Source organism: Homalodisca vitripennis, chromosome X, assembly GCF_021130785.1.
Source record: "Homalodisca vitripennis isolate AUS2020 chromosome X, UT_GWSS_2.1, whole genome shotgun sequence".
Lineage (NCBI taxonomy): Eukaryota > Metazoa > Arthropoda > Insecta > Hemiptera > Cicadellidae > Homalodisca > Homalodisca vitripennis.
This window is the reverse complement of record NC_060215.1, coordinates 145,601,545-145,653,258: the sequence shown is the minus strand read 5'-3', so window position 1 is coordinate 145,653,258 and position 51,714 is coordinate 145,601,545. Positions and strand designations below refer to the sequence as shown.

At 33.9% G+C, this 51,714-nt stretch overlaps 1 protein-coding gene across 1 annotated transcript; it reads right to left on the bottom strand.

Annotated features, from left to right (window-relative positions):
- Positions 1-22,348: 22,348 nt before the first annotated feature.
- On the bottom strand, positions 22,349-51,353 carry LOC124369975 (nuclear envelope integral membrane protein 1b-like). The gene is made up of 8 exons (XM_046828211.1): positions 51,077-51,353; positions 44,054-44,187; positions 40,308-40,515; positions 36,949-37,118; positions 31,106-31,322; positions 29,257-29,393; positions 27,687-27,863; positions 22,349-22,484 (listed from the first exon to the last, which is right to left on the bottom strand). The coding sequence occupies exons 1-7, from the start codon at positions 51,156-51,158 to the stop codon at positions 27,783-27,785; spliced, it is 1,029 nt and encodes a 342-aa protein (XP_046684167.1). The 5' UTR covers positions 51,159-51,353; the 3' UTR covers positions 22,349-22,484; positions 27,687-27,782.
- Positions 51,354-51,714: the final 361 nt, after the last annotated feature.

The window sequence follows — 51,714 nt, the reverse complement described above, 5'->3', positions numbered from 1 at the left end:
TTGCCTAAAAGTGTTTTATTCAGTTAAACCTATAACGCCTTTAAATTTCTCTTCTGGGGAAACTGACATATGTGCCACCCTGTAGTTTAATCCTAAAAAAATTTAATATTTTAGATTGAGGCTAATATTGATTACTCAAATTTTTGAAACATATTGGATAAATGGTACATTTGTGTATGATGTAAAATCTATTCAGCATTACTATACTATAGTACATTAATGAAGTTCCTTGCTCTACTGTACTACTTTCTTGAAACTAATTATAAAATATGTTCATCGCAATCTGGGTTCTGTCAAAAGCTCTCAACAATTTCCACAGATTCTTTATTTGTTTAAAAAGCAGTGACTTCTTATTTAATCTATGAAAGTTCCATACAAGTTGTGGGAGTGCCACAACAGACAAACACCTTTGACTGTGGCATTTATCTAACGCTGTTTACTGACATCGTGCTACAACTAATAGTCCTTGGCTTCCTTAATACCTTGGGTGAGCCCGGAAGTAGGCTACCGTGCATGATTAAACAGCGGACATCTTGACTAAGCGAGCCCAGCTAGCATATATGTGGCACAACCATCAACATCTAATGTTAACATCACAGATGATTTGTAATATGATGTTTAAACCCTCTGTACCCACATCCATCCAACCTCAGCCTATAGATGTTGAAACCAGTAATAAGTCTTCATCTTATCAAGACATTAATAAAAACACACCTAGAGAAGAATGGCAGGAGGTAAACAATTCTAAATATTCTAATCTAATAAAATATTAAAGAGAAAACAAATCTTGCATATCTGTGTCTAACAGACTTAATGTCCTTCATCAAAACAAAAATGGAAACAAGTACAAGGATAATTTAGAAAAACCTAAAACAAATCAATAAAAATATAGGAATACAAGAGGGACAAACAGGGGCTTCTCTCAAACCTCATTTGTGTGAACAAGTTAAGATTGAACTTATTGCTGATAGCCAAGGGAAGGGGGCTCCCAGAACTTGTGGGCTCATGTAGTAACAGAAGTGTGTCTGTTGATGGATTAGTCAGACCCGGCGCTGATACTAAATATGTTTACATTCAAGCCACAAAATCGCATAACAGGCCTCTCATTCTACTTGCTGGTACTAATGACTTCCTCAAAAAATCTCCTCAACTTATTTACCAAAAAATGGAAGGTGAGTTGAAAGTTCTAAGTTGTTCAAGGCCAGTCCGTGTCACAACGATTCCGCCCCGCTATGACATCAGTCCTCATGATGCAGTACATTATGACATTGCTCTAGTTAACAATTACATTAGAGAAATTGGCTCTAGAATAAATAACGATGACATCATTGACCTATAATTATTTGAAAAAAACCATTTTACAAACCATGGGATGAACTTAAACCACAGAGGAAAAAAGAGACTGGCACATATGATTGTAGACTTTGTGAAGAAGACATTTGGGCCATTACAACAAGGGAGCAGTGATACGGCCTCAAAAACAGCAATATTGTCATATGTAGCTGACAGCCCTATCAATATAATTGAGGCACACATGGCAGATGTAATCAAACTACGCAAACATGACAAAAAAGTAGGTTTTGTTCACAGCATCTCAGGTGACTTCAATAGTCCTCATCAAATGACTGCTGGTGTAGCAATCATGTTTAGAAATCATTTTGGGAGGCCCAACATGTCAGTGCCTCACCAACCACTTAGCCTTACAAGAGAATATAAACGGTGCATCTGTGTTTAGTTTAATTGCCAAAGACAGATATTTTGGTAAACCAACCAAAAGTAATTATGATACTGTTTTCAAGTACTAACACCACTGAATTTCAGCACAGTACTAATGCTAGAATAACTATTGTAACATGCCCAAAGACCAAATCAAAAGCTTAAAAATGGAATTACTCATGACGATCTCGTTCCACAGTTGAAGCACCTAATCTGCACAAGATCTGGTGCAAGTTCTTCACCCTATTGTGATGTTAGTGTCCTTTTGGTCAACAGCAACCTGATGGCAGCGCAGGCGGACATGGAGGAAGCAGAGGCCAATCCATCTACAACTGAGATGTTACCAGTCGCTGACCAACTACCGACAGGCTCTAAGTCATCAAGTTTGTGTGATGGGACTAAAGTTGTGCCGGGCGTCCTCACATTCAGTGAGGCGCTAAAGCAGAGTAACTGTGCCAGTGATCTAAGTGCTCTTTCATATGCCAATATAGTTAATAGTGCCAAATTAGACTCCTCCTCAATAGAAAACGGATCCATGAACAGTTGTTATTTGATCAAGGAGTTAAATTTAAATCATTATACTGTCACAAGTGTCAATAACATAGGTAACATGGAAATTGACAGCCAAGAGTTTCTTTATCACATCATTGGGGAATCAAGATTTTTAGAACTAATGGAAAACAAAACAAAAATTACATAGAATCTTAAATGATCAGTCCAAATTATCCATATCAGCATGAGAATAATTTAAAAGTATTCTTTCTTAATATTCAAAGCCTTATTAATTTATAAAATAACAACTTTGGAAAGTTTTTTATACAATTTAAATAACCCTAAATTGGTTTGCATCATGGAGCACTGTTTGCCTTTCCATCTGGATATCATTGTGCTAGTGCATACAGTATAAATAATCATATTAGAGGGGCCCACTCATGTTTGTTCACAACTCATTAGAGTCAAGAGCCTGTGATATAATTTGTTTCTGCTCTGAATTCCATATTTAAGTGTCCGCTTACTTCATAGATGAATTAAGCATCATAGTGGTGTCTATATATCACTCAACATCGGGCGATCCCAAAGATCTTTAGAAGATTTATTGAACTACTTTACAAATTGGAGCAAGTACACTATAGTGATGGGAGGCAATCTAAATACAAATCTGATGTAAAACTGCTCTTGTTCTCCAAAATTTGTTAAGACAATACAATTATTATTACCTGGATTGCAGCTCTACAAGAGATTTTAATTGCCTGAACAATGTCTTTACAAATAACAGAATTTGTTTAGGTTATCCTAGCTGCCAAGTTATAGATTTTCCCTTCTCAGATCACGATGTTATTCTTGTGAATGTGGGGAGTATCACCAATTTCAAAAACCAATAAAGTCAGTTAGATATGACTATTAGCCTGAAAACTGTTCTTCCTAAACGCTCACTGAATGACTTTAGCACAAAATTGGCCTCTTATGACTGTGATAATTCAATTTACCAAAACAACCGTAGTTCACACCTACTTTTCAACAAAATTTGGACTGAGCTTAATAACACTATATTATATTTTAAAATACTGACAAAATCTGATTTAAACAAATAAAAAAAATATTAAAAATGAATGGTATAACCACGATTTGGCTAAAATGAAGGCAAATGTTTTGTATTACCACAGTATATCAAAAAATGATGTTAAGACAGCACTTTTTAGCACTGAAAAACAAGTACAGAGAAGCTATTGCTTCAGCTAAGCGCTAACATAATGAAAATTATATAAATAAAAGCAATAATAAGTGTAAAGCTGGGTGGAAAATTATTCCCTGATATTTTTAATCATTTTTTCATTAACTCTGTCTCAGAAATGAAAGACGCTTTGGGAAATTCCTCTTGTGTTGCAAAAGAATGCTTACAAAAATCTAACATTAAACTACCACCAGAAACCTTTGAATGGACACATATCAGACACGAGGATATAATCAAATATGTTAAAAACCTAAGCAACTCTGACAGTAGTGACATATACAACATGTCCAATAATGTCTTAAAGAAAATTATTCCAGGTATTTCTGTTCCTCTTATTATATGCTTTAATCTCTGTTTAAATGAGAGCTATTTTCCTGAAGAACTTAAAATTTCAAGTTTCACCAGTGTTTAAGATGGGTTCAAAAAATAAACCTGAAAGTTATCGCCACATCTGTATAGTTCCGGTTGTTGGTAAACTACTTGATATTCTGGTTTATAAGCAAATATCTAATTATTTTGAAACAAATAACCTTCTAAATTCTATGCAATTCGGTTTTAGAAAAAATAATTTACCTTTCCAGCAAAAGGTTTATAACGATTGTAACTAGTCTCAGGAAGTAAATGTCACGTATGACGTCCCCCAGGGATCCATATTAGGTCCTTCGTTATTCTTAAAGAACTGAACATTCTAACACAAAATACTTTACCGGAAGCTTCAAGCTGGTTTAAAAACAATGGTTTTCATTTAAATGTATCCAAAACTCAAAATATCCTGTTCAGTTTAAGAAAATCTGTAAACTCTTAATCGATCTATCTTTAAAGCAGTCTAATGAGTCGATGCTGATTGTGACAAGAGGATCACCCATAAACGCAAAACCGAAAGGCAGGGATGAAACTTATGAAGCCTTTTTCATGAAAAATATAGAGTTTTATAAGGACCTTATGAAACAATGCTACAACTACACAGGAAAAGGAAATAGTTGTGTACACCGCTAATGATATATTTTCTCTACCAAGATGGAATTCCAAATCCAAGAAGAATTCCAATCCAAGATTGCGGACATTCATCATATACTGTGATAGTGCTCCCTCTTTTTAGTGAAGTTTAGGTGGTAAAAACCAACAAATACCTACCTGGCTACTCTACAAAACATACTTCTCCACTGTAAGTACACTTTAGAAAGAGAAACCAAGACTTTAACACCTTAAACACAAGAAAGCTTCCAAGAAACAAGACACACTGCTACACAAGCCTTACTCAGTGGCTTAAACTCATTAACCAAGACAATCAAACACAACTAAGAGCCTAAAAAAAATTATCATAATAATATTTAAGGCAAATTCAAAGAATATTTGAATAATTATTACAGAAATATTTAACTCAATATACAATGCTAATAAGGGGAGAACTAACTGTCAGTGACGTCACAGGAACTGCCAATGCGCAGGTTGCTTGTATAAGTCACTGTTTACAACAACTGTTGATTGAAACTCATCACTGCTAAGACAATCTCACTGGTGCCACACCATACGTGACAAGCCGCTGACCTACATACTATGTCAGCAGCGCCGAACTACACCAACTTTTCCAGCTGACTGCAGTAGATTAATACTGTACTGTCACCTTTGGTTGACAAGGAGTTGACTACCAAGAAATCAAATTAACTTCAAATGAACATCTCTTTTCTTTAAATATTTATCTCAAGACTGTATCACACCAAAATGAATACCTACCATATAGGTGACATAGTTTTTGGAAAGATTAAAGGGTTTCGTCACTGGCCTGCTAAAATACTAGAAATAATTACACATGAGAATAAGGAAACTAGATACAAAATTCTTTTTCTTGGAGATGGCAAAACAGCAGTAGTAAAATTTACAAATTTAGCACCCTATCAAGAAAACATTCACTCCTATGGCATCCCATTAGTAGAACATTTTAAAAATCAAAATTTTAATTTAGCACTAAAAGAAGCCGAGCTAGCTTTTAAGTGCAAAGGCAGCTATTTAAATGATGATTTAGTGGAAGCAGAATCATCTACAACCTCCCATCAAAGCTCTGACACACTTGCTGACATCCAAGAGAAAATAAAAAGCCTAAGCAATGAGGAACCCGATTTGGAAACTTCCCTTACTTTAGCTGCAGAGTTGGGAAATGTCTTACTTATTGAAAATAATAAACTAAGGCTCGATCTCCAAAATCAAATACTTGAAAATTCAAAGCTGGCTCAAAAAATCCTTGAGATAAAAAACTCCAATGAAATAATTTATCAAGATCAAGCTGATAAGCTTCATAAAGAAAATCAAACACTTATTAGTAAAATAAGTGTCCTTGTCAAAGAGCTAAAAGAAGCTGAACACCAACTTGAAATGGAGAGGAAATTAAGGAACCAGCTTAGTGTAACTTTTGAAGACCATGATAAAAAAAAGAGGAAACAATAAAAAAATGTGAAAAAACAATAAAGGAGCAACAAAAACTAATAGAAACCTTTAAACTACAAAAATTGGAACCATTAAGTAATGTCAAGGAACCAAACAAAATTACAGAGGACGCTGGAACACAAACAAGCAACACTATTCCATCTACTGAGAGCAACACTCATCTGTTAGTTGAAATTGAACAAATAAAAATTAGGCTAAGAATACTCGAAAACTTACCCAGCTCCACAAACCACAAGACCACTGCAACCCCTGGAGGCATTTCAGACCTGAACCATTATCTATTGACAACTTCTGAGACAACCGATAACAACCTAACTCCTGGAGCCAGACAAACCAGTAGACCAAAACTGAACCAATACCCTTTGACAACTCCTGAGACAACCGAGAACAACATAACTCCTGGAACCAGACAAACCAGCAGACAAAAACTGAACCACCACCCTTTGACAACTACTGTGACAACCGACAACAACCTAACCCTTGGAGCCAGACAAACCAGAAGACAAAAACTGAACCACCACCCTTCGACAACTTTTGAGGCAACCAACAACAACCTAACCCCTGGAACCAGACAAACCAGAAGACAAAAACTGAACCACCACCCTTCGACAACTTTTGAGGCAACCAACAACAACCTAACCCCTGGAACCAGACAAAAACTGAACCACCAAATTTTGACAAATAACCAGACTGCAACACGAATCCAAGGAAGAGATGGCTCTGAAAAACACAAACAAAGCTTGAAAACAAATGTTTTTAGTGTCTCACTTCAAGCATTAAAGTATCGAGCTGCTTGTACCATTGAACCTCCTTTTAACCCAATAAGACATACACCAATAAACCTACCCCACCAAGAAACAGAAGAAATCAAGACACTCAAAACAATAAAAGTTGGAAATGTCTTACAACAGTCTGAACCCTGTAAGGAAAAACTCAAAGCGACAATGTCACCTCCCATCACAGCCACTAAACTTGCCCCTGGTGAAACTATAGCAGACTTTTATAACAAACACATTGAGAAGCTAACTGAGAAAACTACAAGACAAGATGTTCTACATTGTCCACCTAATTCAAATAGCACTTGCCCTGAAACAATCACAACGATTTCATATTATGACAACTCTGAAGAAACACAGAACAATAACTCTTTTTTAGAAGTTCTCTTGAAGGGAAAAGAGCAACCATAACAACAGCCACATCAAAAAATCTAAATATTAAGCTCAACAAACTCACATTCCTTCATCAAAACATTAACTGGCTATCAAACAAAATTGACAGGTTAAATCATTTCCTGAGCGACAGTAAACCAGATTTCTTAATATTAACAGAACATGGACTTTCACAAGAAAACTTAGAGAAGACAAGCATAGAAGGCTATTCTCTTGTTGGAGGCTTTTCAAGAAAAAAACACATCAAAGGAGGTGTAGTAGGTTATGCTAAACAAGGCCTTGAAAACTGTATAAAGATGATTGAAACTAGTAAAGAAGATACAGAACTTATCTGTGAGACAGCCCTTTTTGAAATCAAACTCAAAAAGAAGGAAACAATAAATGTGCTAGGAGTTTATAGACCACCGAGTGCAAAAGTAGAACAAGCTATTGACATCCTGACAGAAGAATTAGACAAAGCCCTTAACACACACAAGACAAATAGTAATCATGGGAGACATAAATGTTGACAATTTAAAAGCAAGCAATGACAAAACTCAACTAGAGGAACTTCTTACTTCATTTAACATTACAAGGATACAACTCCCACCCACAAGAATTACACATGAAACATCAAAATCAATAGACTGGATCTGCACAAACATAAGCCCAAATCTAATAAAAACTTCAGTTATCTCGAACGGCCTTTCCGATCACACAGGACAATCAGCTACTATTAAAAAACTAAAAAAATAGCTTTACCGAAACAAAAAAAAGAAGAGAATTTTCAACAGCAACTCAATGGAAAGTTTCAAATCAACCCTAGCTAGACAAAAATGGGACACTGTCTATCAAACAGAAAACACAGATACAGCCTTTAACATATTTAATAATATCATCCAAACAGCTCTTGACAGCTTCTGCCCTTTGAAGACATTTAAGAATAAAAGCTACAAGAAACAGATCTGGGACAACGAGTGTACAAGACTTAAAGATAGGTACATTCAAGCCTTAGAAAAAGAACAATGCACCGGACTCACTGTGGACAAAACAGAGACAGCAAACAGGAAAAAGGATTATGACGTGAAGCTTAAAACCCTCAGAAAAGAATCTATGGCAGCACATATAAGCAATGCCGAAAACAAACCTAAGGCCCTCTGGCAGATAATAAATAATGAAAAGACAGCCAGACATAATTCAAACAATCAAATTTATCTCCACAAAGAGGGTAAAATAATACATGACCCCATAGAAATAGCAAATTGCCTTAACAACTATTTCTCCTCCATAGCACATACAACCCTCCAAAACAATCACTTAAATATTACGAACCCCACACAACAGGATCCACCACCATTTATAAACAATTCTTTCCAATTTAAACAGACAACAATAAATGAAATAGAGAAGGCAATAGATTCTTTAAAACCAAAAACCTCTTCTGGCACAGACGAAATCTCATCAAAATTAGCTAAAACCTGTAAAAAAGAATTATCCGGTCCCCTTACTCACATTGTAAACAGATCACTACAACAGGGAATTTTTCCTATCAAACTAAAAATAGCCAAAGTATACCCAAAATATAAAAAAGGACCCACCACTGACATGAGCAGCTACAGACCCATTTCACTAATATCTACATTTTCAAAAATCATTGAAAAAGTTGTTTTGAAAAGACTAATGGAACACCTTGAACACAATAACCTCTTAACTAATAATCAACATGGATTTATAAAAGGTCGATCCACAGCCACGGCCCTGATACAACTTGTAGAACATTTCATAGACCAATTAGAAGAAGGCTGCATTGCTACCAATCTATTCATTGACTTTACAAAAGCATTTGACTGTCTAAACCACAAAGTACTCATTAAAAAACTAAAGAACTTGGGTATAAAAGGAAAGGCAGTAGACTGGTTCTGGAGTTACCTAAATGACAGGAAACAGTTAGTAGAAATTCACTACACCAAGAACAACTTATTACAAAAAGCCCAATCACAAGTTACTAATGTACAGCTGGGAGTGCCACAAGGATCGGTACTGGGTCCAGTCTTATTCCTGCTTCTCACTAACGATCTACCCAATTGCTTGGGGCGCCTCTGTCACACAGTTATGTATGCAGATGACACTGTCATTACAATAGCCAACAAAAGTAGTCAAGAACTTTCTGAAAACCTAATCACCACTTTAAACACAACTAAAGAGTACTGCTATTCAAACAATTTGGTATTAAACAATAGTAAAACCGTCCAAATAAATTTTTCTACAAAACACAAAAACACAAATTTTCCAACCCCCAACCTAGAATCAAAAAATCAAACAAAATACCTTGGTATACTAATTGATGAACACTTAACCTGGAAACCACACATCGAACAGCTTTGCAAAAAACTAAGCACCAGCATCTATGTAATACGCAGAATAAAACAAATCAGCAGCAAAGATTCAGCTAAAATTGCTTACTTTTCATTGTTTGAGTCACATCTCAGATACGGCATAGCTGTGTGGGGAGGTGCTACCAAATGCAACTTGGAGAGAGTCCTCAAACAGCAAAAGCGAGCAATAAGATACCTAGCAGGACTCCAGTTTCAAGAAAGCTGCCGTGAAGCATTCAAACAACTGAAAATCCTCACCATAGTAAACCTCTACATTCAAGAAGTGATCCTGCATGCTGTCAACTCAGGACAAACCAGAAACAGAGACTTCTACCACCATCACACTCGTAATGCCTTAAACTTTACTCTTCCAGTCCACCACCCGAGTCTCACTGAAAAGAAGCCGTCATACAAAGGAGCTCTTTACTTCAATAAACTTCCAGAACCTCTAAGAAAAGAACCACCAAAACGTCTTAAAAATGCACTGACCAACTGGCTACAAGAAAGACCATTTTATTCAGAAAATGAATTCTTAAATAATTTAATTTAAATAGAAATATGATCTGTACTATATGACGCAATGTACTATTCTCAACTGAATATGTCAATAAAGAAATTGTCTATTGTCTATTGTCTACCACCACCTACACAAACAAAAAATTATCAGATTGTAGTTCATTCAAATGGACATCACCATAACTCTTTTTAAGACAAGGCCAAGTTAGCAAACCACAATAAATAACTCAACCTGAAGCAGGATCTGGACAGTTAAGTATCTCTCAACAAAATAGGGTAATATACAGCAGTAACGGAAAACACAACTCAGTGATATTCCGCTCAAATATTCAAGGAATTAGCAGTATTTCAAAGAAATATTATAGCATTTGGCTTTACAGAACACTGGTGTGCTCATGACGAGATTACATTTAATACACCTCAAGGCTTTAAACTAATATTCTCATTTAGTATAACAGACAAATCGCGAGGAGGCTCAGCTATTTTTGTGCATAGTTTAATTCATGCAGTTCCCTTACTTTTGACAACAACTGGAACAGTTGTTGCCTCAAAAGACAACAGTGGTCATTATGGGGGACTTTAATGTCCACCTTGAAATAGACTCCAGCCTTAACAATAAACAACATAACCAAAAATGATTCTTTTGCAATGTGCTAGAGTCATATGGTTTCGTACACCATTAAAGATTATACTCAAATACCATTGTATGGTAAACCATTTTATATTGTACAATATTATAACTAACTTCCACAGGGATTGGTTCAGTAGTTACATTGGTGACATACAACTATCAGACCACACCACCCAGGAATTTGCTTTCTCAGTAGATTTAAATCCAAGAATGTCAACAGTAATGTTCCGTGTTTTAAGAAATAAAAATGTCACCCAGCTTAAAGATTATATTAGGTCAATTATTAGGAAAATTACATAGACTTCAGTGTATGAAATCAAGGAGGCAGACCTAGCAACCACTCAGTTTGTAAATGTAGTGAGCACGGACTTAGATACACACTGCCTTTGGAAAATAAGCAAACAAAGAGATACAAAGAAAAAAAAAGTTTTCTGAAGGTCTTTATCAGCTTCGACCATTGCTATTTTTTGAGAGACTGGGCCAGAGACACAGGAATTCTTGGAGTCAAAACACGCAGTATTGAAGTAAGAGCAACCTACAGAAGAGCAGTGGATGAAGCAAAAAAGGCATTCAACAACAACAGAATATCTGCCTCTAACAACATAGCCAAAACTTCATGGGACATGGTAAAAGAGGAGCTTGGTTTGCGTTTGGTCTCCAAGTCCACCCCAAATGGTGACTTTAGGCCCAGACCATATGGCTTCAATATTGCATTTGCCTCCATTTTTACATCACAAAATATTAGGGTGACAATCCCCGGATGTAATATCTGAACTACTTACAGCATTCAACCACACCATCAACAAGTTTTAATCTTAAAGAATCAGCAGTAGAAGAGATATTTGCAACTCTGACTGGTTCGAATAACTCAAAGGCCAATGATCATTTTGAATTGACACCAGGAGTAGTAAAAGACAACAAATGTGATTGACGAAACTTTAATGTATATAATAAACCTTTGCTTTAATGAAGGGGTGTTTCCCTCCATCTTAAACATGGGGAAAATCACACCCATTCCTAAAAAAGGTAAAATGGCCTTGTATGAAGACTATCACCCTGTCTGTAAATACCAATATTGGCCAAAGTCATAGAGTCAATCTTGCTACGCCAAATACTGTCATTTCTTGAATTGCATAATCTACTAAATGACCACCAGTATGGATTTAGAAAAGGCAAAAGCACATGCTCAGCCACAGTGGACTTAGTAAGAGATGTGCTCCAGGGACTGGAAAATCGGTATAAAGTATTATTGAGCCTCTTCGACCTGTCAAAAGCCTTTGATTTAGTCCCTCACAATATATTACTTGCAAAGTTGGAATACTATGGTTTCAGTCAAAAGGCTATCGCTTTCATTAAAGACTATCTCCAAGGGTGGCAACAGGTAGTGGAGTATGAAGGTAACCTATCAAATCCACAATATATTACACGAGACGTGAAACAAGGATCGATCTTGGGGCCGATCCTATTTTTATTGTTTATAAACAACCTATACCATACCACCTCAGCTTTTTATCAATATCTGCATACCTCTTTGCTGATGATATAACTGTCCGAACTGATGCAAGACAGGACGAAAATCTCAAAAATCACATTAAGCAAGTTGAAAAAATAATAACAAACTGGTACTCCGTAAATGGCCTCAAGCTAAATTCTGATAAAACCCAAAATCTTCATATTAATTTTTCTGAGGCATACAATAGCAATAGCAGAGTGAAATTCTTAGGAGTGACTCTAGATAATCATTTTTCCTGGTGCGGTCATATAGACGACATAGGCAAGAAGCTTTCAAAATACAATTTTATGTTTCGTAGCCTGGCCCGATCCACCTCCTATGATGTGTCACGAACAGTTTACTTTGACTGCTTCTTTAGCAGATTGTCATACTGTATACTGGCCTGAGGATCTTCACCTTATTAAGACACTATATTTACGATCCAAAAGACTCCAATACGCATTCTGTATGGTTTAAGTCATAGAGAGTCATGTCGTGGCTGTTTTAAGAGAGCGCTCTTAAAATACTTACTCTTCTCTCCCTGAAACACTTTGACCCTGATGACCCATATAAAAGAAAACACGTCACTTTTGACAAGCAGGAGTGAAATACATAGATACAACACAAGACAAAAAAATAATTTAGAAGACCCATTCCCGACTCACCAAGACACAGACAAATGACCCCTTCCAAATTGGAGTACGATTGCTCAACCTGCTACCAGACCAGGATAAAATGTCTACCACAAAAGAACCTAAAAAACAAGCTAAAAGATATTCTGTTGGAAGAGGAACTTTATTGTGTGTCAGACTTTAAAAACACAAACTTTGATGAACATTGACAACCCAAAACCAATTTTCATACTTTAATATCAAGTAATTATTTCAAAGTGTATTGACGATTGTACTGCCTATGGCTTATTCAATAAAAACTATTCTATTCTATTCATGCTAAATTTTTGGGATTCTTTATCGACAGAAATTTAAATTAGGATCATATTAATTACCTTTCAACTAAGTTTTCTAGAGTAATTTATCTTCTCAGATGGCTTACATTCTGTGTTAATACAAATTATGTGAGAACGGCTTATTTTGCCTTTTTTCAATCCATTATAAGATATGGACTAGTAGTGTGGGGCAATGCAAGTAAAATTAATAACATTCTTATCCTTCAAAAATAGTCTATAAGAATTATCACTAACTCAGAGCCACTTGAACATTGTAAACCTCTTTTTACTATTTGTAAAATTCAGACAATAATAAACCTGTATCTTTTTGATCTTATGAAATATATCTTTCAAAATCCTCAATTAGTAAAGCCTAGCAGTATAAAACACTCCCACAATACCAGGAATAAAAATACTGCATCTTAATAGATTGAGCAAAACTCTTGAAAGCCATTCTGTTATTGCACTGAGGGTGTACAACCATTTGTTACCCTTAGTTCTAAAGTACAATAAAAAAATATTTTTGAATAAATATTACTTATGGCTGTTAGATAACCCATTTTATGCACTGGACAAGTTCTTCCGATTAGAGAACTTTTTACTTTAAATTCCCAATGCCACTGGCTGTATTTGGGTATTGTAGTTTATGTTTGCGTAACATAACATATAGATAATTTAAGATTTATAACTGACTTGGCTAAATTTATAATGAAAACTGTAGTGAGACTTTGTCAATGATCTTTATTTTATGGTAATAAAAAATGTTGATTGATTGATTAATAAGACTTTTGACGTAGAAACTCAATAGCTTAACGTGAAATATTTCAGTCTCGAGGCTGAGATAAGGTATAAATTCTCTGGAGATTTTGTTTTATTCAGAATTATATTAGAATTTTTGTTCCATGTGGACTTGCTGGTCATTAGGAGACCACAAGAGTTTCCGAGAATAGTTTCTGTCAGATAGCATATTAACACTGTCATATTTAATTAATCATTCCATTAATTTTGTTTTAAATAACAATTTGTTTAAAATTCTAGGACATAGCTCCAGCAATAGAAACTAAAACTAGTTAAATCTGAGGAATTTAACATACACATTTATAAAAATTATATTTTTACTTTGGTCCAAAATTATTAAACTATCTCAAATTATGATTTTACTGGTGGAAAGGCATTTTAGTGTTTCCATAAAGTTCTCGAGTTTATTTTAATATGAGCTTGACATTTACTTTATAATATTTCGTTATTATCATTCATTAATATTATATTCATGGAATTGATATAGGTAAACAACATATTCTAGTGTGGAAAATAAAACATTAAAAACTAACCAATTTCAAATCACGTACTATTTAACACAATATTTCTTTAATTTGGTTGTGGACTTTGTGAACATTTGGCTAAAATGTGTTGTAATATAAATAGGTTATTACATAACTTCCAATATACCTGAAGTTCACTGACAAAGGATTGATGGTTCATCATTTTATTTTCATAGGCTGGTCAACTATAAAACATGTTTTAATAAGCATCTAATTTCGTATGTGCTTCAGACAATTTTAGTTTTTAAAATACTGGAGAAAGTTGACTGTATCAGCTAAGAAAATCTAATAATATTTTTTAAGAAATAAAATATTTTAAAATAAAAAAATCAGTAAACTTAAGGGTTTGCTTTTTGAATTCTTTTTACTACTATCACTAATCAGCATTCATTAATAACACAAGTCACTAGCGCCAACAACAAAAGCGATGAGAATTATGTTGACAATGACCCCTTCTTACAAATTAGCCGTTCAAACTGATGACTGGAGGCGTTCATGGTACTTGCTCTCTGTCATCTGCGCGGTGAGTGTGGAATCAACAATGGCTGTATTATATTTGTAAACCCCTATGGACTCGTCATTCAGAAAAAAAAATTACTAAGCACAAGTCTTTGACTTTAGCTATATGTCAGCTATTATGATTAAAATATTAACATAAATGAAAATACAACTAAACTATGATACATGGTTCGGCTACGGGTATACTTTTAGCTAAATGCAAGGTAAAATTCACCTTGAATATATATATATATATCAATGGGGCGTTTGCAGCCCCCAAACACGCTCCCCCTCCCTTTTACGGGTGTGTATGAACAATTCTGGGGGAAATGAGTGATGAAAAACTAGTTTTTAACCAGACATTATCAGATGCACATATAACAAAATTTAGATTTTAAACCTGATCTTAACCTCATAGGCAGACCTATTTTCTCCTACAAAGGTCTCGACAATCTTTTGAAATTCTCTTTATTCATGTATGTACAAGTTCATACAATCTAGTAGCGTCTCACATAGCAGTGTATTATTTACATATCACTGGTGAAATTACACATATTTTGTACACGCATCAAAAAAAGTTTGTTATCATTTATGCAGTTTCTGTAATTCAGGGTTTTATTTAAAAAAATATGGAGTGAAATTACAGATACCATACCACAATACACCCAAACAAAACAAAAAATGGCAGGTATAAAATTGTGTATAAAATACACGTTTTCTTTCCAGGTGTGAAATGAGAGCATCATTTTGGTCTAAATAACTAATAGTTAAACCGCATATAAGTTAAAAAATGATAATAGCTCTAAGAGTTCAAAGAATTTATACTGAACTATATTATGTTCTATAAATCCCAGATCACGATTTTTACAGGTAGGTACCAAATAAGAAATATACATTTCAACTGAATATAATCACAAAGAAAGTGTGTATATGATTGTTTTACATCTTAGAAATTAAATGTCAACTTTGCAGTGAATCGCGGTAACTTACATCAAGACCTCTAACTGAGCTACAAGAGACCTGTCTGAAACACAATGCATGTAAGGGCTTGTTGGCCATACCTCAACAGGAAAAGGGAGTACTAACTCTTCAGGAATTTAACTAAAACTTATATACAAAACCTGATCTACATTGGCATTCCAGTTTGCAACAATATTAATCACCACATAAAATATTTCAAGTTCACTGTTTGCCTTGAATTTCCTCTAGCATTAGCTGCTAACTTTGGAAACTTAAGAATGCTGGCCAACATGAACTAGGACAGAATGTTTCTGTCAAGTGCATTGTTGCATAATTCTATTCTGTTATACTAGTTTATTGGTTAATTTTATTGATTCTGAACGTGGTGAAATGCTTTGCAGAGAATAACATTGTAAAGGCATAGCCTACTCTAGACCAAGAATTTTTGCACTATATAAATGTGTAAAACGTCCCTGTCCACAGACAAGAGAGCAAGTTGTTATCAGTTGAGAACAGAAATTTGAAAAAAAAAAGTAAAAAGAAATGTCGGTCCAGAGGTTAATAAAGTTATACAAGAGATAAGTGAAGGAAACAGGATTTTTTCCGGACATTTGCGATCGTTCAAGTGATACACAAAAAAGTCAGTAACACTATGTTTCGATATCTGAAATACAATCTCTTTCTCAGGTGAATAACTAACCTAACATGTAACTAAAATGTAGGTTAAAACAAGCAAATCATACCTAAATGTTTACCAAGCATTAAGTCAGTAATCATAATTAATTATGATCTGCAATCTGATCTCTTCTTCAGGTGAAAAACTAACCTAACACATAATTACAAACTAGGTTAAAATAAAAAACCTGTGTTAACATTATGTGTTAGGTCAGTTATTTACCTGAAGAGATCAGATTGCAGATCTCGAAACATAGTGGTACTGATTTTTTTGTATCACTGAACAATGGCAAATGTCTGGAAAAATCCTGTTACCTTCACAATCATTCCATCGTCAAAAACAAACTTCAAACAAAGAAGATATAAGTGAGTTTCTGCAAAATACAGTGTACCTTGCTCTCTTAAAGAGAGCGAGTTTACTACAGAACTGAAAAAGTCTATCAAGGAAGAGAATAAGTAAGATAGCGAAGAGAATTTAATGCTTCCATTAAAAAAAGTGAGGTTATATCACTCAAAGTAATCACATGATCTGTTGTCTTGGATTACACAACCAAAATCGGCCAGATCATGAATTTTTATTTTACCACAGAAAAAGTACCCCATTCTAGCCAAAGAGAGTAAATAAGCAATTCCTGCAGGTCAAAGTACAATCCAGCAAGATGTAGGGTAAAGTCCACCATGATAAATAAATTTGCACTCACCCATCCTGGAACCCAACAAAAACCTTAGTACTAACTTACGTTATAAGTGCAATTTTTTTATCGAACGATTCTCTACACAATAATAACACTTAGAATGTAACTAAGAAAATTGTGATAACAAAAGGGAAATCAATAAAAATTTAATTTTGCAAACATTTTTATTAAGAAATTGAAAAACCATGACAAAATACATAACTTACTCAAAAGTGCTGAGTGTAATAACAAAAAACTAACAACTGTTATATAACATTTGTTTTATGAAAATAATATTTCTTTGGAACAATGAACAAATTTATAATACACTTAAGACACTTAAATTCAAAATACTGAAAGTTTTGTATGAACACAGGAAACATTCATGCAATAAATCAATCTTTGAGCATATAATGTCAAACAATAGGTGAGACATAATTTCCAAATAGGCACTTAAACGAACATAAAAATAGTGAAATACAACCTATGTCTAATTAAAATGAGATGAATCACACAATATAAAAGAGACGAGTTTCTGTTATAACTACAGGCATTTGAGCTAGCAGAGAAATCTTATAATTTGAAACTTACTCAATGTATGTTTAACTCAAATACAAAATCTACGTAAGAAGAACACATGAGGTCTTATTGTGTAATCACATGTATTTAAATCTAACAATTTAATACTAGATGTATGTTTAGTTCAAATAAAACAATATAATACAAGAATTCTTATATTAAAGTACATGGTGCCTAAGCTCACATAAATCAGGTTAAAAAGGTCTTGGACCTAAATAAAACTATTTTAAGTACTCTACATTTTTAAAACAGAGCTATATCTTAATGGTTGTGATATTAAAAAAGGAATTCTTAGGTGAAAAGGAGAGTATGTTTAGCTCAAATAAAACAAGTCATAAAACAATATAATACAAGAATTCTTATATTAAAGTACATGGAGCCTAACCTCACATAAATCAGGTTAAAAAGGTCTTGGACCTAAATAAAACTATTTTAAGTACTCTACATTTTTAAAACAGAGCTATATCTTAATGGTTGTGATATTAAAAATGAAATTCTTAGGTGAAAAGGAGAGTATGTTTAGCTCAAATAAAACAAGTCATAAAACAATATAATACAAGAATTCTTATATTAAAGTACAGGATGCCTAAGCTCACATAAATCAGATTAAAAAGGTCTTGGACCTAAATAAAACTATTTTAAGTACTCTACAATTTTAAAACGGAGCTATATCTTAATGGTTGTGATATTAAAAAAGGAATTCTTAGGTGAAAAGGAGAGTATGTTTAGCTCAAATAAAACAAGTCATAAAACAATATAATACAAGAATTCTTATATTAAAGTACAGGATGCCTAAGCTCACATAAATCAGGTTAAAAAGGTCTTGGACCTAAATAAAACTATTTTAAGTACTCTACATTTTTAAAACAGAGCTATATCTTAATGGTTGTGATATTAAAAAAGGAATTCTTAGGTGAAAAGGAGAGTATGTTTAGCTCAAATAAAACAAGTCATAAAACAATATAATACAAGAATTCTTATATTAAAGTACAGGATGCCTAAGCTCACATAAATCAGGTTAAAAAGGTCTTGGACCTAAATAAAACTATTTTAAGTACTCTACATTTTTAAAACAGAGCTATATCTTAATGGTTGTGATATTAAAAATGGAATTCTTAGGTGAAAAGGAGAGTATGTTTAGCTCAAATAAAACAATATAATACAAGAATTCTTATATTAAAGCACAGGATGCCTAAGCTCACATAAATCAGGTTAAAAAGGTCTTGGACCTAAATAAAACTATTTTAAGTACTCTACATTTTTAAAACAGAGCTATATCTTAATGGTTGTGATATTAAAAATGAAATTCTTAGGTGAAAAGGAGAGTATGTTTAGCTCAAATAAAACAAGTCATAAAACAATATAGTACAAGAATTCTTATATTAAAGTACAGGATGCCTAAGCTCACATAAATCAGATTAAAAAGGTCTTGGACCTAAATAAAACTATTTTAAGTACTCTACATTTTTAAAACAGAGCTATATCTTAATGGTTGTGATATTAAAAATGGAATTCTTAGGTGAAAAGGAGAGTATGTTTAGCTCAAATAAAACAAGTCATAAAACAATATAATACAAGAATTCTTATATTAAAGTACAGGATGCCTAAGCTCACATAAATCAGGTTAAAAAGGTCTTGGACCTAAATAAAACTATTTTAAGTACTCTACATTTTTAAAACAGAGCTATATCTTAATGGTTGTGATATTAAAAATGGAATTCTTAGGTGAAAAGGAGAGTATGTTTAGCTCAAATAAAACAAGTCATAAAACAATATAGTACAAGAATTCTTATATTAAAGTACAGGATGCCTAAGCTCACATAAATCAGATTAAAAAGGTCTTGGACCTAAATAAAACTATTTTAAGTACTCTACATTTTTAAAACAGAGCTATATCTTAATGGTTGTGATATTAAAATTGAGATTCTTAGGTGAAAAGGAGAATAGACATATTACAAAGTCTTCATAGGTATTTGAAAACATATGTGAAGTAATGAGTTCACACATGTGAAGTGGAGATAAAAGTTGAACCACTTGAGGTTGAAGAGGCAACTGTTAAAAGTAAACAACTCACACCAATATTCTTTCATTCAAGATTATTACTTTGAGAGGGAAAAGTTATTCACGGATTTCGTTTTGAACATCTCATTACGACCAGGTTACAAAAACATACTAAATTTTATTTTCTGTGTAAATAGTTATAATTTTCCATGTAAGTACTCTGTTTTTAAGTTAGTTCGTTTAAAGTTCTTAGAACCATATGAAAGCTTTAAATAACACAAAAATTACTACACTAAGCTATTAAAAACACACTATACTATCTAAATCTACAACTAATCAGGTGTAGGTATCAAACCTAACATAACAATAGTTCTTTAAACTTAATAAATCGTTAAATTGCTTAACAGTTCAAAAAGACTTTTTTTTTAAATATCACATTTTTTATGGCACTATATATATATATCACTGGAACTTAAATCAGCAGTGTATTAATAATTGCACTTTTCAGTTCTTTACAATTGTGACTAAGTACTCTTTTCATTAACTTAAGTAGTCTGTTTCATAAAATATATTCTGAACTTTCTTATATACAAACTATATACACATATATGAAGCTATTGGGTTTCAAAGCTATGTCAACTGATTAGATCCCAACATTTTACCCCTATCGCAATAGATCTATTCACGGTGGATAGAACAATTTGATTGTTTGATGTTTGCCACGTACTATCTAAGCAGAAGTCTATTGCGACGTGGATACAAAGTTTGGATCTAATCTACAACAGCCATCACAACAGCCTTCAATAGTCTGGAGTCAGAATGGAGTTTTAAGTAGAATACTGTTTACCAAATGATGACCCTGACTGTACCGACTTCTTCAGAGGACAAAATGTACATGCCATGCAAGCTTAGTAAAGCGTAATACTATGGAACACTAAGGCATTCCTTTACAAAGTAAAATCATTATACAGGTAGTCTAGCTAGAACAGGTCAAAGTAAAGTCAGCAACGGTTCCGGCGTAGGGCCCACCAAAACTAGCGCTGCTCAGTCTTACATGAATAGAACATACTTAGGGAAGACGAATCTGTAAAAATCAATTCGTATCTTTTCCAAAATACTTTAGCTATAACAGGTCAAGGTTTGGTCAGCAAGGGTTCGGCCTAGGGTCTACCAACACCTATGCTGCATCAGTCTTAGAGAATAGAAAATACTATCTTAGGGAGGACGAATCAGTGAAATGTCAAGTGATGTCTTTACCTTAACACTTAGTTTTACTATCACAAAAAAATTTTACAGGGCTTGTAACAGAGCAAAATACTTAAGTAAATTATTAAAACTATATTTAAAAGTTATTTGAAAATTGTTACCGGTTATTTTATGAAAGTATCAATGTATTATAGTTATTAATTTCTAGAAATAAATAATTTGTTTTTTTTTTCAAAGCCTGGACTAGTTGCAAGCCCTGTACTAATGACTAAAATAGAAACAGCAAATAAAAAAATGCTGGCAAAAGTGTGAGAATTCATTTTTTGTAACCATAGAGAATATATAGAAGTCGTATAGAAAAATATGCAACAGGGCAGAATGTTACTGGCTTCAGAGGAGTGGGTTACCGGCCAATAGTTATGCTACGAACAAACACTTAGCACGGTAACATTCATTCTTAATGTTTTTAGCGTTATTTCTTTTTAGTGGCTCCAGGTGTGGGTTCACTTTGTTGAACCAAGATCACGCTAGTAGTTTATGCTAGGAGCTAATATTGATTTTTATGATTATATTATTTATTTATTACTTGAAAATTTTGTCTCATAAATATTTTACTGTTTATTAAATGATATGACTGTTTAAGAAATAATTGCATTGAAATATTAAGTCTGACAAATCGCCTTGAAAGAGCCAATACAACTTAACCCATTGCAGATCTATTTTTTTGTCCGGGTGCGAAATAAGTTGTGCGTTGGCAGTGGGACAGTAATACCATGCAGTATCGAACGACCTGGTCTTATACATTAAGATAAGACATATTTTTGTCTAAACACTTATGCAACCAATACTGTAAAATATGAATCTATTCGCTGTTATAAAAACATCTAAAGGAAAAAATAGATCAGTAGCTCTACATAGTAGAGAGTAAATTTAGTTGATTGTTCAATTTCTATATACAACTACAATGTATAGAATATTTAAAAGCGTGTTTGAGAAAACTAGAGAAAGATTGTTGTTCAAAATACTCAGTGGACCAGTAATGGTTCTCACGCTGCCTACAAGACATGATTAGAACTATTTGGAGGTAAAATCAGAATCAAATTGCTTTTGCAACTTCAGTGATCCGCAATGGGTTAATTAAAAGTATAATTTCATTAATTTCGCTTAGTTGCATATCGCTTGACTTCCCTAGGTGTGAATGATATATTCTCTATGTTTAATATTAATCCGTAATTCAAACTAATTAAGTCAAATGCTCATACATAATTTCAAAATTGTTTAAAACTGTTACTTAAAATTCAAATATGCATTTTTCAAAATTTATAACATTTGTAAAACACTGGCCTAGTAAAATAAGATAAAAGTCACTTTTAAAATGAATTCTCTACAGTCCAAAGTTTAGTGTTTTTTTCCATCTTCCTTGTGATCTTTTTCTTTAAAAACCTTCAAATTCCTCTTCGTCCTCCAGACTATCCGCCACTTCATCGTCTGACATATTCAAGTATTCAGCATCGTGCTGGAGTCTTTCTTCTAATGAGATATGACTGTCCCCATTGATGAAGTCAACAAACCTGAAACAATTCAATGGATCAATACAATCTCCCAAGTGTTCCAAAAACTCCTTTTCAACCACTCATACCTTTCTGATTGTCAATCCGAATTTCATGAATAATCTTGAGATAGGAACAGTCTTATAGTACCTCATTGAAAAGAGGACAACAAAATGAAGCATTTGATAAAACATTAGAATCTCATATCTCAATTTCCTCAAAAATAAGATAAGATGGAGAGATGAAAGATGACATATATTGCCCATCATCAGTTAGCAATCAGCGTAATTACCGATGACAGGCACTGCCTTCATAATTTTGGAGTTGACTAATATTTCCGATATCGATTATTTTGGCATTTGTCTGTACTATTGTATTATCGGTGGTTTATTAAAATATAACATGTTCAATTTCGAAGCTGGCCAACACCCTTGAAATCAATTGTTTACCATTTAATTCTTTAATTGTTTTGATTAGTTAGTGTCTGAAGTGACGTTGTCTTTTCTGAGAGTTTTAGTAACTTTGTGGTGAAAGTACACAATGAAAGTAAAAATGAAGTGAGTGATGGTAACTTACATGATGAAATTTTTAGTGAAAGTGGCGGAGAAGAAAAGGCCTAACCTTTAAACTTGGAGTGGCCAAGATAAGCTAATGAATCACATTATTTTATTTTTAGTGGTAGATCTGGCATAAGTCCGATTATAGCTGGGCAACTCAACACTTAAATATAAGATAGTAAAATACAATAACATTTTATCATGTTATATGCTGGTTTAATATTTGTAATTAACCCTAAGCATCCACAACAATGATTTCCATTGGAAAATGACTAATTAATTCGGTACCTGACGGGCAAAAATATTTTACTTTTAATTGGTAGTCAATGAGTAAAACAGATTGATTCGACCAACAAAATGGTAGTCAATAAGTAAGACAGATTGATTCGACCAACAAAATGGTAGCCAATGAGTAAGACAAATTGATTCGACCAACAAAATTCGCCTAAACACAAAAATGAAAAAATCACACATTTAATTAACACTGATATTTTCCAGTTTCTCATGGTTTCCTCAGAACAGGTAAAAGAAAGGAAAGGCAATAATGCAAGGTAAGTTATTGTGCAGCAATATAAGTAAAGTTGGTGATGATACCAAAATTTAATCTTATTGAACTGTCGAATACTAGTTTCCTTAGAAATATAGTTTGTTAAATTTCGTTTGCTAATACACTGTAAATACTATTATAAATGAATTAAATTGTTTTAAATAACTCTTTAGAGATTGTCAAGAAAACAACTATTCAAACAAAGAAAATCAAAAAATAAGAAAAATATTCGAAGATCCTTTTACAAACACCAACTTAACTACATTAGAATATGCTATTATGTTAGTTATATTGGTAGTAGCAATAATCCAGAATAGTGTAACCCTTTGGATACCAGTCTATATTATAAGAAGTAAACAAGAAATACCAAGCTATTTTTATGGGATTTGTTGGGAAATTGTTTTATTTTAGGAACTACAAATCATATCCTTTACCTGTTTTTTATGTTGTATTATAAAATGAGCTACCAGAATATTGTCATTTTCATGCAAACAACATATTAGTACGAATTTTTCATACTTATAATAAGTATTGTAAATTTGAAATTGAAGAAAAAAAACATCGTTTTAAACCACTCCTGGCCAGTGATAAAAAAATGTTGAGGCATAAAGCCATATGTATTCTAACAGTGAATATGTATATATACAACTACAAAAAGTATGACTCAAGAAAACTCTCAATTAGGAATATTATATACATTTAGTAAATATCCTAATTACTGCGTTTTCCAACAACAGATGGATAAAATTGGACTCATGTAAACTAAACCAAATGTTTTCCAGTTAGGCCTACTTTTACAGTTCAGTTCACTGACAAAAAACAAATTATTTACAAAATTTAAAAAATTAATTTGCGTTAAATTTAGCACACATTATATGCCATGCAATCCTCTTTCACACTTCTAGATTTTTTTTCATCTTTCCACCACTTTGTAAGGCTCTTTTTGCTGCAAACAGCACATCTTTCCTTATTTCCTGACAGTTTTAAAATTCTTTCCATTTTTTTAATTGTGTTTTCTTCCTTGCACAATGTGACCTACATTTGTTTTTCTTGCAATCCAACGTAGGCTGACTTCTTCAATGACAGATATATACTGATTTTTGTTCATATATTGTTGGGCATAACTATTAGTCTCTTTTACCATTAGCTCCAACAAAACTATGCTAAAAAATATAAATTGAAATAGGCTATAGGCCTAGAATTTGGTGGAGGACAGTGCTTGGGTCCAGGTAGTTCAGAGTACATAATTGTATGTTAACTATCCTGGGATATCTCATCCCATTCTTCAATTTAATTCCAGTCATCATCCTCTTCAACAAAAATGTCTGGAACACGATCATTGCCAACCCCTAGGCCTGCCTCTAGCTTTCTCTCTACCTCCCTTGGTAGGCTTACCTACTGGCCTATTTCTAACACGACTTTGGTCGGTCTCAACATCATTCTCATCGCCATCACTGCTAGGAATGAAATTAATACGCCTACCGGATGTTGATGATTTGATTCGATAGGTTCCCATGATGGATCTCCATTAGAATTGTCAACAAACAAGCCATCCACTGGGGAAATTACCTCTCCTCACTCTCATCCAACTCACTTCTAAGAAGTCTATCAAGTTCACTAGAACGTAAATTGAACAAAACGAACAGTCATTATTCTTTACATAAGTCAAACGAAATAAAAAAATAAGAAACAGTGTAAATAGCGCTATTTACAATGTAAACACGTCTTAGCAACTGTCCGTTTGTTTACTCCCGAGAAGCAACGACTGGCGTGTAGTTTGACCTTGGATGAAGCAGACGGGCGATAATACATGTAAACAGACATAGAATAAACAAACGAAAAGTCTAATACTATTTACAAAATCATTATATGTCGTTACTTTGGTTATCTATTTAGACTTTTTACATGAAAATTCTATCAAAATGTGTCAATGTATAAATGAAAAACACTTATTACGAAAGTTCCAATATATCAGGAAGTTTGCCATATTCAATACTATTACCGACTTCTGATATATCAGAAGTTGGTTATCTAACTCAAAGTTCCTACTTCTGTTAAAGGCTACTTACTATGTATGCTTGTTTTAGATTTTCCATCCTACAACCTTTGCACCACAAAATCTAGACCTAGTATGAACCACTATTCCTGGCCCTGATGGTCATGACCACTAGATTGTTAACACAGCACTGTTGCTTTGTACCTCTTTCTTTTTAAGAGCCGGCTGTAGCGAAAAGACCTTGAGTACTACTCTACAAAAACACTTCTACGCTTTTATTTATAATGACAGAATTATGTTACATGATATAATCAACACACATCCAAGCGTATTTTAGTTTTTCTATGTATTAATATTAAAATAATTAAGTACAAAAAAATGTGAAATTGGTTTTTTATAACCAATAAAAATACTGAAAATATTAAAAGCATTTGTATGCATATTACTCATGCCTTTAAAATGAGACATCTCAAATAATTCAAAAATTAAAAATAAGGTGTTTCAGGTTTAACATTGTCCTTATGCAGCTAAAACTAGATGGCCTCAAGCAGAGCCTGCTCTTGACCTAACGACTGTTCTAGAAAACTACTATAAGAGGGAAAAGAAAAAGTAAATTCTAATTTTGTATTCAATTCTAATTTATACTCTTCCAAAACTAAGCATATAACACTCTCTGTTTTGTAATGTCAACAGCACTTATAAGTCTACACACAACACCGTGTAGGTATACATGTTAGTTAACAATAACTAAGAGTCTACTCTTTCATAGTTTGTATTCATTTCACAAAGAACTTAACATAATTCAACAGTCAAGACTACTAAATTTGGTGTTCACCAGGACTCAATCTCGGGTCCAATTCTTTTCATCTGTTACCATAAAGGTGTACCACAACTAGAGGGAAACAGTCAAGTGGTTTTTCTATGCAAATGATGCAAATTTAAAAATATCGGCCAGCTCCAAAGAAGAAATTGAAATTCTATCTAGTTTAAATATTTCCACCATGAGTAGTTACTTTAAAAAGAACAACCTTCATATTAACCCAAATAAAACTAATTTTATCACTTTCTCTACTCAACAAGGAAAATCATATAACCCAATAATAAAATTAGATGACCAAATCATATCACAGGTCAGTAGCTCAACATTTTTAGGTTTGGTAATATACCAACACCTAAGTTGGACAAATCATGTAACAATGATATTGCCAAGAATATCATCTGGTTTGTATGCCCTTCACAAAATGTTCTTGATATGCAGCTCAGAAACACTGAAAGTAATTTATTTTGCATACGTACATTCAATAATTTCATTTGGCATTAGTCTTTATGGTGGGACTACAAGTAAAAATATGGACTCTATTTTAAAGACTCAAAAACAGGCCATAAGAGTCATTTTAGGATTGGGCCATAGTTATTCAGTTAAACAGCATTTTTCTACATTAGGAATACTAACTGTGTACAGTCTTTACGTTTTTGAAACTGTTGTAAGCATAAAAGAAACAATTGATAACCATTTAAAACTAGGACACCATCATCAATATTCCACAAGAAACAAAAAGAAGTTGTGCTTAGAAAAACATAAATTACAATTTATTGCAAAAAACCCTCGTACATGGGTGCAAAATTTTATAATAATCTGCCTTCTAGTATTCAATCAGAGCCACATTTAAATAAATTTAAAGTCCTTCTGAAGCAGTATCTAATAAAAAGAGCCTTCTATAGCCTGGAAGAGTTTTTTGAGCCGTGTATAATACTTACTTAACTTTCTTTAACTTAATTAGTCATATTTAATATAGTTACATTAGCAAAAAATAAATAACTTTAATATTTTGATACACTTAACATATAAATAAATAAGACAATATTAACTAAATAAAATGCTAACTAACAATTTAAAAATGCATTATCTACAGTTAATACATTATTACCATAGATTAAGACTAATTTTATATTAGATAACTGACACTATATTTTGTATTATTCTATAAATCTGTACATTATCTGACACAATAATTTTGACACTATTCTATGTACAATACCTGTACTGTCTTATGAATAAAGAAGTTTTGTATTTGAAAGAACCATTCAATTGCTGAAAAAAAAGTAGTAAGAGAGCTACCTACTTGGGCGGATTATTGAGTCCTACGACTCTTTGCCATTGATGGAAATTGGGTCCGGTACAGAATTCACGAAGCTTTTTTAGCTCTCGCGTTGTTACTTCATGTCCTTGTAGCATGTACTGCTCTTCGGTAAGCAGGGGTGGAGGGTTTGCCATCTGTCGCTGCAGTCTCCATTGCCTCCTAGTCAACAAAACCACTTGTTAACAAATGTTAACAATAGCTGTAATGATATAACCTATAAATGATATGTAAAAATATAACTTTTAGGCACTAGATCTTTTGGATTATGTATTCCTATTCTGTAAGGGACATTGTACCATCTGGTTCACAAAACTAGACGTAAATGAGAAGTGTATGAGTATACGTAAATTAAGAGGCTCTCACGGCTGAAGGGATTTTCTTTTGACATGTTTGCTACACTGCCGTGTTGCCTGATTCCTCCCGTCTGCAATGAGACCCGTTCGAGGTCAGTACATTCAGAACCATTGATGCGACAAGTTTTGTGAAAAAGTCAAACCAATCTCCTGCCAAATGCGAAATATGAGGTGTCACCCATTATATTATTTGGAAGGGTAAAACTCCAGTTAAGGTTTATGAGGTAAAAACTACGTATGGTGACAACGCTATGAATCATACAAGCGTGTTCAAGTGGTGTCACGAGTTTAACGGCTGCACATCTGTGCATGATGATCAGAGGAGCGGAAGACCTTCAATTGAGACTGAAATATTTGATAAAAAATGAAAATGTGCTCTGTGATGATCGCAATTTGGCTTTGGATTAACTTTTTGCAATATTTCCCCAAATCTCTACACGAAAACAGTACAGAAATCCTCGGATATCGGAAACTTTTCTCCATGTGGGTCCGAAGACAGTTGACAATAGAAAAAATCCTCGTATTTAAAATTCGGTAACTTTCAAAGAAAGTAACTTATTATTTGAAGCATGTTGTGCAGGAAAATGTATAAATATTTTTTTTTAAATGAGAGACCGATCCCATTTTTTAAGCCTTAGTCTGCTTCATCCTCATGGTCCACTGGCCCACTGGCCTACGCAGGGATCTTATCAAACAGAGTAAGGGAGAGAGTTGAAACAGTAAAAAGTCTATGTTACTGATAAAAAGTGCTATGATCACAGACAGAGTATGAATCTGCGCTTTCTAACTGTGCAGTCTGATGGTCTTGGACTGCTCGAACTTCAGCACTTCCAAGACAAATACCATTCTCACTTTAATTAAATACAATTTTTATAACATATCTGTAGTTGAATACAACTTTCAAAAAGTTAATGATCCGACGATTTGACTGAGTGGTCAGTTCTTTAGGCATACATTTTTAAAACCACTTCTATGTGTAATGAGCAGGCACACACATAACACACAAGTTTAAAGTTGTTCAAAATTTGAAGGAAACTCTCAAACTAGGTGAAACTTAATTACTTGAAAAATAATTAATTACCAATTTACTCTTCTTAGCTTTGTCCTAATCGCCACTAAAAATGTTGATTCCTTGTCAAAGACTAATGTTGTACTTCAATATTGCACTAAAAATGCCATTGTATGATCTACATACTTACCAAAAATATCTCAATTCCTTGAGTACCGCTTTGGTACACCTGGGTGGCATTATATACCCAATCAGGATGCAGATGATGAATGGCAGTGAGTATTCTTCCATGCTGATGCTCAAGTATATCAACAGCAACCCAAAGGTCTGCAAAGATTTCAAATATTATTTACTACTATAAATAAATATTGATGCTAAATGTCCAAGGTCTGTTAGGTACGTAAAGGTATAAGACTGTTGATTTATCAGATAGCCTACCCTAAAAAAAAACCCCTTGAACCCTTTAGACTAGTGGCCAACATTGAGTATTCCAATTTAAACCACTAATTATTTTTAGTTATATCTTCTGTAGGACAAAAAGCCATTTAGCAACATGAAAATTACCCCACAATAAGATGTCGTATGTGATGTGGCTATATACATAAACATAACAAATTCAGAGAAGGATCTCAAGATCACTATCTGTATAATCCCTGTATAGATTCGCATATCACAAAGTAGTTCACTGAACTTCAAGGCTATGAACATACCCTGTTCAGCATGGCCACTATCTGTGTAATTCCAGTATAGATGTGGCATTCCTAATGTAGATTTAACCTAGTATCTATTAATCATTAGACAAGATTTTTGTTGTTGAGAAATCGGGTAATTCTTTTAAGGTCTTCCTGGAATTCATAACGACTTCAGTCTGAAAGTAACAGAAACTAAATTAAGAGTTGGAACAGCATTTAAAAAAATTTGTCTGTAGGAAGTTCTTTTATTTGGCCCAATGTGTCAAAATGCCTTCTATTATTTTAAAGTTAAATTACTCTTGATGTGTTAATATGTTCATTACTACTATTTAAATATTATATAACAAACAATTCACCTTAACCTAACCCAATGTAGCCTAAGTAAATCTGTGTCCACTTAAATACACGTCTGTTACGGTTGAAGAAGAACAGAAGTTCTTAGTCCTACAAAAGCAGGCTGTGCAGGTCCTGGCTGACCTTTGACCTAGGGATACCTGTTAAGAAGCCTTTCAGACCCTTAGCATTCTCAAATCGGTGCCTATCTACATTAGTCTTCACTCATACTGTTTCACAATGAAACATGACCATCACACGCAACATGGCAATGACTTCTCCTTACTGATGCACAGAACTATACTTTTCTCCAAGAAACTCTCCTATATTGGAGCAAGACTAGTCAATATGTTTCCACAAGACTTCTAAACTTGTGACTTCAAAATCTTAAGAAGAAGAGTTATGAGTTCAAGATTGAAACCAACACTCTTATTTAAAATAAAAAAACTTACATGTACTTGTAATGAATTAGTTTTTTATGTCACAATGTATTGTAAATTTCATATCATAACCATACTGTAATTCTCTGACCTCTTGTTCTATTTTTGGATAAAAATTAATAGGGCTATGAAGATTTCTGATTTCTGGAACCTAATTTCAACCGTTAAGGGTGGTTGATTCTCATGAGAATACTTCAGTCTCGTTAGGGAGTGTACCAAACTGATGCAGTTTGCCGTGGTTTAACACAAGTATCGATCGCCCGGTCGAGCCCCGCTATTACGGCCAGCTGTGATTTTTGTTAAGATATAATTATGATCCAGTGTTGTAACTGCTAATTAATTATTTAACACTGACCCAAACTCAATTATCTGCCCTATTTCTTTAATGAATATCAAGTAAATCAGTAGTGCCTCCATCATCACCTGCTAAGACCCATTAGAAATAAATCTAATAATTCATAATGTTCAAATAAATTGGAAAAACGGTGGTAGCTGATCATTATTTGAACTTTTAAGAAATGGTGTTTTAAGTAAACAATGGCAGAAAAAGGGTTAACTTACAAGTAAAACTCACCTGTAGGATCCACTTTATTATCTTGATGCTCCGACGATCCACTACTGGACCAAATCGAAAACAGACCAAGAAGCTGATTAGTGCTGAGAACACCACATACCCAACACAGTACTCGATGTGCGTGTACATAAATGTCCTTTATCTGCTTTTCTAGTAACCAAAATCCATAGTAGATAAACGACGTTCCGCTGGTTAACAGACCCACTGCCAATGTTTTCTGTAACAAAAAGTAAGCTAATGAAATCTGTCACTATCTTTGAAATGGGCCAAACTATATAACATATATATATAAGTATGTATATAATATAGCAGATAAGCAGATACCAACAAATTTTATTCAGATTTCTATACAAAACTGTGGTCTTGATTCTGAATTCCACGTCGGTTCCTTTGTTATTTGTAACTGAGGATATAGACCAATTGTAAAATAACTATAATGCCATTTCAAATATGCGTAACAATCCAAAAATAGATAACTGCAAACTATGTTTTAAAAAGTGAACTAATCTTTATAATTGGACCATAGGCCTAATAGTAAATACAATAATGGAACGCTAACTAGAAATGTAACAACAGCGGTATGATCCACCATGTTCGGCTCTGCTTAAATAAAAGATGTTATCACAATAAAATATGTTCGCTAGTAAATCTTTTTTGTTAACAGAATTTTGTTACATTATAAACATTAATATTATAATTAATTATTGTGAGTATTGAGGCATCTAGTATCGGAAATGGTCCATTCCACATAAATATTAATTCAACAAAGACATTTGTGTAAAGCTCATCATCAGTGTTGATATGAAATCCACATTTTTGGTCAAAAAAGCATTTAGTTACCTTTTTACCATATATAAACAAACGTATTCGCAAATAAAAATCGTTAACCACAGATTTAGTTTAATCTAAAATTACAATATTAACCCTTTGCACGCTGACATAACTTATATATAGACATCAATAATTTCTATGAAAATGGCCAAAACCCACAATATGTTTATATTAAAGATTATCTGCTAATGAAATAATCATACTCGAAATTCAACAATTTGTCAGTAAAATTGTTAGATCATAAGCTATATGGGTTTTGTCAGAACAGTTGCGTTTACTGTTTTACTTATTGCATTTTTTTGACATCAGCACTACCAGCACTATCAGGCAGAATCATCACTCACTGTGCTACTAGGTTCATATTATTATCTTGTTCTCAGAAGAATATTTCATTTTATTACTAATGTTTGAAATTTTAAATGAGTAAACAAGGCTGTGACACGTCACCAGGTAGTGAAAATATTAGATGGAACAGGAAATGAATGTTGTGGATGCGGAGCTTAGTGATAAATTTGTTGAAAAATTTCATAAATCAGCTGAAAAGAATGTAGGTTCTGATTCTTTTTGTGAAGTAGTGATTTAGCGCAAGATACTGATGAAGATCCTGATTTCATTTCCAATTCTTTTAACTATTTACGAATGTATATACAGGGTTAATAAAAAGTCTGGAGACCCCCGACTAATATTGTAACGGCTCACACGAGAAAAACTAAACTCGCCACACATTTATGTTATATTATGAGGTACTTTTTTAGCGTAATTACTACTTCATTCACAAACCCAAAATGGGGGATTTTGGAGGCAGCTAAAAAATTTTAAATGTAAAGCCCCATCAAGTGACCTGTCATTTTCAAGCCCCTGATAATAGAAAACAAACAACACAAACTAGAGGTCTCTATCTTAACCCAGTTAAAAATGAATTCCAATTGAAAATTGTATAAGCCAGAATAAACTACTTACAACATAGGAATAACTAAATTTTGGGGCAGCTAAAAACTGTCACTTTAAGCACTACTCAGTTGATCTCTCATTTGTTAGGTATTAAAAGGCAAAACAATCTCAAAACAAAGTATGGGTTTAAATATCAAACCTAGCAAATAACAAAAGTTTAAAGAAATATTGGGAATTCCTAACTGCAGGAGGACTACATTCCACTAGTTATTAACTTTGTCCCGAATTATCTGTTGTTTACACTAGTCTTATCATTGTTTCATGTTTTCAATACCAGTGTCTTGCCGTACTAACTTGAGTCACATTATTCCTTAATTTTTTCATGGAGCTAAGCGAACAGGAACGTATTACATTGTTAATGATGCGTGGATATGGTGATAGAATTCGATCATATGAACAAGTGAGACATTTATTTAATGAAACATTTCCTGATAGAAACCCTATATCAAAATCTGCTGTTGAAAAAACAATTAAACGTTTTGAAGAAACAGGCTCAGTGAAGAATCGGCCTAAGTCTGGAAGACCGATATCAGGAAGAACTGAAGACCATTGTCTGGAGGTGTTGATGTCTGTTGTTGAAAACCTGCATGTGTCAACAACTGCTTTGTCAAGAGAAGTGGGGATTTCTCAGGGATCCGTTTGGGTACTTTGGGATTATACCGACCACACCAGTATGAAGAACACAAAAATAGAAATTTATAGAAACAAACATGATAGAACGAAAAAACAACTCTTCAATTACAAAATTACAAACTTACAAGCATTTCCAGGTATTGTGATCGGTATTGTTGTCGCTGTTATCTTATCTTTCTCGAGAATCCTGATTACGGCAGGCCGCGCGGCATCACGTGATTTGCACGGTACATAATTGCCTTTCCATTTCAATTCAATTTATATTTCTGATTAGCCCCTCTAGAATTTGATATTTTACTGATAGGTACTATCTCGAGGGATGTTTTTCTTTCGTCGACATCAGCGCGGGGCAGCACCGAAGGTGCTGTCGAAGCCCGCGCTGATGGCCGGAGGCACTCGCATTTTGGGTGGCGGAATGTGATCAAGAATAAAAACAAGTTTTGAGTGTTTTTTTAATAAAGAGTTTAGTTTGGTAAATGTTTGTTTTTGTTAAATTTTTGTGTTTGGAGAAATGTAGAGGTAAAACACGAAAGTACAACAAAGCGATGCACCAGCTGAACGGGGTGGCGAGGCTCTGCAATCACGTTATCTACTAGACGCTCGACTTTGACCTCTGTCTGAGGATGGGGAGGGGTTTGCGATAAGACAATTCCTGTTTTATACTGACGAAATAGTCTTCTACGCTAATCTAGTAATCAGTAGAAGCAAAATGTTAAATAACGATTCATGTCTGGGTGTGGTCGGTATAATCCCAAAGTACCTCCGTTTGTAAGATTTTACATGAAAATAAATACAAGCCATACAAAATTCATCTTGTACACGAGCTGAACGAAGATGACTTCGATCGAAGGGTACAATATTGTGATGAAATGATGAGCAAAATAGATAACCAGACATTAAACTTAAATAATATTGTATTCAGTGACGAAGCAGCCTTCATGCTAAACGGGGAAGTAAATAGACACAATTCTCGTCTCTGGAGTGATGTTAATCCTTACTGGGTGCAAGAACAACACACTCAACATCCCGAAAAAATTAACGTTTGGGTAGGTATGGTGGGAGGACAAATTGGACCATTCTTCATTGAAGGGAACCTTACTGGTGATGTGTACTTAGGTATGCTCCAACAACAAATAATTCCAGCAATCCAGGCATCCAGAGATGATTTTGAACAAGTTTGGTTCCAAGACGGAGCACCTCCATATTATAGCCGGCAAGTCCGCCACTACTTGTATAATGTTTTCCCAAATCAATGGATAGGTAGACGTGGGTTTATTCAGTGGCCCGCCAGATTACCAGACCTTTCACTACTCGACTACTTCATGTGGGGTTATGTCAAAGACAAAAGACAGAGTGTACAAAACAAAGCCACGAGATATTGATGATCTGAGAAATCGAGTTGTACAGGAAATACATGGGATTCCTCAACAAACATTGCAGCGAGTTGTATCACATGTTTACACCACACTTGCGCATTGTCAAGCCGCTGAGGGGAAGCAATTTGAACACTTCTTGTGAAACGTTAAGCTGGTAAGTAATGACAGAGTATCTGCTTAAAAAATAACAATGTTAGAAAATTCTTATTAAAATATCTCTTCTTTTCCTTTATAGGGAACAATAAAAAATATGGTTTCATTAGAATTCTCCACTTTTCCTAGTTTGTACCTTTTATGAATACTTAACAAATGAGAGATCAACTGAGTGGTGCTTAAAAGTGACAGTTTTTAGCTGCCCCAAAAGTTACTTATAAAATTTTCAATTGGCAGTCATTTTTTACTGGGTTAAGATAGAGACCTCTAGTTTGCGTTGTTTGTTTTCTTTTATTAGGGACTAGAAAATGGCAGGTCACTTGATGGGGCTTTACATTTAAAACTTTTGAGCTGCCCCCAAAATCCCCCATTTTGGGTTTGTGAATGAAGCAATAATTATGCCCAAAAAGTACCTCATAATATAACATAAATGTGTGACGAGTTTAGTTTTTCTCGTGTGAGCCGTTACAATATTAGTCGGGGGTCTCCAGACTTTTTATTAACCCTGTATATGTAACAGTGCTATTAATTTCTTCCAGCAGCTTTTATGTACAACATGATTAGAAAACAAAATACTACCACAAGAGGTATAATTTTCAGATTTTGTTATCTAATTGATTATTAAGTTTTGATTAAATTTATAGGTGTTGATTGTGCACCAAATGCTTTACACTTTCAAACAAATCACAATAAAGTTAAAAAATGTTTCTTTATGGAAAGAACATTTTGTATACATATTTATATTTATACTAGCAATGTTTGTATATGCAGGCTATAATGAACTTTTATCGAGCGAAACAACACAAAAAAATTATTTAATTATGTTAAAAATTTAAAATTTAGGCTGAAGTATATAACCCCTTGCAATGTGCTTTAACTCTTTTGGCAACTACTACTTTCTGAAAAACTACTGGCATAGGAAGTATTAAATACTTTCTGAAAAACTACTGGCATGGGATGTATTAAATACTTTCTGAAAAACTACTGGCATGGGATGTATTAAATGATGAGGTGGTGTAATAAAACCCCCAGCTAAGCTACTACCCCCAACTTCTGTACAGTGTGTAGTAATGAACGAAGTTTGTCCGATAAGCACCCAACCTCCCTTCTATTTGCTGGCCAATTATTATTATTATTACATGGGCTAGTGTTATATTTTTATGACTGAAATCTTGAGCAGAGTTTAGAGAAACTTGATCATTTTGCTCCAGAGTGATATATAATATTGACACTGAGTCTATGAGTAATACTCAAATAAGATAGTGATTTAGAGTATTTATGATGGCCGTATTTCAGTGGAAAGAGACCTGGAATTGGTCATGCCTGCATAGGCCAGAAATTCAGAAACGTGATTCATTTTCAGAAGTAAAATGTCACAAACTGCAAGGTTTTGAAATACAAAGATCTAATTTTAACTTCTGTACAGTAAATCGACAGTTTTCATTGATGCTGCACAAACATGATCAAAACATCTGCCAGGTCACTCTCCACTCGAATGCTTTAAAATCTTTGAACTTCCTAAACCACTCTTTAGCTTATGAGTGTCAACCGTAAATTCGTGACGTTAACTCTGCTCAGGGTGTTGAATCACAGTAAAATGCAACACAAGTACATGTAATAACATACAAAGCAGGGCGCTGTGATACACTGACAGGGCAGAGCACAGCAAATTCCAGGCCACAGTGTCAGAAAGTTCTCCACTCCACTGCCATACGATCAGTTTCAACGTTTAGAACTTGCGTGTTAAATAAATAACATATGTCAAATACGTAGGATTGTACCAACACTGTATAACCTTAGAAAATTACGTGACTATCTTCAATTTCTTTTAAAATGATAACATAAGTAATGAATAATTCTCTCACACTATAAACCAATCAATAAACTACACTAACTTACCCGCATCGGGAGGAGACGTAGCAGGAAGTATGCAATGAAGAGGACGGACCCAAGAACTCCAGAAGATACTCCAACGATGTAGAAGAATATCGGTTGTCGGGCCAATCTGGAGGCGAAGAACACTGCGATGACTCCAAGGATAAGAAGGGAAAATCTGGTACCATCAAGATCTGCACAGTGTAATAATATTTAATAGTTATTCTAGTTAATAGTTCACAGGTAAAACAAGGTGTGCCACAAGAAAAATATTATATTGGCCAATACATGATATATTATTCTACGTACAACTCTAAATTTAGTTTATCAAATTATTTTATTCTATCTGCTATATCAAACACTTTAAGAGGTACGTACTTATGCACTCTACGGACCCCACCTATTTGTTTACAAATTGGGCACAGTTAAGAGGATAAAAACATGTGTAGCATGAATATGAATGTATATACAACAATAAAACCGAGAGAAAAATGGTTACTGTGTACTGGCGTCATCCCAGAAGGCCACGATGTCCACTAGCAACGCATCAAACCTATCGCCTCTGGTTTCCGCTACTGCTGCTCGCCACATGTATTCTGCCAAGTATGTATCCAGATGATGCCAAGCAGTTCCCCTTTGGACCTTATTGCGCCACTTCGCACTACCCCACATTCTTTCTACACGCTGCGTATTGGCCCCAGTTTCGGGATGTACGAAGTTGTGGCTGTGGTTGACCGAGAAATGTACAAATCCAGCACTTTCCAGTTCACCGGTTTTGTATCCTTCCCAGCAGTCAGACATAATCGTACTACCTGGTTCAATATGCTCCAGAATAACAGCCATAAGTGTAACATACCGACACGAAACCCAACTTTCTTCTTGCTCAGTCTGATATTGCATTTCCAAAAAGGGTATTGTTCGCCGAAATAAAACTTCATAGAATGTCCTCCTTCGCATAATATCGTCAGGGGCAGCAGACCTCGCGATTGGAAAAAGCCCACGGCTTCTTCCTCTGTAGACAGGAGCTCCCAAATCAGCATATAAAGTGACTGTACTGTCGCTGCGCGGTATGTGCCGGCGGCTTATCAGGCGTCTGTCAGGCAGTTAAAGGCGCGCCAGGCGCTGGACAGTGGCTCCATTGTCGTCTCTATGCTGATTTGGGAGTCCGCTCTGCATGTCCACTACCTAGTCTCCTGACCTAGGTTAGATTAGGTTTTGTTACGATAGTAATTTAACATAACATAACCTTACTCTACCTGATTTATAAAAAAATACGTGGGGTCGGTATAGTGCATAAGTACCTTTTAAGAGTTGTCTCTTAGACATATTAATAAGCATTAATTACTTTTCCTTAGAGCCGGGTTAACAACAGTTGATAATGAAAATCATGCATCAGCAAATTTTCTACACTAGGATGTCAAACTAAAAATCTGTCAAAATATTTAATGTGATATATAACTAGTTAGTTAATTTCTTAAACATTGTCCAAGCAATGGAAAAACTGAATAGGCTAATAGGACAAACCTTTTTTGTAATTTACATTAGTTTACACATTACACTTTTGATTTCAACTAATTAGAAGTCCATGGGCTGTTCGAACGTTGTTTAATTTAGGTTCAATGATTGAGCTAAAAAGTTTTTTAGAACATTTATAATGAAATGAAAAATCCTATATTTTCGAAAAGGCAGGGACATCTATCAATTAGTGTGGACATTGCCAAGAAATTAAATTATGAATTAAACAAAAACAGTTGAATGAAAGGAGTTTCAACTAGACAGAACTTCATCTGCAATGTGAAACCACTTCAAGTGACAAAGACATCTCTTCATCGTTTGCATGGCCAGGCATTAATTAGCAGAAAAGGCAGAAGTGGCTCATTGTCCCTGTCATATTCTGGTACAAAGTTTCAAAAATTAACAGTTTCACTTTAAAATCTTAAAATTTGTTTACAGTTTCTTACTATCTTTTGTATACCATATTGTTTGGCTCTCTGACATACATAAACATGGTAATATCACGTTCAAACTGACTCTGACAGGAAAAAGGATCTGCTTCCTGTGTGACTTAAAAAATCTGGACTTGAGGAGTAGTCACTACTCCGTAGTAGATACTATCTCTTTTCTTTACATCAAATGTGGTTTGGGTTTTGGTTTTGTTCAACTTCAACTCAGTGAATCGGTAGCATTTAAAAATGTCCCATTTCCGACCATTCTCTTAGATTTGTTACAGCATTTGCACATTATTTTTATTACTTAAAAACAAATATCAGTGCCTGGGCCATTTCACATATTATGTACATAAAGTTCCAGGTAATTCTAACTAAAAACGTTTGGAAAAACATTGTAAAATTACTTAACATAAAATTAACAGTTAATCCTTTAAAAAAAAATTATGGTTGCCTGTAAAGTCGGTTTTACGGGTGAAGATTTTACGTGACAACGTCTTTTTCTCGGTAGAATATTTATTGATATGAATATTATTAAATTGCACAATAGGAACAAGGAATTGAATGAAAATAAGAATTGCACAAATTTTAACTATAGAAATATATTTTGTTTACTAAAACATTGTACATAATTTGAAATTAATTAAAATTTGTTATTGTAAATGGTAAAGTTGAATAAAACATTTACTAAAATTGGAATTTTAAATTCTTGCTAAACACAGTTAAATTCTAACTCCGCGCGTGGTGATTGGTCGGTTTAGTTCGTTTGTTTGGTCGCACTGTTATGACAGGTTAGAGGTTATAATTTGTTATTTTAAATGTTTGACTAGCAATACGCGCTGTTTCTTCTCAATCGACTGAATTACGATTGATTGCAGAGTGATTTAAACTAATAATTTACTTAACACTATCAACATTTGTCAATAGTATGACATAACCTATAAACTCAGTTTCTCAACTTTTGTGTCAATCTAACAATTAATCAATCAATCATAGTTTACGATAATGAAATATCAGTGTACAATTATTTACCTTTATTGTTGTAGTTGTTGTAAATGACGAATCTAAGCACTCCACATTTTCACGAATAAACATAGTTATCTGCTTTATCCCGTGCGGCGGACCCACAGTTATCTGCTTTATCCCGTGCGGATCCCGTGCGGCGGACCCACTGGACGGGCATCGTAACGTTACCGGGCGTTACACTTTTTCATGAGTGACTCCGAGCCGCAACCTAATTTAAGACGTTGTCACGTCAAAAAATATAGAGACTATAGATCTTTAAGACTGGTAATGGAATATTGTGTAGAGCAAATATGTAAGATTTCAGCTACTAGTCAAATATTTCCCTTATAATTACAGTTATAAAAAAACCATCTATTTATAAATTAGGGTAGTAATGCCCAGTTACAACTATGATTTATTCAGTATACTTACATAGAATCTCAAGCCTTACGGAATAGTCATCATAGGTCAAAATTCCAATGCAAGAGTCATTGAACGGATTTAAGTAGATGTTGTTTCTTCGCCAGTTCAAGAAAGTAGGATACCAAGAGCTTTTGTGGGTTAGGTACTGTGACCAAACCTCCTCTGCATTTCCTCCTTCGAATAGAGTGTAAGTTTGCGGAGTTATGTTCAAGGCAACCTACAAATACCATGATTATATAAATAAAACAAAATGAAATAAGAACAGATACATACATACAAGTTTTATAGTAAACAGGGTGTTTCAAAATTATTTTTTATTGTAATCGTCTTACTGTAGATGTTGTAGTCACTAAAAGTAATATCATACAACAGATAGCAATATCGTAGTATTGAGGAATGAATGAAAATGTCCAAGTAAAAGTGGAAAATATTAGTAAATAGATATTTTTGTATTTGAAGGATATACTTTTAAACTATTTCAACAATGTCAATTGAATTATTAGTAATATGAATCCGAATAAGCAAGCTGATACAGTTTGACTTTTGTGGCAAGTTACAATTTTGATCATTTGTGAACAAATTTTTTTTATTAACCACGTGCGATACGTCTTTTTTTGGCACTATATTTCCAAGCTTACATGTATAATGCAATTGTTGTACAATTAAACATAACTTTAGTATAAATAAAAAACTAAAACTTTTCTTTTTCACACAATTTCTTCTAGTTGTATGGAACTAACAACAGAACTGTTAATTACAGATGAATGACAATTTTATAAATGTAAACTGGTTCTAGTCTTAGTTAATATAGCAAATTCATCGCTATACTTTAATTTTAATCCTTTACACTAGCTTAATCATATGTCAAGACTTTTGGCACCTGAAAAAATGAGATTCCAATCCTTGAAACATAGTGCTATATTTTGGTATCATACAACAATGGCAAATGTCCGTTAACATGTTATCCATTTTTAATTGCTTAAATGATGCATCATTTTATTTTCACTATAAGAGCTTTCTTCTATGAATTTGTGCAACACTCTTTAATGGTATTGTCTATTAGCTCTTTCAATTGAAAAAAACTATATATAAATTCCTGTAAAGACTTTTCTCAAATTAAGTGGTCTTATGAATTGAGAAAGTAAGGTAATTTTTGTTTATGGCATTGTGATCAAAATAATTTTTTTATTGTTGGTTTGGATTTTTATACAGTAAATTTTAAAGTCATATAAATATTTAAGCTCATATAACCATAGTGTAAATATTTGTGCTTTATATAAGGTCCTTAATAATACTTCAGAAGCCTCTGTCTTCCGGATAGAATATATAGCAGCAGGGGTCACCAATTACTTTCATTAGGGGTACTTTTTAATAACGTGACCATCACAGTTCGGAAGGAAAATACTCCGTGTCTTATGGACTTAACAACTAAAATAATAAACTGTACTACTTAAATATGTACAGATACAATATCAATGAATAAATAAAACCGAATTTTTTTTATCAATAATAAACTAACATTATAAACAAAAATAAGTAACAGGGGTCTTTTTACAATATTAATGAGAAAAACAAAATTTTTTGCCTTGAACTATCCGTCCAAAGTTTGGACTTGTTTGTGCAGGCTATTGCTATTGAATGTTGGAGATGTTCGTAGTAAGTCTGCTCCGGAAATTATTTTTAATAAAGTTTATCTTAGAAAATGATGCTTTACAAACAAGAAGTTTTAAGGCTAATTCTTTTAACTCTGGATATGTATTAACACAAATAAATTTTATCCAAAACTATTGACAAGAAACTTCCTCTTTTTAATGTTTTAAAAATTTATTTTCTTGAAAATGAATGATTTCCATCTGGAGAGCAGCTTTATTACTCCCGAAAAAATATTTGCAGCTTCATTTCTCCATTCAACAGTAGGATCCTGAGAGTAAATTTTACTGAGCATGTCGATGACATTCTCAATTTTCTTAAAATCTGTGAATCTGTTTTCAAATTCCAATTTAATATCCTTAATGAACGTTTGGTATTGGCTCCAGATCTATGTTTACTTCTGTCAGGAATTCCCATACAAGCTTTTTTTGCCCTGAAGTTTAAGGTTCAGTTCATAGGTGTGTTTTAAAATATCTGCTAAGAAAACAATGGAAATTCCATTTTCTTTATCGCTAAGAAAACAAAGTAAGTGTTGGCTGGTATCTGATCAATGTTGAAAAGAAATGTTTTCTTGTCTTCCAAAATCGTGAGGAATCTTTGTAAAACGCTGCCTTTGCTTAGCCATTTCACATTATTATGCAACAACAAATCGTCCTATTGAGAGTCCACTTCGTCAAGAGATATTTTCAATTCACTATGATCAGTGCTGATTTCACACGAAGAAAATTTATTATTTTTATCACATCTTGCATTATTTTATCAAGATTACGACTGATTTTTCAGCAAAGGACACTTTGATGAATACAGTAGTTGGAAATCAAATTTTCATTAAACTTTGCATTGGTTCTCAATAGGTGAAGCCTAGTTCTTTTTTGGACCCAACAATCGCTGGTGCACCATCGGTAGATATCGATAAAAGCTTTTTTAAATCTAACTCGTATTTAACAAAATAATCCATTATCTTATTTTATCAGTCATGAGCTTCGATCATGTCTTCTCCCCAGGTTCTTCCTATTTACGTCAAAATAACCAATAGGACCTCAACAAAAGTTTCTCAAATCCAAGAAATGTATAAATATAACCAAATGTGCTATACCGGTAATGTCACAAGATTCGTCCATAGCCAAGACATAATAGTCGGAATTATTTATCTGCCCTTTCACATCACAATAATTTTCTTCTGCCATAACGTGTGTTTCTTGAGTGAGTACTCGCACATAACCAAATCCGTCACATCTTTTCTGTTATCAAACAAAACATTGCCTGCCTCGAGCGTGCATTATGTCAGCATCTAAGAATGGTTTCTTATGCTTAGCAAGAGTTTAAAAAATATGTAAAGAAGACTCACCAGATTTCTCCTGCTCAGTCATTGAACGACTCATGGTTTGAGTCGAAGATATGTAGATTGACGAAAACTCGTAATTTTAGATTGATGCAGGTTACTGCCAAGTGGAAAATTGTGGACAAACGATTTGGGTTTGGTCTTTAAGTCATTTTATATTCGAGCTTTTAACTAACGTAACTGTTTATTAAAAAATCAAGCACATCGGTACAACTCCAACACTATTTGGCAGCTTGAAACAATACAAATCAGTCCATTCTGGCAAAAACTGTCTATTTACGACTTCCACCTTTCTTATTTTCGGTTTCATTGTAAAAAAGTAACAGGTACAGTACCTTAATTCGTAGCGAAGCCAGGCAAACGAATTCAACGCACGTGGTGTTAACGTCCACCTCTCAACACAAAAACAAAACACTGACCTACTGAGGCAAGGCACTGACGTCAGTGCGTACTCCTCTCCCATAACACACCACACACACCAATTACCACCACGACGACTGACGATCTTGGAGATCCGTTGGCAAAACGACGACGGTAGTATAAAGCGTGAGAAAAATCAAATAATGTACTCAAAGTTACATAGGTACAATTAACATAAAAGACATACAAAATAGGTTGGTGGTCTACATCCGGACTGCAGTCCGCCATTTGGTGACCCCTGGTATATACTGTTCCGGAATCCATGATAATCCTCACTTTTTTAGACCCTTTATCCTTGTGTCTTAAGCAAAGGATACTAATTCCTAAACTAAAAACTACTTACATAGGTGGTCCTGAAAATTCTGTCAAAAGCCTTAGACGTTTTCTCATAACAGTAGGTCATCGGCAAGTCTCGTCTTTCCGAATAGGGGTACTGGTTACAGCAATTGAACGATACCTCTTGCTGTAGCATAACCGCTGTAACATAATGAAAATACTCATTACTATATTTCTAAGTGCCTACCGTAAAGTATTGACCATTTTGTTTATTCACCTCAAGGCTTATTTACAAACGTAGTACACAGTTGTTTAAACAGCATCAGGGTGACCAACCGCTCTTTCAGAAGGTCTCTACTACATAACATGACAGGTCACTAATGGCATCCCGTATCTGTTGTAGGGTAGATAATGAAAACATTGCCAAAAGAACGTGGGTTTGGGCTACCATTAAAAAAACATACCCATATCACGTGTTGCAGTAGGTCTAAAAATGCCCAGATCACTGCAAAATAAAAGACTGTATAGTTATCATTATATTAAATATGGATTTATTTCCATTAAAAATGGTCATTATTTACCTCAGTGCATTCTTTACAATGCTGTTTTGAGTAATGATGCCATACAGCCTGAACTATTGAATCTATTGTACTGAAAGTTTTTCAACCGAAAAAGAGAAAGTTGTTGAAGATACATCTACCACTGCAACTTATCAATGAATTCTTAAACTTGGTATTACAGCATTTAGTATAACTTAAAACTTAAATTGCAACACTATTTTCCAGATGTTAGGACACAGACTGGCAATTTAAGATGACAAGGGATTCATTTTAAATCAATATGCATGTACTTCCTGATCAAATTCAGAAACAAGCAATCGACATAAAATGTGATTCTCAAAGAAAGTCGGAATTCAAGAAAATGAGCATTGGATATTTTTGGTTGTTATCTTCCTGTTTACCCGCAAGTTGCTTTGGAAGCTGCAAATTTGTCAGTACAATTGTCATCCAAACACCTCTCCGACTCCGAATTTTCAACATTGTCTTATCTAAAGTAAAAATATCAAGCAAAAATGAACGTAGAAAGTGACCTGCGATGTGTTTTGTCACTGCTATAATTAGATATTTAAAAACTAACAGTGTTAACTTTCTCACTAAGTTAAAAAATGACTGATATAATAGTTAACTATCTCTTGTAAATTTGTATACAATTTATTTTTGGTCTGTCTTACATGGCTTTATTTTAAAATAATAACTTACTGACAGCAATGAGAGTAGACAAAAACAATTCAAAAATGAATTTGAAGTAATATTAAATGTTTGATACATAATTTATTTAGTTTTAAAACATGCCAATCTAAAATCCACCCTAGCTTACAAATACAAATTTAAATCTTACTACTGTGTTGACCACATAAGGTGATGATGATAGAGGGGAGGTTTAACCAAATTTCATTGCACTAAGAAAGGAAAAAAGCCTGAAAGGTTGAAAATCTCTGTTATCAAAGGTCCCGTTATCAGAAAAACGTATGAACTGATTTTCGTGAAATTGGGCATACACACTATACATAGGCTACATCATCAACTTCAATGTATAATACCCTCATTTTTAAACTCTACATTTTTTCACAAATAGGCTATATCAATGATATAGGCCAACTACTATAAATAGGAAAGGTAAGAACCGTTGGTTTACCTCATTTATTGGTGTTAGCCATGTGAATAAATACATTCTCCATAGAGCAAATTATATTTTCTAACACATGAGATTAGTTTATTGAAGGACGTAGGTAAGGATGACTTCTCCATAGGATGGAATCTACAGGCAGTTTACACTGTTGTTGGCCTACCTATGTTCAATAGTATGTAATTTGATCGTTTACTAGTCCCACTTTGCATGATTAATTTATTTGTTTGTGTGTGGAAAGTACTTACAAGAGGTTAAGGATAACAATGTTCAATAAAAAAAGTGAGGAAAGACTTACTGATAATTATTTCTTCATATTCTGATACCTTAAATACTGAGAAAACTAACCAAAACAATTACTGCAAAATATGAAAATAACAGTCAAAACATTATTTTGTTCATGGAACTAGAAAAAAACTTACCCTACCCTAAATAATAACAAAAATTATGAAGTGAGTCAAATTAGTAGGCTACCAATAATTCAGTTACACATTATTCTGTTCTTCAATGGAAGATATTTGAGTAACTAATAAGTATGTATAATAAACTATACATGACATTGAACTTACAAGAACGTCTTCTGGTTTTTTCCGTGTAAGCGGGTGTGTCACAGCCCTCCCACAAGGAAGAGTGACTGGGATGAAGCAGGGTAGGAACTTTATCAGGGAAAGAATCTGGGGAACACAAGGCAGATTGTGTTAGTGCTTGAATGCTATTAGTAAAATTCTTCAGAGTGAGTTACATGGACACAGTTGGAAAACATGCTTTGAATATTGTAGTACTCTGTTTGTCTGATTGATGATTGTATGATTTGAAAAAAAGTTTGGCCAATATAGTCTAAATATCTTGTATTGTCTTCTAATATCTTGTATTGATGCATGCTGATGTGGATTGTTCGAAGAGTCTTTAGTTTTCATATACATTATACATATTCAAAAATAAAAATAGCTGGTGCTTTTAAAAATTTTCTAGATCGAGGAAGGATTGGTGGCAATGATCTAGGATAGTGATTACTTTAGTCACAGAACTAAAACCATCTAAAACCACTTAACAATTTCTTAAAATAGTTCCATCATTTATAAAAATAATTTTTAAGCAGTTGTAAACCATATAGATTATTGCACAAGTATTAAAATTAAAGTATAAGTTAGGCCTACATATCAATTAATACAATCAATCTAGGTACCAGGAGGAATGGGGGTTTCTGGGTGGGGAAGGTAACAAACTAAGGAGGTCTATAAGAGAAGGGAATAACAGGATTGTCAACATTTATGCAAAAATTTCAGCATTATTATTGAAAAATTCAACGGCAACTAAAAAGAGTACAGAAATGGGCCGATGTCGTCAACGTGTTAATTTAAAATGTGTCGTGGTCTCACTTAAAGGTATACTAAATTGCTATTATTGTATCAGAATGAACATAAGCAGTAGTGGTGCGCCATTGTGGAGATTAATTAAGATGCACTACAATTACAAGGGTTGTTTTTATTCCTTACCACCAACAACTCCAGTTCTTGTCAGCCTGTTTAATAACTAGGCTAGATCCTTTTAAGCTACAAGTTATTTTTTATCTTCAGGGTTTCCTAAATGTAGCCTAATTGTTTAAGGTTTAATTTCATTTACTTTTAACCCTCCGAGCGCTTTTCGTCACGGCCGCGAATAATTAATGCCTATTATGACGGCCAAAGTCGCGCCCATAAGTATATAAAAGCGCTTGTTTTGTTTGAATTTATTCATATTAAAATGGCAGCTAAAATAGACAAATTCGGTATCATTTGAAAGATGAAGATTTGTAGTACACATAATCGTGACAATGCATAATTTGGGTAGGGTACGATAAGCGGACCCGGTTTTTTATATCGAAATTGGCAAACAATATTACTTAATCATAACAATCAATATAATCAATCGATACTAATTAATTATTTTGAACACTTAACTTAAATAATCTATGTCAACAGCTGTAAGCACTTTCAAATAATACACGTAAGGTAATATTTCAACTTTACATAAGTAGTATTTGATTATTAAGAATGGCAGTCAATTTTAAAAAACTACACAACATTGCTTTAAAAGATGATAAGACATGTTTTTGGTTATAATAATTTGTTTGATCACTGTTAATATTAACCCTATAAGTGGCAAGCGCCGTCTGAGACGTATGATTCACGCCGCCGCGAAGTGGCAAGCGCCGTCGCAGCCGTCGCTTCCCATTTAAGGCTGTTGCTCCGCAACCATCCATTATTTTTAGGCCTAGTTTGAACTATCGTATTCTCCATGAAATTTCCTATATATATCATATAGTATAGTGTGTATTCATGTTACTAATATTTGCTGGCCTAAATGAATCCAACAGTTTTCGTTTGACCTGGCGGCAGACGAGAGAACAGCTGTCTACTCGTCTCGTCACTGTTTTGTTTGACGACTTTGCGTACTGTTATTGTGAGTATATTATTGTTTATCGCGTTGTTTGTGTTACCGGTAAATGTTTAGGTTATTCGTTCATCATGGAAAATGTTGGGGTACCTTGGGATTATACTGACCACACCAGTATGAGGAACACAAACATATAAATTTATAGAAAAAAAACATTATAGAACGAAAAAGCAACTCTTCAATTACAAACTTACAACGATTATTAATTGTTAATGGGTTTCCTGTGACGCCCAGAATGCAGCAATATGAAGGATGAGTGAGTGTAGTGGATTTCCGCCTTCAGCCGCAACTGCCGACCGCCACGAATATTTTAGATTTAGGCAACTAGTCAAGATCTTGTAAAAAACGAATGGTCCCTTCTTCGCTCCTGGGTAAATCCGAAATTCTCATAGTGTCACCCATCACTAATCTGTTACACACACAGTAAAACACAAAAGTACAAGAATGCGGCGCACCAGCTGAACGGGCGGTGAGATTCTGTAATCACGTTATCTACTAGACCGCTCGACTTTGACCTCTGTCTGAGGATGGGGAGGGGTTTGCGATAAGACAATTCCTGTTTTATATTTACGAAATATACTGTGCTTTGACAAACTAAGCCACTATTATAGGCCCTACACTACTGGGAGGAAAATACAAGCCCTAGTGACTAGTGACTATATAGTGATTCGGAGTAAAAAAAAAAAAAAAACCAAACAAAAAAAACAGTTTGTACATTGATTTAGTTTTTCCCTTCTAACTTTTTTTGTTCTTGTAAATAGAAAAAATGCATAGGTAGTAATTTGTTTAGAATAAAATTGTGTATATTCTGTAAATATGACATTATTTTGTAGCTCCAGTAGTTTCAAAGTAACGGACAGTAGAACTTAAAAATTATTTTTTCTAAAAGAAAATCTTTACACACCTACAATGATATTCATCTGAAAATAAAAATAAGGAACCAAATATCATAATTATTCTTATTCTATAGTTCATAAGGAAAACAAAAATATATAATGTTGCTAGGTTATCATTTATACAATATTTTCTAAAAATAAGTTTAACGATCACGGCAATTTACCCGAAAACGGCCTGCCACTGAGACCACAAATGGCCGCCACTTAAAGGGTTAAATTCACATTTTAATTTAAAACATATGTTTGTTATTGCAGACAACAGATACTTTTATATTTATTGATAGTCTAAGATTTGAGATGCGAATATTACTGTTGTAGGTATCGATGATTACATTATTCGATATAAAAAACCGGGTCCACTTATCGTACCCTACCCCATAACTGTGGAGGCAGTGTATTACGTCATACTTTGTTTTGACAATATGTTACAACTGCGTACTGCTAACAGCTGACTGCTGTGTTGCGTGATTTTACAAACATGGATCGTGATAATTTGGAACATTCTTTTTAATTCCTATGTTCTCCACCGTCAAAACAATGATCAACGTCTTTCAAAAATGGACTGTTTGGTTGGAATAATTGACTCTTTGGCACAGCCAGTAGAAGAACCACCAGCTGCTCCAGGTCCAGGAGGTGATGTCGGCGGTATAATCATTTCCTCGCCCACCTTCCGGGGAATAAATTACGCAAGTGCACAGTTTGCGAAAGCAAAAACAAAAAAGGCCGAAGCGATTTTGGTGCCTGGGCTGTATTACAAGTGTGTTTCCACTTATTAGAACATTTCTGGAGACTCCTTAGGCCTGGCAGAAAAAGAAAGGCATCACAAAGCCTTGATTCCAAGAACACGCTGAAAAACTTTGTATATAGTTGTGATTTTTTCAATTTTATAATTTGGTTTATAGTTTAATTAGAAGCAAAGTATATAGCCTATATTTGTAAAGCTTATTAAATTTAGGAATAATATGGCTATTTTGAAACTGTGTTTTTTTTTATACATAGTGAAATCTTGAGTAGTGGATGTTACTAGGACATAACAAATTTTGAAACTTTTTTTACTTTGGAGGGCTACATACCTGAACAGAAAGTAGGGTAAGTATAATACTGTTTTACTTCTCTTATTCCTTATTGTTTTGTGAATACAATAATATATAATATGAACAATTTTATTACAAAATTGTATTTTATAGTTTTGGTATCAATTTACAATAACGTGACCATGGAAAGGTATGTTCATTTTTTCCCCCTGAAAACTACAATTTTTCCTGAAAACAATAGTGAAGAAAAAAATTCGTCGGCAACGAAAATCAAAGGAGTTACGATTTTTTGAAAACTCTGTTTTTGACAGTATCTCTGGCAATTTTACTGAAATGATGCTGACAAGTACGTTAATTCTGTCAACGATGCCTGCCCGCTGCGCAGTGCTGCGCACTGCTTGCTCTTTTAGAAAAAAAATTAACTCGAGCTTGCAAAAGTCGAATCCCAGATCACGTGATGCCCCTGATCCTTAACCCTCCAAGTGTTGTTCGACAAAATTTTGTCGGTTATTTTCCATTTTTAACGCAATAATGCCCGAAAGGCATCAATATAATACAATAATATACTTTCCCCCCAGTTTATATGCACCTGTGATAATAATACTTGGCTATAAATGCCCAACCCATGAAAAAAAGTCCATTTTTCATGGTCACGGTATTGTAAATAAATACCATAGTTTTTAAAAATAGAACTGTAAAACACCAAAGAAGCTGTGGCACTAACAGAGTGAGTATGTGGTAGGCTACTTAGGAAGGGTTAGGCATTTTTCTTCTGAAAAACAACAAAATTATGAAGTGGCTAAACATTTATAATTATCTGTCTAACTAAATTAACCAATTTGGAAACCTGGATTGCCTGATTTGGATATTAAAACATAATCACTTAGTTAGGCCTAGGTCTCTCTCATAGCCTACATAGGCCTAAGCATCTTTATCATGTCATACATAGGTCTAGTACTAATTTGTTAGTTTGAAGGACGCCGAAATCCTATTTGATATAATGAAACCCATAACAAGTAACAAGATAATAGTACTTACATTCAGTTGGAGCCACTATCTGAGCCTTTACTTCATAGCCATAGTATGCTAGGATCACCAATATAACTACGTGAATTCTCATTGTTTATACTTATAAGCTGTTCTCGAACAAAAAGTTATATAGGTCACAAAACATATAAACTAATATTTCACTATTTGCGGCGTTTAACTGGACTTCGCGTTCACCAAGCACCAAACATCAATCTTCACTATTCCCATAAGAATTAATTTCCGCCATTCCCGCTCAAACACTCCTCCAAACCTGCAAACCGGTAGTTTAGTTAGTGACTCACTAAGTGACTACGGGGGTCACATTACCAAACAAGAAGTACTCAACCAATTAATTTCCGGGTCACGATTTCCGGACAGGTTTCAAATCCAACGGCCACTAAATACTTTCAACCCGAGTTCAATCTTAAAAGCCAGTACTTGAATTTTATCATATAGTAATATACATAATAAATGATGTAATAAGTTTTTAATCGAGAACGAATATAAAATTGTTATAATGTTACAGACAATGCATGTTCCATTATACTGTACATATAAATTAATTTAAAATCAATATCTGAACTAATCGATGGCATTCAAATCTATTACCAGAATTTAAATGGTAATAGACAACTTTAATAACCGTT

Excerpts from the sequence above, each read along its gene's own strand:
- LOC124369975 (XM_046828211.1), bottom strand. The coding sequence starts at position 51,158 with ATGAGAATTCACGTAGTTATATTGGTGATCCTAGCATACTATGGCTAT. Across the intron at positions 29,394-31,105 it reads TAATAAAGTGGATCCTACAG|ACCTTTGGGTTGCTGTTGAT; the intron begins GTGAGTTTTACT and ends AAATCTTTGCAG. Across the intron at positions 27,864-29,256 it reads AAGGAATTGAGATATTTTTG|GAGGCAATGGAGACTGCAGC; the intron begins GTAAGTATGTAG and ends TTTGTTGACTAG.